This window comes from Macaca thibetana, chromosome 10 (genome assembly GCF_024542745.1).
Source record: "Macaca thibetana thibetana isolate TM-01 chromosome 10, ASM2454274v1, whole genome shotgun sequence".
NCBI classification, from domain to species: domain Eukaryota; kingdom Metazoa; phylum Chordata; class Mammalia; order Primates; family Cercopithecidae; genus Macaca; species Macaca thibetana.
In genome coordinates, this window is record NC_065587.1 from 75,457,475 (window position 1) to 75,529,563 (window position 72,089).

The 72,089-nt window shown below is 39.4% G+C and overlaps 1 protein-coding gene across 1 annotated transcript; it reads left to right on the plus strand.

Annotated features, from left to right (window-relative positions):
* Nucleotides 1-17,199: 17,199 nt before the first annotated feature.
* On the plus strand, nucleotides 17,200-28,661 carry BMP2 (bone morphogenetic protein 2). Its single transcript, XM_050806951.1, has 3 exons — nucleotides 17,200-17,281; nucleotides 18,508-18,860; nucleotides 26,628-28,661. Exons 2-3 carry the CDS (start codon nucleotides 18,515-18,517, stop codon nucleotides 27,470-27,472), a joined length of 1,191 nt encoding a protein of 396 aa, XP_050662908.1. The 5' UTR covers nucleotides 17,200-17,281; nucleotides 18,508-18,514; the 3' UTR covers nucleotides 27,473-28,661.
* The last annotated feature ends 43,428 nt before the right edge of the window (nucleotides 28,662-72,089 follow it).

Below are 72,089 nucleotides of genomic sequence, written 5' to 3' on the forward strand. Positions count from 1 at the left end.
AACTAGATAAGATAAAAAGAAATGGATGGACAGGTAAATGAAAGACTCTCAAACATAAGTGGGATAATATATGACAAATGTCATTTCCAACTAGTAATAATAGATAATTCAATAAATGTGATGGGAAATTGGCAAACAAAAATAAATTTCAGATGAGTCACAGATTTAAAAATAAATGATTAATCCATTAAAATAGTGTGAGAAAGCGTTGGTAAATGTATAATCTTGGAGAACGAAAATACCTTTTAATTTAAGGCAGAAAGCACAGAAATCACAAAGCTAGAGATGAGTACATTTAATTACATCAACATTTAAATTTTTTGTACAAAAAATATATAATAAGATCATAAGACAGTCAATAGACGGAAAAATATTTATAACACATTTCTGAGACAGGACACATTTCTTTAATAGATAAAATTCCTGTAAAAATAATTTTAAAAAGTAGATGTGATAATGGTAATGTAATTCTTTTTGTTTGCTTGCTTTTTAAGTCAATGAGGAAAAGGCAAACAAGCCAGAAAAATGGGCAACGAATCTGGTAAAAGCAAACTGAAATACAATGGCTAGTAAGTAGAAGGTAAGATTTTCAGTCTCATTCATAATAAAAAGAAATGCAAGTTGAAATAAGGCAGAATTGTTACCTTATCATTTTACTAACATTTGATGGCGCCCAGAGCTGAAATGAATTCCATTGAGGATAGAGTAAATCAGTACATACTTTTGTGAAATGCAATTCATGTACAATCTTAAATTTTTTTAATGCACATTTTCTGACCAGAAAATCTTTTGTTAAAAATGTCCCCTCTGCATATATTAGTAAAATTGTTTATAAATGTATTAATTAAAACATTCTTATAAGAGCAGAAAGAAAAAAAAACTGGAAATAGCTAAATGTCCATCAGGAGGAGAAATTAAATTATGGCAATAATCCTGCCCTTAGAAACAATGAAGTGGATATGTATGAATAGATCTCCAAGATTGATTGATTGATTGATTGATTGATTGATTTGAGACAGAGCCTTGCTCTGTCACCAGGCTGGAGTGCAGTGGCACAATTTCAGCTTGCTGCGACCTCCGCCTCCAGGGTTCAAGCGATTCCCCTGCCTCAGCCTCCCGAGTAGCTGAGATTACAGGCGTGCGCCACCATGACCAGCTAAGTTTTTGTGTTTTAGTAGAGATGGGGTTTCACCATGTTGGCCAGGATGGTCTCATTCTCTTGACCTCATGATCTACTCGCCTCAGCCTCCCAAAGTGCTGGGATTACAGGCATGAGCCACTGCACCTGGCCGAGATATATTTATTTTTAAAAAAATCGAAAACCTAGGAAGATGTGAATATTAGTGACTGTGATGTCAGACATTTTTGCAAAGGTTTATACACAAATATACACACATGTGTACATCTGTGCAAGTGCCTTGATTCTCGTGTTTAAATATGCATGTTAGCCCTGTTTACCTTTAGAAAAAAAGTCTTTTATTAGTATTTATTATTTTATTTTAATTTTATATATTTTGGCACTTTTTAAAATTTTTAACATGTGTATATCATTTTTTAAGTTAACAGAGGTCATCTGCGTAAGAGAACTATGGGTCATTATATTTTTCTTTCTTTACTTTTCTCTATGAAAAATACTTTGGCTAACTATAGTTACTCACACCTGTAATCCCAGCATTTTGGGAAGCTGAGGCAGGAGGATTGTTTGAGTCCAGGAGTTTGAGGCTGCAGTGAGCTATGATCATGACACTGCACTCCAGCCTGGGCAACCAAGTGAGACCCTGTCTTAAAAAAAGATACTTTAAAATATTATTTAAAATAAAATACGATGTCATTATTGTTTAATTTTTAATAGTTTATAAACTTCTCATGTTAAAATGAGAGAGAATTCCCTAAAATATTCAGCTTTTTTGTAAACTGGGAGCAACATATCTGGTTTATTATGTGAGACATGTCTTGGGGGCGAAAGAAGACTAGCATTTGCCATTTATCTTGGGGGTGGGGTCCAGCTGCATTCTCCTCTTTCCCTGATGGCAGCCTGGCCCACATAGTAAGACAGTGGCCTTCTGCTCCTAGGACTCCTTCTCCAGCTCTGAACCTGCTTCTTCCAAAGCAAGGCCTTTCAAGTTGATTAAAAACAGAAATGTCAGCAAGTATTTTCTCCCATTATATAGGTAGCCTTTCCATTTTGTTGATCCTTTTTTTTTTTTCTGAGCAGAAACTTAGTGGTTTGATGTAGTCCTACTTGTTTATTTTTGCTTTAGTTGCCTATGCTTCCAGTGTCATATCAAAAAAATTATTGCCAAGACCAATGTCAATGAGCTTTCCCCCTGTGTTTTCCTCTAGCAGTTTCATGGTTTCAGACCTTACATTTAAGTCCTAATCTTATGGTATATGGTATAAGAAAAGGATCCAATTTTATTCTTTAGTATGTGTATGTTTGGTTTCTCAACACCATTTATTGAAGATAATTTCCTTTTCCCATTGTTTATTCTTGGTGCCTTTGTCAAGGATCAGTCAACTATATGTGTGGGGATTTATTTCTGTGCTGTTTATTCTGTTCCATTGGTCTATGTGTCTGTTTTTATGTCAGTACCATATTGTTTTGATAACCATTGCTTTGCAATATAGTTTGAAGAGAATGTGCTGCTTCCGGCTGTGTTTTTTTTTCTCAAAATTGCTTTGGCTATCCAGGTCTTTTGTTGTTCCATACGAATGTCAAGATTTTTTTTCTATTTCTTTGAAAAATGACATTGGAATTTTGATAGATTACATTGAATATGTACATGGCTTTAGATAGTATAAACTTTTTAACAACATTAATTCTTCCAATCCATAAACACAGGATAGCTTTACATTTAATGTCGTCTTCAATTTATTTCATCAATGTTTTATAGTTTAAAGTGTACATATCTTTCACCTCCTTAGTTAAATTTCTTGCAGCATTATTCACAACAGCCAAGATATGGAAATGAACTAAACACCCATCCAGGGAAAAGTGGGTAAAGAAATTATGGTACATATAAACAATGAAATATTACTTAGCCTTTAAAAAGAAGAAGATCATGTCATTTGTGACAACATAGATGAAACTGGAGGATGTTCTGCTAAGTGAAATAAGCTAGACACATAAAGACATATAGTATATGATCTCACTAATATGTGGAACCCAAAAAAATTAAACTCATAAAAGCAGAGAGTAGAATGATGGTTTTGAGGGGATGAAGAAGGTAATGGGGAGATGTTGGTCAAAGGGTACAAACTTTCAAACATAAGAGGAACAGGTTCTGGGGATCTCATGTACAGCAGGAGTGGCGATGGGTGAGTTAATATGATAGTGGTAATCACTATACAATGTATATGTGTATCAGGTCATCATGGTGTACACCTTAAATATATTTAAACTTTGTCAATTAAATACTACATATATAAAATATAAATAAATATTTTTAAAAACAAGAAAAATCCCAGATATGCCTGGAGGCTTTCCTATTAGGTAAACTTGGTGGAGAGACCATAGTGCTCAGAAAACAGTGTGGAGCACGGGAAGAAAAGTAACTCAGAATACAATTCTGAAAGTGTTCATTAAAGCACACTCAATGTAGAATTAATTAGTCATTCATTTTATGGTTAATCCACCTCACTTAGGTTATTTCAAAAAGTGATAGAAAGACAATCACTTTCTATGTGAACAGAAAAGCTGTTCACATTACGTTCCTTTTGTGGCTTAACTGAAGCTAGAAGCCAAATCAGCAAAACGTGGGAATCGCCCAATTTTGATTTTTAATTACTGATTGATATGGTTTGACTCTGTGTCCTGACCCAAATAGTAAACCCCACATGTTGAGGGGGAGAGTTGGTGGGAGGTGATTGGATCGTGGGGACAGTTTCTCCCACACTGTTCTTGTGAGTGAGTGAGTTCTCGCGATACCTGGTTCTTTGACAATGTGTGGTGCTTCCCCCCACAACCCCTCCTGCTGCCTTGTGAAGAATGTGCTTGCTTCTCCTTTGCCTTCCATCATGACTGTAAGTTTCCTGAGGCCTCCCCAGCCATGCAGAACTGTGAGTCAATTCAACCTCCTTTATAAATTACCCAGTCTCAGGTAGTTCTTTATAGCAGTGTAAGTCCTACACTGATGTAGGGCATTAAACAAGAGTCAATTGATCTAAAATTTAAAAGTGCTTCTTTTGTTTGCTGCTGAAAATGAAAGAGGACATGTGGGAATGTAATTCAGACATCTCCTGGTAGCTCCATAATGAAAATCACTTAAAATATATGACCGAGGTAAAATTTTGGCAAATACATCAGTACTTAAAATAGCCAAATAGTTCTAGTTCTGTCTGATTCTATGTTTGGCACTTTGGGACACTGTATTAGGTCTCTAACTAAAGTGAGGTAAATCCAAATTTGCTCTGAACTAGATAAGAACACTCAAATAATTAGAGATCTTTTCTCCCTATAACGCTTTCATGAGAAATGAACAAGTAACAAGTAGACTTGATTTCTCTTTTCCTCTTCTTCCCTCACTCCCTCCTTCCCTCCCTCTCTTCTTCCTTCCTTCCTTGATTTCTTCATTCCTTCCTTCTTTACAACAACCACTCCATAATGTCTCAAATGGTAAAACAAATATAATACAATTTCTATATTTTTCCTGAATAACAGCTGGTTCAAGATAATACTTGGCCATAAACATGTTTCTGAGGTTTTCATTATAGGAAGCTAACCAAACTTAAAATTTTGAAAAATAAATTAAATTGTATTCAGGGATATTTTATTATAATTGTGTATAAGGTACATATAAGTAAAACATAAAATTTAATTTGCATTTCACCTTTAAGTTTTAAGTTTTCACCTTTAAGTTTTAAGCTTTAAGTTTTCATGTATTTTTCATCAGCATTCATTCCTCACTATATTAAAGTAACTAACTTCCCTGGAGCTCCATCTTTTCTGCCTACTTAGTAGTTTACTTGTGTAATAAGACATTGAAACAGTAAGCTGCTGAATCAATACCAAGTCAGCAAAAGTCAACTGCAAGAAAAGCAGATCTATTGCTAACATTAATTTTTAAGGCATTTAATGAAATTATAGCTGTTTTCCCTAATGATCTTATAACTTATTCTCTACTCTGGATCAGACCAAATACTGCCCATCTGTTAGCCACTGTATACATGCAAATTGGTGTTTTAATAATGAATTGTTTAAACCAAAAAAATGGCTCCCTAATAACCTAAAAATGATTAGTCTCACTTTGTAAAAAAACAGCTTACCTATTTGATATACACCTACTGACATGAGTGATCTTAAGAGACTAATTTTCAGGATATAATAGTAATTGACAATTGTGGGAATTGACAATTTGGATTCTGGAACCTAAATGAGTTCGTTTTTTGTTTTTGTTTTTTTTCCAAGAATTTTCTCAATCTCTTTGCATTTATAAGTAGAGCATATTCCTGCTTCTGTATTTTCTATGCTATCATTTCAACTCATTTTTCACTCCTTGTAGACCATTAAGTTCCACCACATCTTACCATTTCAATCTCTTACAGCGTTCTCCTTCACCCCACGCTTCTGCTGAGTGCAAGGACTCTCTATCTCTTGCTTAAACAATTATAACAGCCTTTTAATTTATCCTTCTGCCTGTAATCTGGCTGTATTCCAAGCCATCATGCCCACTTCTACCAAAGAGATTTTTCTCAAAAGCAAAGTAAAGCCTAGGGGGAAAAGTCCAAATTCCTTTGCCCAGCAAAATATTGGCACCCCTTTCTCCTCTTCTGTGCAGTCATACTAAGCTGCTGATCATTTCTTTAATGCATCTTGATGTTTCATGCCTTTCTGCCTTTACCCCTGCTGTTCCTCCTGCCTGGAATTCCCTCCCCCACCTTGTCTATCTGCCCAACACCTGCTCAGTTTTCATGATCCAACTCAAGTGCTATGTCCTCCCAGGAAACCTTTTCTGACCTTCGGCTGCAGGTGGTAACTCTATTCTTGGTTCAATTTCTGTACCTTGTATAAACTTCTGTTTGGTTGATTTGTATACATCACCCTATTCATCTTTGTAGCTCCAGAAACTTAGCAGTGCTTGGAAAAGTAAAAGTCATTGAATGAGTAAATGAAGCAAGTGCAGCAGGAAATAGGTCTCCAAAGCCAACAGTTTTATTTCATTTGTGGCAAAGTGCCATTCAATTTAAATTCAAAGCCATTTTGATAGGCACAATCTCAGTTCAACAGAAACTCCGGTATTCATTTTGGGCTCCTCCAGAAGCTTACTGGATGACAAGAGTTCAAGTACAAGTAAGTTAGAGGGAGGTGAAGAAAACACAATTAGGGGAATGGGAAGGTGAGATAGGGAAGGGAAGGCAGCCTATGAAGGATGCATTCTTAAGCCAGTTATCACTGTGGCTGACTAAAATAGAGTCAGTTCGGATCATGCACCTCAGAATTACCCCTCCTAGAGGCAAATGGGTATTTATATGCTAACTCCCATTGGTCACTGATTGAGGGTAGCCCCTAGGAGATATTAATTCCCTAGGGCATCCGGCCAGCAGCACGTGGGCAGAATAAGCTGCACCAAGTGGGAAAAGCCCTTAGTTGGCAATCAGGTATGCTCTGGGGTGGTCAGGGCTGAGGGTGCTGTGGTAGACCTTGACATGGCAGCTACATCTGGTCTTCGGTGCTATTGAGTGGTTATTGTAAATATAAGAGGATAAAATATGATATTTCTCATAATCTCTCAGCTCACATATATCTCAGACTATTTGCTCAGTTCAATATTAATTAGGGAAAGGAGCAGAACCTTTTGTTTCCCATTAAGACAATTAGTGAAATATGTCCAGGTGAGAATATCCACTAAAAAAACACTGTCAAATTGATTCTCTTGGGTTGCTATTGTCCAATTTGAGTATGTTGTAATCATAATTCTAAAGTCATTACCCTCAAACCCTTTTTGCCTTTGCCAAATTATCTCACCTGAATTAACAGGTAACCAAGATGAAAATAATTTACAATTTACAATTGCGCCCTATGGAGAGACGCACATGACTAACAGCTCAGAGATAACTATGCCAGGCTGCTAGGCTTTGTTGTGGCCCAACAAGCTGTGAAAGGTGTAGAAATATGCAAATCAGTAGATGATGAATGCCTAGGTATTAATTAGAACTTACAAATATATTATTCTTTTAAATTAAAATATATTAATTAGAACTTACAAACAGATATAAAATATTCTCCTGGAAGATTTTGTCTTGTAAAGAAGCAATGACCATACAGAAATTCTCAAGCAAAGCCAATATATAAACTCTTTGTTGATTTTGTTGAAGTTCTCTAGATAACTTCAACTATTTAATGAACTATTTGGAGATACTTTCTACCTACTGATAATGCCTTCTTTTTACTTTCTTTTATGACTTGCATCACCTCCTCTGCTCTTGAATGTATTACTTACTTATTGGAGATAAATATATGTCTGGAGAAATCACTCATAAAGAAGAAGTAACTCCAACAGTTGTGTCAATAACCAAAGTTTCATTTGTCAACTGGTTATTTTTTTCTGTGATACAATCAGATCTTTTCTGAATCCGGCACTTAAAATCTTTTAAAAACTTGAGGGCACTTTGAATTAAACCAACAATTATTTTTACTTTTTAGATAAACATTTCTGACCTCAAGCAGCTTACAATCAAGGAAAGGACCTAACTATTTTATATGTACTTAGCCCCCTAGTAACTCTTAATTATTTATTTGAATAATGTTTTTGAAAATAAAAAAGATAAAATATTTCAATGTACCCAGTAAGTTAAATCAAACTTAAAAGCATTTATAAAAGTTTACTGAGATTTATCACTCTGATAGGTACTACCAATTCATACAAAGAAAGTTTAAGGAATTAAGACAATTACAAATAAATGTGGCCAGGGAAAGGAAGCTCAAGACCACTCTGAGGTAGACAAGAAATAGTGTTAAAAGTTGCGTAGATGAAGTATGGAATGGGATTTCAGAGAAGAGAAAGAGCTGAGATCTCGCAATGTCAGGGAGGGCTTTATGGAGTGACCACAGGTCCTGTGTACCTGGGACAGTTCTTGTTGACCCCTATTATTCCAGTGTATTCATATCTTCACATTTCACTCTCAAAAAAACCTATCTGTTTGTATGACAGATTATTGGGTCGCTTCCTTCACAAAGCAAAATGGAAAGAAACAATAGGATTGGGACCACTATGGAAAATGGCAGTGGCCCCAAGGGTAATAAAGGACATGAGTGGAAGTCACCAGGGTGAATATGAACATCACATGCTGGAGACAGAAGAGCCTGATTTTGCTGTATTAGAAGTTTCCCTTGGGAGATAAATGAGATGAAGATAGCTGGATATGGAGGAGCAACATTGGGGGGTTTCCTGAAGATCAGCTCAGACAGAAACAAGATCTTATTTTCCTATTTTTATGTCACTAGAAATGCACTTGCCAATTCATGTTATTTTCTATTAGCTTTCCATTCAAAGTCCTACACATATACAATAATTGGTGTCCTGGATTGGAAGAGAAAAGAATTTTCCAATCTGTCATCTCCATAGAAATTCTTTGTCTTTGCAGTGCTTAGGTTTCTACTCCTGTCCTCTTTCAGAGTGAACTCTGAAGAAGCTGTGTTCCGGGTTGGAAGTGATGAGCTTCCAGCAGATCACTGTTAAGTTCAGATGAAGAGGAACCCCCTAGCAAATTGTTACAGATAAGACCTTAGGTCCACCTCATTGGCAAAGAATCACCTCTGCATAGCTAGCTCTGTCCCAGGATGGAGGGCAAGAAACCAGGAAACAGAAAGGTTGGGAGACTCAGGTGATTTGCTGGGAAGAAGGTTATCTTGAGAATAAGTTAATAAAGAGGAAAAGTCTCAGGCATTTCCACATTTGAGCAAACATCTTCTAGGCAATAACTGGGCTTCTACCACAAGGGCTGATTTCAAAGATCCATTTGAGGATGAAAACTCCTGGCTATCATATTGAAGAAATTGAGAACATTTGCCAGATGAGCCCAAAGGGCCATATAGTGAGGAGTTGATCAAATTTATTGTTCAGGTGAAAAGTTGAGTTTTCTAAGTCACCCCGTTCCTACAAGTGTCGGTCATGTTTGCATTCAATTTTTTAAAGTCTCTCTTTTGACCCTAGCTTCCTCATTTGAATTTTTTTAAATAGCCAAATCACATATCCTCCAAAGCTACACCCCACTCTAACTCAGCTTTCTTTCCTTCTACTCCCACATTAACCCCACTAGCCTCCCTCCACTTCATTATTCTTCTATATCTACAATCTAAAAACCTCACCAAGGATCTGCAAACTCTTCATCTATTTGTTCCACACTCCTCACCATTATTTAAGACTGCAGACCGGCTTCTTCTTCTGAAAACTCCTCTCTTATGAATTCTAAGACAAATCACCATTGTCTGCTTTTTATTTTTCTGAACACTTTTTCTGTGACATCTTCTATGCACTTCCTTGGCATTTTTTTTCCTCCTCAAATGGTTAAGCCTTAGCTCAGAAATCTACAACTCAATTCCCTAATCCTCCCCGTGAACTCCAGGCCAGTGCCTAATTATCACTCCAGAAGAACTCCATGAGGATATTTAACCAGAATTTTCTAGGTACTTCTAGAAAGAATCGTTCCCGAGTCTCTCATCAGGCTTTTGCTCATAGTCCCCCATGTTAAGGGTCCCACTAGTTTTTGTTTTTGATTTTTTTCACCTGGGCTCCAATGACCCCTGATACCACTTCTGTGCATAGTTACAAAAGCTAGGAACTGGTTCTATTACCTACAGTCTCTCACTATACTTTCTATACTGCGCTATTATGCTCTACCAAATATGAGATTTGTTTTTGTAACTTGCATCTCCAACCTGCCATTCCTCTGTAAAAACATTTCACTTTGGAGTAGGAGGCAAGAGTCCTAAGATCCTGTAGTCCATCACTTTTCAAATCTTTCTAGGTTGGATATTCTTTTTCTACCTGGAGATCCACAACATGAGCAGATCTACTCTTTTCCTTTCTCCGTGCCTGAGAGGCCGACCTCTATAGGCTGCAGAGACAGAGAGTCTGAATATTTGGTGTGCAAGCTCTGAATACTCCCCTCCTCTTGAGTATGAGAAGTATCTATGACTATTGTGAGATGTTACACCTCTTACTGGGTTATGTTATAAGGTAACAGTGAAGGGATTTTTGCAGATGTAATTAAGATTCCTAATCAGTTGACTTTGAGTTAATCAAAAGACAGGTTATCCTGGGTAGGCTTAATATAATTATGTGACTCTTTTAAAACAGGGTCTAGTAGTCAGAAAGACAGTCTCCTGCTAGCTTTGATGAAAAAAGCAACCAAGAATGAGTTCCACAGCTGCAAGGAAGTGAATTCTACCAACAACCACCGGAGCATGGAAGAGAACCCTGAGGCTTATATGAAACTGCAGCCCCTGTCAAAACTGAATACAGCCTTATAAGACCCTGAGAAGAGAACTAAGTTCTTTCTGCATTCCTGACCCACAAAAACTCCAAGATAATAAAACGGGCATCAAGCCACAAAGTGTATGGTCATTTATTGCACAGCAATAGGTAACTAATACACTTGCTCTTCTGGTCAAATTAGGCCAATGAGAGTTGTCCACAGATGTTCAGAGAGTAAAAGAAAAGAAAAGTTGACATATTTATTTGCCCTGCCAGTTCCCCGGCTTCTGTCAATGGCTTGCCTTCAGCTGTGGCTTTCTCTGGGCTCTAGCAACTGGCCCTTCTGTGTTCCTGGTTTGGCTACCCAATGTAGGGCCACGATACTTCATGATCCCTTGCCACTTTCTCTCAATTCTGCCCATGGTTTTGTATAATGTTCCTTTGTTCAGCTCTTGTCAACTGCCCCTTTAGAATATGTCATCGTTTCCCTACTGGGGCTCAGTCTAAAGAATAGTCTTAAAAATTTCTAGTATAGCCTTATCCCTATCCAACCCCACCTCCAAACTTGAACCACCTCTTTGTATTCCTCAAAACAACATCCTACATTTTTTTCACATGACGTCTTGGCTTTGAGTTGTTACCACTGTATAGAATTGAGAGATCATAAGCATCGTGGGGGGAAAAGCCCAAAACTCCCAAAACATGAGTCTAGTGTAAGCTATGCCATTTGCTAGCCATGTGACTTTGGAAAAATGGCCATTCTAAGCACAGTTTCTTCACCTGTAAAATAAGGGTAGTGACATTCACTAAGCAAGGTTTTTGTTCCACATTTCAGAAGTGAGTTGCTCTTCATTAAACCTGTTGAGAAACTTGCTTCTCAACTCTCTTAAAGTTCTTATCTCATATGCCATGTATTTTATATTTATTTACTTGTAAACATGTTGCATTTCTTCCATTGAATTCTAAATAAATTATGTGCAGAGATTATGTATCTTGGTATTAACTGGAACCTAATAACATAGTGACATGGACTTTGTAGCTGCTCAATAAATATTTGTAGACTGGGTATGTAAAAGGAAATACTATAGTTGACTCTTCACAGTCTAATTAACAGAAAGTCAAAACATTTTAATATCATTGACATGGTATGCAAATATATTGGTATACGATAATTAAATAGTATGTAGTGGATATTTAAAACAATCGCACTTGGCCAATTTGGCCTGGCTTTGGCTTTGCATATAAATTACCCCACTCCATTCATCCTTCCTATTATGTCTAATCAAATGCAAAATAGGTAAACGTTTGAATGACTAAATGCTGCTCTTTTGCTGTGACTCCCAGTTCCCATGAAAAAACTTCATGGAAGTAAAGCAATCAGAACTGGTGTTGGGTGTTGCACTAGTAACAAAGTGGTAGTCATGCTAAAAAGCCAACAGGCTTCTCATGGGAGTCTTATTTTGAAGACTATAATTATTTTCCAGGAGCATATGTTCATTCAACCCATATTTTTGAAATCTACCAAGGGCAAAAGAAAATCACATAAGACAAACTCATCTTTCAAGACCCAGAACCAATGGCCTTAATTTGTATGTATATAGTGATACAAATTTGCAACTTTTTGTTGTCTTTACACATATCTTCTCATTTATTCTTCACAACCTCCATGAGAAGTCAACTGTTAGTCTCTACAGAGTATTCACGAGGGAGCTGAGGCTATGAGAATTTGTTACTGCCTTAGATCAGAGGTCCCCAACCCCTGCGCCATGAATGGTACTGGTCCATGGCCTGTTAGAAACCCCCAGGGTCAGGTGAGGGAGCATTACTGCCTGAGCCCCGCCTCCTGTCAGATCAGCAGCGGCATTAGATTCTCATAGGAGCTCAAACCCTATTGTGAACCGCGCATGTGAGGGATCTAGGTTGCATGCTCTTTATGAGAATCTAATGTCTGATGATCTGACGTGGAACAGTTTCATCCTGAAACCATCCCCCTCAACCTGGTCTGTAGAAAAATTTTCCTTCACAAAACTGGTCCCTGGTGCCAAAATTGTTGGGGACCTCTGCTTTAGACTGACTGACCCAAGTGGTGACCTTTCTGATGAAATATCCACTGTTTGGCAATCTAATCTGGGTGAAGAGAAGGAGAAGGAGAAGGAGGAGAAAGAGAAAGAGAAAGAGAAGAAAGTCATCCAAAGTCCTATCTCTTAAAACCAGGCCATATTGCAAACAGAAGGCCAAAGAAAACATTTGAAGATACATAGAGTGAGTAGCAATCAGAAACTCTCTAAGTTCACACATGTTATCCATTTGACCTTCATCATGTCAGTCTGAAGCAAGCAAACATATATTTATTTACCCCAATTAACAGAAGAGATGACCATTTTAAAGTCAGTCATCCATGACAGAAGAAGGAATTAGAACCAAGGTCACCAAACTACATCTTGGACTGTGATCAACACAGCTTCCAGACATAAGGTGTACATCTTAAACTGTGTGACAGTCTACTCAATGCACAAAATTCATTCTTCTTAATTTTTAAGAAGATGTAGTTGGTACTTGTCGAAAGCAATGATCCAGATTTGGCCAACTTGGCCTAGTTTCTGATATAAATCACTTCACTTCTCCCATCCTTTCTACCACGTCTAATCAAACACCAAAAAGGAAAACATTTGATTTGCCTTGGCTCCAAGTTCCTGTAAAAAAAACTTCATCCAAGTAAAGTAAGTAGGGCTGGTTATAGGTGTCACACTTGTAACAAAGCGATACGTATGCTAAAAAGCAAAGAGGGTTTCTCAGGGCAGTTGCCACAGGTTTCCATGGAATGACAATTATAAGGTAGACGGATCATGTAATGCCTGCTGTGAACTTTACAATATGTGAGGATCACTATTTTAAGGTTAATATGGATAATGTTTGGCCTAGAAAGAACAATGCTGAATGCTAATAACTACAGAATGCAATAAAATGGAATATCATGTGAGCTGAAGTGCTAAAGTAAAAGTTGCTGAAGTATGACTGTAAGCACTTAATTTCATCCACACACAATCAAATGCAAATTCCCACTATCTCTTGAGAAACTGGCAAGAAATGACTGAAATGGAATAGCAACAACCTCCTTTATGTGGAATCATTATCTGGTCATCTTTGCTTTGTTACATAACTTGTCTGTACCCTCTGATGCACTTGAATTTGCAACTTCTACTAGTCCTTTCTTAAACAACTCCCCACTCCCACCTCTGCCGCTTCCACATTTGCTGGCAGATGCACCAAATCTGATAAATTCAGCAAGAATGAATTTCACCCTCTGAACTGAAAAACTTTGAACGAACCTTTGAAGAAGGTAGAATTGACAATGGTTAGCAGCAAGTGATATTTTCAAGGCAAACAGACACTCTCCCAAAGTATTAAATAACCCAGCATTCTGAATCACAGGTGGAAGGTAGCCATTAGTGAAGAGAGGAAAAAAAAAATACTTCGTATCTATTTAGATTTGTCATTTCTGACTATTGCTCTTCCCTGGAAAATGGGTAGGTACAGTCATCCTGTACTTCGATCCCTAATCAGTGTTTGGAGACTATTTATTTATTCATGGACTTCTTTCTTTCCAGCGTTCAAACTCATTTCCACCACAAGAGGGCAGCCATCTCTAAAAAAAAAAAAAAAAAAAAAAAAAAAAAAATAGGGCCAAAATTTATGTAAGTTGTGCTTGGGACAAGCATTCAGTAAGTATTCCTCAGAAATCACACACCCTACATAAAAGAGATTCTGTAATGGGCAACACTAACATGAAACAGTGTTCAGAAGTGCCCATTCTCCCTCAGATTCTAAACTGACAAGGCTTCCACTTAGCAAGTTATGAAGTTCTAAAGCTGCAAGACATCCTTGATGTCATCCCAGGAGATTTATTTTTTATTTTTTCTTCGGGTGCATCCAATAGTTACCAACTTTTCTTCATCTTTAAAGGCTACTTAAATCTCACTGAAGTTTTGTTTTGTTTTTGCAATCTAAGTAATGACAGAAACGACTGTTAACTTCTTAATTAAACTTGATAGGAAAGGAAATAGTTTCAGAAGCCTGTGTCTAGGAGTAGAATTCGTTTCATTGCCGAGTTGTTTGCGGTCCAGTGACTCTGAGTGACAATCAACTTCTATAGCACTTTTTTTTTTTTTTTTTGGTCAGGAAATAAAGTAGCATGTTCCTGAATAATTCCCCCCACCCCGTTTTATTTTCCTGGTAGTCAGGCTTCCTCCAAAATACCTTATTTGACCTTCATACCTTTAGAAACAGCAAGTGCCTGATTCGCCTCTGTGGGTTGCTAATCCGATTTACGTGAGCGGAACCTGGTATTATTTTAGCTCCCCCACCGAAAAAATAATACACATGGATAATAGTTTTATTACCAGCTCCCGCTTGACTTTTTTCTCTCTGGTTTGCAGGCCCGATAGCTCTGGGAAAGTAGACCGTGGCCTCTTCCAAAAATGTTCTGCCCTTGATTTCGGGAATCATTTGGGCAAGCCCGAGGTGCTGTGCATGGGGGGTCCTGGAATCCTGGGAAGGCCAGAAAGCCTTGGCCCCAGACTCATCGTGCAGCAGCTCTGAGGAATGTTTCGGCTGAGGAGTGACTTGAGCGAATATTCAGCTGAGGAGTGACTTGGCCACGTGTCACAGCCCTACTTCTTGGGGGCCTGATGGAAGAGGGTGGAGTAGAAGGTTCCAAGGTCCCAAACTGAAATTGTCCTGTATGCTTGGTTCACACAGTGCGTTATTTTACCTTCCTCTGAGCTGTTAATCGCCTGCCTCTGAGCTGGGTGAGATAAACATCACAAGGCACAAAGTGGTTGTACCATGAAAAGAAATCAAATCCCTCCCATCCATCCCTCAGGCTGCCACACACACAGTCTATGTTACACACATGTCACGTAAAGCAGGATGACATCCATGTCACACACATAGACATATATTTACCGAAATGTTTACCTTCGGTTGCATATGTTCTCATATATGAATATATAGAAATATATGTACATATTTTTGTATATTGGATATATTTATATAACTGTAACATGCATATGGATATGAAAATAAATGCATACACATATTTATGTAAAAGGAAATTTGTACACATGCATTTACATATGTAAATACATACATCTCTTTGTATTAATGTTTAAAAACACTCAATTTCCAGCCTCCTGTTTTTCTTTTAATTTTCCTCCTATTCCGGGGAAACAGAAGCGTGAATCCGACGTCTATGCTATGCCAAAATGCGCTGTAATTGAGGTGTTTGTTTTGTTTTGTTTTTTGAAATTGTATATTATCGAAAAACTCCAAACTGAAAGTTGAATAACGGGCCCAGAGGGGAAATAGAAGCCAGACCCTGACCCTGCATTTGTCCTGGATTTCGCCTCCGGAGTCCCCGCGAGGGTCCGGCGCGCCAGCTGATCTCTCCTTTGAGGACAGGGAGTGGAGGCGCGAGCGCCCCCCTTGGCGGCCGCGCGCCCCCGCCCTCCGCCCCACCCCGCCGCGGCTGCCCGGGCGCGCCGTCCACACCCCTGCGCGCAGCTCCCGCCCGCTCGGGGATCCCCGGCGAGCCGCGCCGCGAAGGGGGAGGTGTTCGGCCGCGGCCGGGAGGGAGCCGGCAGGCGGCGTCCCCTTTAAAAGCCGCGAGCGCCGCGCCACGGCGCCGCCGCCGCCGTCGCCGCCGGAGTCCTCGCCCCGCCGCGCTGCGCCCGGCTCGCGCTGCGCTAGTCGCTCCGCTTCCCACACCCTGCCGGGGACTGGCAGCCTCCGCCGCACATCTGCCGCCACAGCCTCCGCCGGCGACCCGAACGTTCTCGGGGCCAGCGCCGCGCGGATCACCGGGGACCGCGAGGCATCCGCGCGCCCAGACCCCGCGCGGGCTGGAGCACCCGGCAGAGCGCGCCACAGCGCCGTGGCCTCTGCTGCCCCGGCTGCGCCAGAGTCGCGGACCGGCGCGCAGAGCGCCGGCGACTCCGGAGCCGATCCCTAGCGCCGCGATGCGGGGCACCTACTGCAGGAGATCGGGGGCCTGGGAAGCGCCGGCCGAGGTGTGATCGGACCCCAGGCTAGTCACAAAGGGCATTTGGCCCCAGGGCTAGGAGAGAGAGGAGAGAGCACAACCACCCGCCTCGGCGGCCCGGGACTTGGCTCGACTCGCCGGAGAATGCGCCCGAGGACGACGGGGCGCCAGAGCCGCGGTGCTTTCAACTGGCGAGCGCGAATGGGGGTGCACTGGAGTAAGGCAGAGTGATGCGGGGGGGCAACTCGCCTGGCACCGAAATCGCCGCCGTGCCCTTCCCCGGACCCGGCGTCGCCCAGGATGGCTGCCCCGAGCCATGGGCCGCGGCGGAGCTAGCGCAGAGCGCCCGACCCTCGCTCCCTGAGTCCTGGAGCCGGCCCCGCGCGGGGCCACGCGTCCCTCGGGCGCTGGTTCCTAAGGAGGACGACAGCACCAGCTTCTCCTTTCTCCCTTCCTTTCCCTGCCCCGCACTCCTCCCCCTGCTCGCTGTTGTTGTGTGTCAGCACTTGGCTGGGGACTTCTTGAACTTGCAGGGAGAATAACTTGAGCTCCCCACTTTGCGCCGGTGCCTTTGCCCCAGCGGAGCCTGCCTCGCCACCTCCGAGCCCCACCGCCCCTCCACTCCTCGGCCTTGCCCGAGACTGAGACGCTGTTCCCAGCGTGAAAAGAGACTGCGCGGCCGGCACCCGGGAGAAGGAGGAGGCAAAGAAAAGGAACGGACATTCGGTCCTTGCGCCAGGTCCTTTGACCAGAGTTTTTCCATGTGGACGCTCTTTCAATGGACGTGTCTCCGCGTGCTTCTTAGACGGACTGCGGTCTCCTAAAGGTAGAGGACGCGGGCCAGGGGCCGGGGTAGGTGGTAGGTGGGAGGGGGATTTGGGCAGCCACTGCGGCAGAGCCCTTCCTTACGTCCAGGCCAGAAGTAAACAGACCCCTTTCCAGTCCACGTGCAACGGAGCCCTGCGGGGTGCCCCCTTCCAGCTGTCCCGGGCGACCATCAGCCTCACCCTCCCGGCCCGCACTCTTCCACCCCTCTTTCTTACCCTCTCCCCGGAATACTTTTGGAGCTGTTAACACTTAGATGAGGTGTTTTGTTTATTTATTTTTAAATTTTTAAATTTTTAATTTTTTTTTTTTTTTTGAGTCAAAGAAATCCCTTTGAGAGGGTAGCCCCTGGGTTTCACCCGTTAGCTGAGAACCTGTCCACCCTGCCATGGCGATCTCCCTTCTTCTAGTGTTTCTGGGAGACTTGGTTTCTTTACTCAGAGCCCTATCCCATTGAGAAAAGTACTAGGAGTTGGGGCTCTCCCTTCTTGTTTCCAGAAATGCGAGGGGTCAGTACTGAAGAATCACTTGGTGCTGTGTTTTTAACAGCTGACACGTGCATTAATAGATATTCACCATGTATGTAATCCCAGGAAGATACATGAGTATCTTGACCTTACTACGGGGATGCGGGATGGAGTTGCCTCTCCAGACACCCCTGAGTGTAGGGGCGTGGGACACAAGTTGTAAGTGGCTTCAGAAGTTGTGGCCTTGAGCTTACAGGGTCTGGAAGTTATAGGGGTGTGTGTGTGTGTCAGGAAGTTCTATACAGTGCCTCTAAGGAAGTCACATGCACCATTTGTGTGTGTTTATATGCCAGAGAGCGCTCAGCGCTCTGCATTTGGGTTTGTATAGGGGACGCAGGGTGTCAGACCAAGCGATGGTTCTCCCAGGTTCCCAGCATTGGCAGTCAGCGCCGTGTTACACACAAAAAAGTGACAGTCATTGGCGCTGGTTTGGTTGGTAGGGGAGGGCAAACCCCAAATCTGATGTTAGACAAGTTAAGAGTTGGATGGGAGCGATAAATCACCTGGTTCTGGAACTTGGGGCCCTTCATTATCCCAAACATTTGAGCTTCGGTCGGTCTTACCTAGACTCGCGAGTGTGCCAAGCCAGGAGGGCACCCTGGAGGAGGCACGCCAGCCAAATGGGAGCCCGGGCCGCGGGGGCGCGAGGGGGGAGGACTGGGCGGGGAGCTCGGGTGACTCACGTCGGTCCTGTCCGCAGGTCGACCATGGTGGCCGGGACCCGCTGTCTTCTAGCGTTGCTGCTTCCCCAGGTCCTCCTGGGCGGCGCGGCTGGCCTCGTTCCGGAGCTGGGCCGCAGGAAGTTCGCGGCGTCGTCGTCGGGCCGCCCCTCATCCCAGCCCTCTGACGAGGTCCTGAGCGAGTTCGAGTTGCGGCTGCTCAGCATGTTCGGCCTGAAACAGAGACCCACCCCCAGCAGGGACGCCGTGGTGCCCCCCTACATGCTAGACCTGTATCGCAGGCACTCGGGTCAGCCGGGCTCACCTGCCCCAGACCACCGGTTGGAGAGGGCAGCCAGCCGAGCCAACACTGTGCGCAGCTTCCACCATGAAGGTGAGGCATGGAGCAGGGCGTGGGGGCGGGGAGTCACCCTGCAAAGCCCTCCACCGTGGGCAGACTGCAGCCATCCCTATAGAGGCAGCTTAGCCAGGGCGCCAGCGGACGTTTCCACTCTTGCTTCTGTACTATGGTTTCTGAATCTGATTTTAACTCACTGCTTGTGTGGTGGTGGAGCCAGGGATTCCCCTTTAGTAACTCCGCACCCTCTTCCTGGCTTGCAGCCAGAAGAGCTACTCCTCCCGGAAGAATTGGAGAGAAATCAAGTGATGGGGAAGATGAGGGCAAAAGGCATGCCCCTAGTCAGCTAAACGTGCAAGAATTCCACAGAGGGAAAAGGAGGAAAAGGGAGGCAGATTAAGATTTCTTTAAGTCTGTTTGGAAGCTTTTGCTCTATAAATCTGCTGCTTAAGCCAGGGTTTCAGGGTAGACAGAGCCAAGGGCAGAGTTTTCAGAGATAGTATTGAAAAATCAAAGCCCAGGGCCCCAAAGTCTTTCTAATTTATGGTTGATCTGGGCCTGGTGTGGAAGATTTTGAATCCCAATCTAATCCCCGTGGGAGATCAATTCTACAATCAATCTTATTGTTTCCACAATGACTTTCTTGTCCTGTGCTTAAATCCGAGATAGGCTCTGAGTAGAGACAAGGCAAGCCTTCAGATAAAAACGTTTGTAGCAGCTGCCTGGTTTTTTTCATGTGCACTGAAATGTGGATTTTTTTTTTCTTTTATGATACTACATGTGGTTTTTCTAAGGTGGGATATTTCTGCTTGTTTCATCAGAAGGGCATTTAGTGGACTGGAAATGTTTTACAGCAGCTGTTGAGATCTGCTGTACCTAAGTTCTTAGAGCAATTAGTCAAAAATATGTTCCACTTCAGTTCTTTTTCTACATTTTTAAATGCCTCTTTGGCTTAATACATTTAAAATAGAGCATGGGTTTCTTCAAATCCTAGAAAAGAGTACAAAATTGGATATCACAGAGCAACCACTTGAAGGATATTTGATGGGGTTGGGAGTGAAGTTCTCTTTCTTGCCTTTCCCTGCTTAGGTGGTAAATTTCAAGTGGGAAATTTACACTGATAATAGACTAATCAGAAATGGCACAGCCAGATGTTTTCTCCCAGTGTGAAGGATGACTTATACTTGTGAGAATATCTGTTGGTAATGGGAATAAGTCCCAAAGGCAGGTCACATAGCAGAAGATACTTTATCATTGAGGCAGCTATACATTATGACAGGGACACTGCATTGATCATCAGTTCATGTACAAGCACATTTCTAAGTGAGGTGCTCTCTGCTAGCAGAAATCAGATTTGAAAGGCAGTAAGATCTCACTCCACTCTTTCAGAATTCATTCAATGAAAGCAGAAGTACCCTGTTGTCATATGTAAAATTTGTGTGTATGTGTACATTCTGCCATCTTAACCCTGAAATGATTATAGATCCAGCTAATCATTCCCAGTTAATGCTGATTAGAATACTTTTTATTTTGTATAGAAATGTAGTAAGAATAGCTGTTTTAGAAACCTCTTCTGGAAATTTAGCATAGAAGCTCTTAACTTTATTTTTAAGGCCAAGAAGATGCTGTGTCTCTGTTATAACTTAAAAGGAAGATCATTTAGTTAACACCTAAAATATTCCATTGTGTGAGGATTTTATCAATGATGTCTGCATATTCTCATCATTCATCTAGAAGTGGTTTGATCAAAACTAAAGCAGGCTACACATTATTAAACTGTGTTATTTTAACTTAAAAAGCATGCTTAAGTTTATAAAGTCAGAATTTATATCTTTGTGAGTGTAAGTGTTACCTGAGAAACAGTACAGAAGTTACCAACTTGATTAAAATCAACTTATAATAACTTCAGTTCTTAATGCACTTAGATAATGGAGAAAAGCTATGTAATTTTGCCCCAAATTTCAACGAATCCATTTCTTGTCTCGTTATGACTAACATATCATCCTTAGTCTGGATGGATATAGCACTTTTTTCAAGACTAATCATTGTTGTATAAACCCAGGATTTGCTTTTTATAAACATCCTTGTGCCATGCATGCTACTAAAAGAATTTTTGGTAAACCATGTGATGAAGGTTGCTGGCTCAAGAACGGAATTTAGTTTCTACAGCATTAATGAGCATTTATTTGATAAAAGACCATAAAGACCCAATCATAAGAATTACCTGTTGGGTTTTCTTTGTGGATGTGATCGGATGGTTTGGTGGAATTACTGGACATCATGATGGCATTCTTTCAACCAATATGAGTATAATGCAACCATATCACAGGGGATCTGAGACAGAATTATCAGTTGTATTTTTCCTGTTGAATTTTGTCTAGTCCTTTCTCCAATGGCTTTTATTTGGGAGGATATAAGCTTGCTAAAATGTTATTGTTTTCAAGGTCATTAAAAAGTGCTTCAGCTACATAGGCCTTTCAAAACTGCCATTGAACATAGAAAAGTCACTTCTGCAAGTGGAAAGAGTGTTGTGGGCATTGCTGTAGTTGGAAACACGTTGACACTGGTTGACTTCTCTGGCCCTCCAAAAAGTCTTTATGCTTTTTTGTCAGATGGGAATATAGAAAGACCAGGTGCTTGTTCTCCTCACTCTGAAGGACACAGTCTTCTTTTTACATGAAATAACTGGATTATTTGCCTCTATGACTGAAGCTTTCAAATAGAGATTAACCCTCTTTCCACAAATACAATTATGAAAATATCCGTATAATAGAAAAGTTCAAGAAACAACTATTGCTCTTCATTAGAGATTTTGTGGAACACATTCCCAGTGCAAACAACACATTTGGACACAGATCCACCAAAGTCAATACTTCCCTGGTATGGTTCCCTAGTGGTCCCAGGTATTTCATTGTCATTACAGAGGCCGCATTAAGTAGGAAAGTTACTCTATTTGGAAATGGTTGTTGAGATTGAGGCTTTGGTGTCCAATGATACTTCCTTGGCACTGACATTTTCCATTCCACCTCTTTTTTAGTGGTTCCCCTAAATTTCTTTTGATCCCTTTGCAGTGAACTATTTTGTCTTCTTAGACTTGCTCTTTGTGTATTTTCTCTGAGATAATGAGAGAATACTTCATCTTTCCAAAGGTGTTGCTGTTAAGGGTGGGCAGAGGCCAAATCAGGGTTGTTGATGACAACCATGCCCTCTATTCCTTTAGTTGCCATTTCCTTTGTTGTATTTTTTTTAATGGAATATTTTTAACCTTTTGTATTTGATATTTTTTTTCCTTGATCAGTTCTCTGTTATTTTATTATCTGGAAAATCTTGTCTCTTATACTCGGCCTCTTTCATTCTGTGTTACGGCAGTGACTTCCAGCCTTACTGATTTGCCAGAATATCCCCAGGTTTTGTTGTCGTTGTCGCTGTCTTACTGGAGGTTTTTTAGCCCAAAGTGTGTTTTAAAATCCTCAAAGCATAATGGTAACTTACTTTTTTGCTAAAACTTACCATACTTTATTTAGAACGAAAGGGCAGCCACAAAATAGCAGCAACTCCGTATAAAAGAGACATGTTCCAGTGGACCCCATCACTTTTCTGCTCATTTCTGTCTGTTCTGTCCATCATACCTAAGTTGTATATTTCTGTTCATTTAGTTGGGACAGTACTCATCCAATGTTATCATTGTACTAAATATAAATGTGCCCCTAATGGTTTTGACTTTTGCTTCAGTTTTTGAGTCCTCGTGTATGTTAGGTAGTGCCGTCTATTTGTGCTGGCTAGTGCCACTAGAAATTTGGGAACTGGCTGGGCATGGTGGCTAATACCTGTAATTCCAGCACTTTGGGAGGCCGAGGTGGGCAGATCACTTGAGGTCAGGAGTTCCAGACCAGCCTGGCCAACATGGCGAAACCCCATCTCTACTAAAATATAAAAAAGTAGCCAGGTATGATGGCACACGCCTGTAATCTGAGCTAATTGGGAGGCTGCGGTGGGAGGACTGCTTGAACCTGGGAGGTGGAGGTTGCAGTGAGCTGAGATTGTGCCACTGCACTCCAGCCTGGGCAACAGAGCGAGACTGTCTCACAAACAAAACAAAACAAAAATTGAGAAACCTGAGAACTGCAGTAGATTCAATTACATATATCTACTCTTAATTTGCTAGCTCTGTGACCTTAGTGAAGTTACACAACCTCTCTGAACTCCAACTGTTTCATTTACAAAATGGAGATAATGAGTGTTTTTCTCAAATTGGTTTGTTGTGAAATAATTCATATAAATCGGATAGTGGCAGAATACACTCAAAAAAAGCATTCAGCTGTCATTATCATTATGACTTCTTTCGTTAATGTTATAGCCTTCCCTTCTGTAGGGAAAAGGAGGCCAGAGTGGACCTAGGTTGGCTGAGAGAATTCAGCTGTCTTTTGAATTATTTTAAGGTAGATCAATGATTGATGTAGTCTAGATTATTGAATTAGGACTTCACTTTTGGAGGAAGGGTCAAATATCATTGTTGTCTTATTTTTCTTCACTTTCTCACATTTTTGCAGCCATAGTTCCATCCATTTGGTTAAGAACTTAGGAGCTCAGAAACTCGGGTCAAAGATAGTTCGTAATCCTCAAATTCCTTAAGAACTTCAGCTTATTCAGGAAGGGATATTTACAGAAAACTAGCAATTGTATCAGTCTCCAAAAAAGCATATATTACTTGAGGATCCCTGTATTTTTGGCATCCTCAGGGTTGCTGTGATAATTTAGAGAAGGTTCGTTTATTTAATTGACTTTATTTCAAATAGGTTTTAATTTTTGTACCCCTTAAGAAAAGATTCGTACTCTGCCCTGGCAGATTAAAGAAAATGATGGTATATTCCCTAACCTTGGCCAGTTACTGTCCTGTGTTTGAGGGTTTCTGTGAACTTCTAACTTACCTCTGTGACCTGTCTCCACAATCAGGGGTGTTGCAATGGATGCTTTTGTATTGAGGATGGGATCTTTCAAGAAACAGATTCACTGAGGTGCAGTGGGAAGGTCAGAGAAAGATCTTCATATCACCTATTATTATTTGGTAGTGTATTTTTTTCTCCTTTCTTAAGGCCACTAAGTGATTCTCCTTTGCTAAGGCTACAAACTTCCACCGAGACCTTGAACCACAGAAAATTGCTGTTGTCTGTGTTTCTGGTCAAATAGTGGCAATTTTATATGATTCAGTCTCGTCATTTAATTTTTTTGGAGGTTATTATTCTATTTCATACCTTTTTTTATACCCATCTTCTTAACTTCGTTTACCTGTCCCTCATACTTGCCTTGTAGCTTGTCCCTTCACTGTCATCATCTGGCCATGTGGGTGTGTACGTGTGTGTGAGAGAGAGAATGTGTGAGAATGTATGTTTCTTTATGGATTGGGATTTAGGGTTTTTCTTGCAATTGTGATTTCTCTGGGCACTTTTGTTAATATAACTAGTCAGTGAATGCGCTAGATAATTTTCCTTGCTTCCCCCTCTTTGAAAGAAAAGAGGTTCTTCTTAGGTGTATTCTTATCAGATAAGCCAGCAGCTCAGGTGCTGGGCTGGTTTTGGTGTCACTGGGATCTGAGGTGGCTGACTTTTACCTTCTTGGCTGAAAAATTACCTTCAGCAGAAATATCTGAATTGCAAGGAGAAGGAGAAAGAAAGAGGCTAAACACAGTCCTTGGTACTTGTTCGGAGCCACTGAGAGGAGTCCAGGTTCAAATGGTCGGAAGGTTATTTTAATGATTGTGTCTGGCCTAAAGTACCATTAGCTTCCAGTGGAGTTTAGAATGTGGATGGATCCTGAACGGTATTCCCCAGAGGTTTGGATTAATAGGCACAAGGGACCCCTAAAGGACTCTATTGGCCTGATAGTCCCCATATCCACATAGAAGAGCTTTAGAAGAACCTTCTGTTCTGAGACCCTGGCTGGGCCCACCGAGAGCTGGTCCATTCAACTCTTACTCATTTGCCACCACTAATGGTTCTTCTATTCATTTTTATATTATTTAACAAAAAGCCCTTTAAAAAGGCACTCCTCTGTCAATCTACACTTGAATAAGGAAAACATCCTACAAAACCTTGACACTTCAAGTGTGGTCTGGCAGTTCCCAGAATCCCCTCCTCAGGAGCTGCTAGAAATGCTGAATCTCAGGCATCTCCCCGGACCTACTGAATCAGAGCCTGCATCTAAAGCTTTACGGTGTACAAGCTGTTTTATGTGAAGGCTGAAGTTTGAAAAGCACTGCATTAAAGCGTTACTCCATAGTTTGGCATACACTGCCCCGATTGAACTTGGTGTGTCCACTTAGCTTCCATAATGACGGTTGCTTTGATGATGAAGGCTTATATAGGTAGATCCTTTGATGAGTGATCTGACATGATTCTCCTTTGCTAAGGCATCTAGATTCAGTGCACAACTTATAGCTGTTTGTCTTTAGGGGAAATACAACTGCAAAATTAATTTAAAAAAAAAACAGAGTCTCTTAGGATAACATGGAACTATGGCAAAATAAGATTTTGTTAGCACTTGGGTAGGAATTCTGAATGAAGCGGGCAAATTCTGTTGGCAGTGAAATGATAGGATGTGGTAAAGTTAGAATAAAATAAACTTAAATATCTCAAACTCTCATGGTATATACTATCAGTTTAATAATAATGTTGTACCTTTGATGATTTGCAGACTACAAGCATTTAAGATACTGTATTATATATTACTTGCTTGGAGAACAATACTTCTTAAAAATTGAGATTCAGAAATTTTAAATCAGACAAAGCTTTTGTGCATGGCCCACTTAAATGGCTATTTTGAAATAATGATAGTGGGTATAGAAGGATTATTCTGTAATAGGATGAGACTGTTCCTTTTGTCATGTAGATCATAATCATATTTTCGTAAATTTTTATCATTTTTTTGGTTTTGTGTCCATCCTGCAGCCTATTACTGGGTAGGTACATGGTTTTTAATATGGTTTATCTTTCAAAACTACAAAGGCATTACAAACAGAAGACAGGTCATTTATTTTTCTTCCAAAAGCGTCTAAAGTGAGATTTTGATATTTGAGGTCATAAAGAGGTGAGAGAACTGACAACAGTTGGGGAAGCTATTTCTCTTGAAATTGTTTGGCCTTAATTGCTACAGTGTCCTAGTACCACCCGTACGTTTCCAAAGAAGTAGATCCCTGTAAATGCCTTTGTCTCTGGACTTTTGAGTAAAATAGTAGGGTGTGCTTTGCAAAATGTCATCGTTGATGTTGAGTTTCAGAGTCTTTAATTAGGAAGCTGAAATCTGTATATCGAGATTTGTAAATCATCTAAATTGCAGAGTAATGTTTTAGAATACTGCTTAAGGGATTGACATTAAAGCCTTTTTTTAAAAAGAAATGCAATAATTTCCTCAAATCCTCACTCATTAGACCTCTACTAACTATAGTGCTGACTTTTTTTTTTTTTTTTACCCTAAAGTCTGGAATTCCAAAGAAATGCTTCACCATTTCCCCCATTATTATAGCCACCTGGAAGCAGTATTCATGTATTAGATCAAAAACACAACAAAGAATTATGAAAGGTTGTTTCCTGGTATGCAATGCATGATGACATGAACTTACAGAACAGAGAGAAAGGAGGCTCCGTTTTTATTTAAAGAGGAAATTTGTATGTTCTGTGACCGACTTTTACGTGGGTTAAATCAAATCCCACAAGGAGGTTTAAAAATTTTCGTAGATAATCAAATGTCATTACTTGGTTTACTGAAAGACTTTTGTTTTTTCTTCCCTGTTTTTCTCTATCAAATCAGAATCTTTGGAAGAACTACCAGAAATGAGTGGGAAAACAACCCGAAGATTCTTCTTTAATTTAAGTTCTATCCCCACGGAGGAGTTTGTCACCTCAGCAGAGCTTCAGGTTTTTCGAGAACAGATGCAAGATGCTTTAGGAGACAATAGCAGTTTCCATCACCGAATTAATATTTATGAAATCATAAAACCTGCAACAGCCAACTCGAAATTCCCCGTGACCAGACTTTTGGACACCAGGTTGGTGAATCAGAATGCAAGCAGGTGGGAAAGTTTTGACGTCACCCCCGCTGTGATGCGGTGGACTGCACAGGGACACGCCAACCATGGATTCGTGGTGGAAGTGACCCACTTGGAGGAGAAACAAGGTGTCTCCAAGAGACATGTTAGGATAAGCAGGTCTTTGCACCAAGATGAACACAGCTGGTCACAGATAAGGCCGCTGCTAGTAACTTTTGGCCATGATGGGAAAGGGCATCCTCTCCACAAAAGAGAAAAACGTCAAGCAAAACACAAACAGCGGAAACGCCTTAAGTCCAGCTGTAAGAGACACCCTTTGTACGTGGACTTCAGTGACGTGGGGTGGAATGACTGGATCGTGGCTCCCCCGGGGTATCACGCCTTTTACTGCCACGGAGAATGCCCTTTTCCTCTGGCTGATCATCTGAACTCCACTAATCATGCCATCGTTCAGACGTTGGTCAACTCTGTTAACTCTAAGATTCCTAAGGCGTGCTGTGTCCCAACAGAACTCAGTGCTATCTCGATGCTGTACCTTGACGAAAATGAAAAGGTTGTATTAAAGAACTATCAGGACATGGTTGTGGAGGGTTGTGGGTGTCGCTAGTACAGCAAAATTAAATACATAAATATATATATATATATATTTTAGAAAAAAGAAAAAAACAAAAAAACCCCACCCCAGTTGACACTTTAATATTTCCCAATGAAGACTTTATTTATGGAATGGAAAGGAAAAAAAAAAAAAAACAGCTATTTTGAAAATATATTTATATCTACGAAAAGAAGTTGGGAAAACAAATATTTTAATCAGAGAATTATTCCTTAAAGATTTAAAATGTATTTAGTTGTACATTTTATATGGGTTCAACCCCAGCACATGAAGTATAATGGTCAGATTTATTTTGTATTTATTTACTATTATAACCACTTTTTAGGAAAAAAAATAGCTAATTTGTATTTATATGTAATCAAAAGAAGTATCGGGTTTGTACATAATTTTCCAAAAATTGTAGTTGTTTTCAGTTGTGTGTATTTAAGATGAAGAGTCTACATGGAAGGTTACTCTGGCAAAGTGCTTAGCACATTTGCTTTTTTGCAGCGCTACTGTTAAGTTCATAAGTTCAAGTCCAGAAAAAAAAAAAAGTGGATAATCCACTCTGCTGACTTTCAAGATTATTATATTATTCAATTCTCAGGAATGTTGCAGAGTGGTTGTCCAGTCCATGAGAATTTACATCCTTATTAGGTGGAATATTTGGATAAGAACCAGACATTGCTGTTCTATTATAGAAACTCTCCTCCTGCCCCTTAATTTGCGGAAAGAATAAAGCAGGATCAATAGAAATAATTAGGAAAATGATGAACCTGCAGGAAAGTGAATAATGGTTTTTGTTCTTCTTTCCTAAATTAGTGATCCCTTCAAAGGGGCTGAACTGGCCAAAGTATTCAATAAAACATAAGATTTCTTCATGATTGATATTGTGGTCATGTATATTTAAAACTGATATCTCGTGGCCCTCATCAAGAGTTGGAAATTTATTTGTATTTTACCTTTACCTCATCTGAGAGCTCTTTATTCTCCAAATAACCCACTTTTCTAACTTTTCGCCCAACACGCAGCAAAATTATGCACATCGTGTTTTCTCCTCACCCTCTGTTCGCTGACCTATCAACTTGCTTTTCTTTCCAAGGTTGTGTGTTTGAACACATTTCTCCAAATGTTAAACCTATTTCAGATAATAAATATCAAAGCTCTGGCATTCATTCTATAAAGTCCAACCTGTAAGAGAAAATGGTGCATTTGTATAGTGCTCACAATGATGACCTTGTGTTTGCATTTTTGTTTCCGAAGTTAATATTTTAGAGGGGGTGGGGGAAAGGTAATGAATGGCTGGAAAATTGCAGGCAAGTTATTTGATAAGTCATATTTGCACCAAAGGTGTTACCAGTGATTTAGTATTTTTCAAATGAACTTCTTTCGGGCAGAAAGATGTAAGGGAAAACTAAAGCCTACAAAACAAGCAAAACCTGGATAACCCAAGATGAAGTTTCAGAGATAATAGCCCATGCAACAGAGGCAACAGTGCCAAAAAATTAGAAAGGGAAAGTGTCTGAGATCAGCTTCTAGAAGAACATCTGCCAATTGGACTGACGCCCAAACAGAATGAAGTCAAATTAGGCTGCTCAGATTGAACACTTACCAGTGTGTCAGGGCTTCTGTACCCTGGGTTAGAATCAGACCCAAGGAAGGGTTCAGCAGATGTTTGTAAGAGCAGGGCACCCACAACTACCCACTATTTTACTGGCAGTATTTTAGGTCAATTTCCAGGACCTTGCATCCCCTCTGATCCTGCCATGCATGATTGGTGAAACCTACTTCTAATCTCCTTGGAAATGGCTAAAAAACAGTGTGTTTATAGTGGAACAGACTGTTATAATCAAATTCTTCCTAGGAATTAACTTTTGATGACTATGAGCTTAGTTACGGTATGGAGGTTATGAGGTTATATAAACCTTATCTTTAAATGTGCATGATGGTTATCTTTTGCTAATACTGGTTAACTTTTAAAATCTTTTAGTTTCTTTTTACCTCTAGTTCTATTGTTCTTGATTAGGTGAGAACCATTAGATTATACTCAACTAAGGGGAATGGGGTCTTCTTTGTTCTCCAGCTGTTCTTCACCCTCTATTGCCATGGACATGAAGGACAGACTGCACAGTCTTAACATGTTAAAACTAATAACCCATGTTTTCTCATATTCACATTCTCTAGATGAGAGCATGAGAGTATAGCACAAGGATTTTATCCTTTGGCAGTTCCATCCACCCTTTTGATTTCTCTGCTTCATTGGTTCTAATATTCCTGGTTAAAACTGTTTTCAGTGGTATCAACTAAAATGTGTTTTCTTGCATATGCATATTTAATATGTAAAACACAAAATACATAAATATACATATAGAGATGTATGTAATATATAGTACATATGTATAGATGCTGGCATTTTCAGTTTAGTTTCAGAGATTTTATAATCAGAGACTCTGACCCTCTTGGCAGCTCACATGAGAAACAATATTTTTACAAACATTCTACATTGTTACAGACATTTTAGCGCACATGCTTCATTCCGAGGAATAAAGAGTCAAAATGAACATAACACTGAATGTCTTTAATTTCAGTCACTATTCTATAGGATCCTTTGAATCATTTCAGAGTTGCCTTTAAAAAGTCAACACATAGTCATTTCTGAATTTTAGGGGCCCACGGCCTTTCAAAATTGATTACATTGATCATCTGTTTTTGTGCTTGTTTCAACTGCGTGTGCCTCTCTGGCATGGTTTTAACCTGTATGGCACATGCAGGCTACCATGTTCATTATTTGCCTTCAAAAATTAGGAGGAGGGAGTGTGGGCAGCTTACAGATCTATCTGTGCTTCCATCTTTTCATAATTTCTACTCGAATCGCAGCTTTAAATTGTACCTTAAGAGGCCAAGAATAGAGAGATGATGTGTAAACCTGGTCTATATAACAAGCTGTGTAATCACTACATTACCAAAGCAATTCATATTTTTTTCCCTCAATTTTTTATTGGAGAGGGAAAATCATGTGCACAATTCAAAGGGCTTTCAAAAATAGCATATTTCTATTCTACTGGCATATTAATAAGATTCACTGAATGTTTACATGCCATAGCCTCCTTATCTGTTCTAAAGCAAAAGGAACATAGCCTTGCAGTCAAGAGCAATTAAAGCCCAGAGTAATTGTAGCATGGATTCACAATCCAAGAAATGTTAAGAATGTTCTGGTGCCATTTCTTTTCTGTTTATTTATTTTTTATTTTTTTATTTTTGCAGGGAACGGGTAGGCCGAAATGGGGGATAAGATGCAGGTCTGCTCAGCTTAGGTAAATTGCTTTCCTCTTTCCTCCGCCCTGCTGACATAAATTACAGCCTTTTGGTATTCTCCAGGGCAGAATTTTCTGACCATTTCCCTGCCTTGCAAACTTCAAAGTCAACTTCTACCTAACTTAGGGGACCAATGCTCTAAATAAAACTTAGATTTTAATGTGCATCCAAATTACCAGGAATTCTGTAAGGAGAATGAAACTTTAATGTGTGTACAGACCCCCTGGAATCATGTTCTATTATTGATTCTGTTTCAGTGAGCCTGGGTGGGGCCTGAGATCCTGGATTTCTAACAAGCCCCCAGGTGAAGCCCTTACAGGCCAAAGGACCACAGATTGAGTACCAAGGCTATAATGAATAGCTTCGTCGTCACTGTAGGAGTTGGACCCAGTTTAGGCCCCTCTCTAAGAAGCAGTACTTAAAGGAAAAAAAGAAAAAACCTGTATACAGGATGGCATCTTAATACTTTTCTCCATATCTGAAATGATGCCCTACATATTTTTTTTTTCAAAGGCATTTTTCCCCCTACAAGATGACTGGCAATTTTGTGTTCTAGCCACCCTCAGACATGAAAACACTTGGTTGCTTATCTTGTAAAATCTGCTCCGCTTGCTTGCTTGGGCATGTATGTAGTCAGTTTAGTCAAATACGTGTCAGTACATCTATGTGGATGGGGAGCAGGTGCAAGCCCTTAAAAACGTACTTTAAAAAAGTTTAACACTTAAGTCAGTCCACTGAGCTGATCCTGTGTGATCTTAGTGCCAAGCGTCTGAGTTAAAAGTTTTCCCTTTGAAGGCAGCAAATAGATGTCATACATTTGAAGCGTTTGTTTATACTAAATATGATGCTTGATTTTTTTTTTTTTTTAAGTTCTAAGGCAGTTCACTGTTCAACACCATTGGGCCTACACGGTGGTAGAAAGCTTCCAAAGCTGGTATTTGAGGTTTGATTTAATGGATATTGGCATTTTCAATGCTGCAGTTGGCTTCAGATAAGGTGTTTAAAATGGGCTCAGGCTAGAAAAAACAACAGGAATTGATTTCCCTCTGAGAAAGGGAGTCAGCAAATGAATAACTTTCTGCCTTTGCTTGGTGCTGGCACCTCTTGTAAAGTAAAATGTCCTGTGAGGGTCATCTGTGTAGCAGCCTCATTTTATTTTAGGGAGCACTTGGAAGATTTCTCACAAGTAATTCAGATTTGAATATTTGTTGAAGACATGCTGGAATGAATGGATTCCTAATCTCAAATACACCCCTTGTTGTGTGTACATACATACGTATATGCATATATGTGTGTATGTGTCTGTGAATGTATATGTACATATGTAATGATTTGTTCCTGTCTGGAGTCCAAATGCCAAGCGTAGGGTGCCTTCTTCTTTTTTATTGAGTTTCTCATTTTGCGTAGGTCTCTGAATTTCGCATTGAGTCCCTCTGAGGTGCTTAAGCAGTACTAAGCAAGACACTGACTTTAACACCACTTAAAAGCTTGCGTTTGCCCCGTGTCCTGGGCCCCACTCCAAGGCATTGCCAGGAGTACATTATTGTTGCAGTTCATTCTGATGAGGAGGTCTCTAAGCAAACCACCGATCTGCTTAAAGCCTCCCTCATAAGGAGCAGGATCTCATCTGGACTGCATTTACACTGGAACCGCTTGGCCACAACACTATGAGAGAATAATTATTGAACTATTTTACTGTACAACCATTTCCAAATTGTTGATTTTTTATTGATTTCAGGAGGCAAGCTAATTGCCCCATGGCAACTTGATGTTAACGTTTAATGAAGATCAGGAAACAGAGTTTATGAAAAGCTTTTGTATAGTAACTGCAAAGTTTCAAGAACTGTTTTATACTTCCTGACAGTGCTGGGCCTAGCTTAATGGTTTGTTTTTATTGCTTAAGAGTGTAAACCTTGCTTTAGCCCGGTGTGTGGAAACTATACCCTCATCCTGCATTACACATTTTCTCATTGCTTTTTACTCACTCCTGACTTCCTTTCCTGACATCTACAATTGAGACGTTTTCTGTTTTAATTGTCTCAAAATGAGTTTGTATCTTTGCATGTTGAGAATCTTACACACACACACACACACACGTGCACGCATACACACTCATGAAGTTCAGTGTCTGCATTGTTTCACTTTGTTTAGGGTGGAGTTTCTTTTCGGCACTCGGTTGCTAGACGACCAAGCAGACAAAAGTTAAAGAATGAAAAGGCATTTTTAAAGATGCCAAATCTTGGCGGCTGAATTATTTTATCTGTGTCTTTCTATGGAGGGTTTAGTATTCCTACCAGGTTACCATTGCTTTTGTCCGACAGATGGCTGGTAGAAGATTGTTTGAAGTCTAGCTCTTAAGGCATTATCTGTTTGAGAACTTTGTTAAGTGTTGTTCCCATTTGAGGGTGCATGCTTCCCACCTGGGTTGACCAAAAAAAAAAAAAAAAAAAAGCCAGCTAGTTTCCAAGGGTGTGTTTTAAATCACTAATAAAGTGGCGCTCCAGCTCCCAGCTGCTTCAATTGTTTCAAGGCAAGGAGGAAGAGAAAAGGTTGCTTTTGGAGGCACCATTCAGATATACAGGCTTTAGTGTGTAGAGAATTCTGTTTCCAGGAAGCTACCTTTGCTTTTTTGGTAGATGGTACTGGAAAAGTTTTTTTTTTTTTTTTAATTCTTTAAAGCCTAATTTTAAATCAAAGTCATTTGTTCATTTCGGTAAGATGTTTCAGGAGCATGTTATAAATACAATCTTTATAGATCTGCCAAGTTGGACATGTGTTCACAAGTTCATCTTGCATGTGTACACAGTTTGTAGCTGACATGCGTTCCTCACTGAGAGCTTCCATTCTTTCTCATTCATTCTCTGAGATGCTGAATCTTTGGCTCTCCTCTTTGTGGGGTCTGCTGTGCTGGAATTAAGTCACATCTATGGCAAACTTCAGCTACTTTCCTGGTTCATTTCCAGACAGGGTTTCCTGGCATGGGGATCAGTTAGGGAGCCCTGAGGTATGCTCATCACAGACTCTTGAAAATTAGGATCTTCTGAAACCTGTCTGGCCTATATATGTAAATTTGACAAAATATTCCTCTGGAAAGAAATCTGACTGACTTAGAAATTGTTCAATCACTTGGTTTAACTGGCAAACCTACAGTCCTCCAGGACATATCAGTATTGTCAACATTATAATATTACAAACCATGAAAATAATTATGCTTGAACACTAAGGCCCTGAAGTGAACCAGACTGCAAACTTAATGATACTCAATCGGTAAGCTAAATAGAAATAGGAAAACAGATTCAGGAGAAAATTTCAATACTTCCTAACCTCATAGGATGTGGAGCATGTTTGCTGCCACAAGATAGCTCAGCTGAATACTAGAAAATGGGGAGAAATGGAGAAGTTAGGGGTGGTTTGTGGTTAAAAATATGCATATACATATATACAAATATATATATACATACACATACAAACACATGCACATATGCATATAGAAAAGGGAGGTCAATGCTGCTTTCAGTAGCAGAACAGTGATTTTTTTTTTCTTTCCTGAGACAGAGTCTCGCTCTGTCACCCAGGCTGGTGTGCAGTGGCACAATCTCGGCTCACTGCAAGCTCCGCCTCTTGGGTTCATGACATTCTCCTGCCTCAGCCTCCCAAGTAGCTGTAGCTGGGACTACAGGTACCCGCCACCACACCCAGCTAATTTTTTTGTATTTTTAGTAGAGACAGGGTTTCACCGTGTTAGCCAGGATGGTCTCGATCTCCTGACCTCGTGATCTGCCCACCTCGGCCTTCCAAAGCACTGGGATTACAGGCTTGAGCTACCACGCCCGGCCCAGAACAGTGATTTTTGATACAATTAAATAGCACAATCATCCCTTTCTTGGTGATGGTATGAAGCATTTTACCTGCATAGAGCAGGGTCCAGAAGCTCCTTTTGAAGGCTTCCTCTTTATTGAACTTTGGAGAAAGAACACTTCTCAACTGAAGACTAAGAATGCTAGAATCCTCTTACCAACAACAGCTGCCCAAAGGAAAATATCTTTCTGCCTGACACACAAGTATCAGATTTTGTATGAATGTTATGTTTTGTGGAAATATATCCATGGGAGGTTGTCATATTAGACATCTACATGGAAGCTCCAACACTTCTGTCTCTTTCACGAATACCCTGATGCCTGAGCAGCCCTTTTGATGGCACAGGCAGGTGGAGGCCAGGTTGTTGTAAGGACATTGCCTTTGTTCAGCCTCACCCTTGGTGTACTATCGAGCGCACTAAGGTACTATTAAGGATTCGGTACAAGGAGCAGAGACAGGGCTGCTTGAAATTCCTAAAACACAATCAGGTGCGTTCTTGTAGCATGGCAGGAATGTTGCAAAGCACTGTCATCCACAGAACCAAGAGGGATAGGACATTGAAACTGTGACACCACCATGAATCATGGGAAGATTAATTAAGGAACTTTTATGAGGGAGGGGCCACGTTTGTGTTTTATGTACTATTTCTGGAAAACTCAAGCGATGGCAATGTTTCAGTCCCAGTGGTGTGAAAATAAGAACCTTCGTCCAATGGCAGCTGGTGCTGAAATGCAACTTTCTGGAAGTCTCCTGTTTCATGGGTCTGTGAGATTTTGACCTCTGGGTCCCAACAGAGCCCAGGACCCACAATGCTGTTCTGTGATAAGGTAAGTTACCTGGGTGGTGGTCCTTTTTTTTGCAGGAGTAGAAATCGGTATCTTTAATCTTGTCCCCATCACTTACCTAATCCTCCAAAAGTGTGACTAGACTTTTCCTATACTTTCCATTTTACATTCAGTTCCCTTTCTATTTCTCTCTCCTTTTCTCTGGGTGTCAGGAACTTTTGTGGAGATCAGATGTGCTAGGGGAAGAGGAGGTGAAAATGTCAACCTTATTTGCTACAAAGTGAGAGCGATGTGGTCCTGTGTCATCACAAACCTGAGCGTTTGTTAAACCTGACTGAAGCTGTGCCTAGGATCTCCTGTGAGAGGCCAGTTTGGACACAGAACAGGATCCTATTGTGTTTGTCCTTTTCCATGGTAATGCGACTCGGCTTGGGAGGAAGAGTCATTTCACAGACTTCCCTCGTGGAAAATGCTGGTGGTGCGGGAGAAATGGCTCTCCTCCCATCCCTGGAACACCAGTTCTGGGATGCTGAGAAGGGCTGCTCCAGCTGGGGGTGGGGTAGTGGGGTGGGGAGGGAGCTGGCAATCCATTGGCTTCAGCGGAGTGTAAGCGCAGACCGAAGCGCTTCTCCTCTGCAGCCAGAAACAGTGATTCATTTGATTTTAATTTTAACATTAGCATTTTTCTCATGACTCACTGATAATTTAATATGGAATTTAAAAGATTGAAACAGTTATTTACTTTTTAGGAACTTAAAACATTCCCTAGGTGGATATACATTTTCCCTCTGAAACAGAAGATGTACTCGTGGTTGATTTTTAAAAAAAAAAAAAAAAAAAGAGAAAGAAAGAAAGGAGGAGTGGGTATTTCTCTCACCCTTCCCTCCCCAGCTTCCACCTGCATCCATACACCAGTTGATCTCATTAATGTTGACTGACTGTCAGCCAGTCTGTTTCTTCTTATTCTTTCTCTTATATTGAAATGCTCAGAAAACTGGGTGAAAATGTCACCACAGCAAATGCTCCACTGCTATCATTTCTGTCCTCTGGTCTTTGTTGTAGCAGCATTAAGTGAAGACAATCTTTCTCATCTGTATTTTATGAATCTCATGAGCTAAGATCTTGCCCAAGATCGTAGATCTTTCTGAGTAGTTTCACTGAGGGTTTTGTAGGACTTCTGTTGAATGGGTGAGGAAAAACCTAGGCTGGCAGAAGGTACTTGTCATAATTTAAAAAAACACACACACACACACTTATTCTCACCAACTTTCTGATATTAAATGCAGTTGTAACTGGTAAATTTGCTATCTAATAATGAGTTGTAATAAAAATGTGATTCATCCAACAGCTCCCACTTCATAATTTTTTTGCACATCTGCAGAATAACACCAATGAGTTGATACTCAGAAACTTACGTTAATGAATAGGTAGTAACTATTCGAAATCAGCGTAACAAGGATAGTTTTGTGTCATCGCACAATGCCGAGGACATTCTCAGGAGTCTAGGCATTTCCACTGGAAACTTGCATATTCATTTTGATGACTATAATAAAGAGGACCTTGGACCATGCTAGATCTCTGCACAGAGGATCCTTTCCCCGTCATCTTTCCTGTCTTCCAGTTCTGTTCTCCAGGAGGAGAATGTATTAAGAAGGGCAAAAGCAAGTGGAAAGCAGGGTACTCCAGTTCTCAGTATTTATCTGCATGCTCAAATTAGTTGTGAGATGTAGCTCTAAGCATTTTATATTAAAATGCAGTATCAGATTTTGTGCATAATATCCTTAGAACAGAACTGTGCAAAAGAGTAGCCACTAGCCACTCAAGGCAATTAAACACTTGAAATGTAACTAGTCCAAATTGAGATGTGCTGTAATTATTGAATAAGCCCCTGATTTCAGAGTTAGTATGAAAAAAAAAGATATAAGATAACACATTAAGAATTGCTACCTTGATTTCATAATGAAAGGGTAATATTTTGGATATAGTAGGTTAAATAAAATGTATTTTTAAAATTTATTTTATCATTTCTTTTTATTTTTTAATGTAGCTACTAGAAAATTTTAAATTATACATATGGCTAGTATTATGTTTGTGTTGGACAGTGGTTGGTTAGAGCAATAAATCAGAGTGGACTCACATCACTTGCATTCATTTCCAGACTGATGGAGTTTCTCAGGTAACAGTGAAAATGATGGAGCTAGAGCCAACACTTAACTAGAAAGTCGTGAATATCTATAGGGCCCTGATAAAGGTTAATGATGTTCATCTACTGTGTCTTAGCAGAGAAAAAGCTGGGAGCCATCGACATGGTAGAAAGAGAACGGGCTTCACGTTTTGGAAATCTGTGTTGCACTTCCAGCTTTGCAGGTTGCTAAATGCATGTCCTTTAGGAGGTGGTTTAACCTATCAGAGCCTCAATCTCTTTGCCTTTAAAACAGGTTATTCTAGCCCTTTCTCTTTCATAGGATTTTTTTAGAATGGATGAGACAATGCTTGTAAATGTATCATTATTCAAAGTAAATATGGTTTATAAAGTGAAAATTGAATAAGTGGACCCCATATTAGGTGTCTATGACTGCAAAACAAGTTACCTCAAACTTTGTGGTTTAAAACAAGCTTTTATCAACTCACATATTTTCTAAGGGTTAGGAATTCAGGAGTATCTTAGCTGGTGGCATTATTATGTCAGAATCTCTCAGGACATTGCAGCCAAGGTATCAACCAGGACTAAAGTCATTTGAAGGCTTGAACTAGGCCTGGAAGGTTTGCTCCTAAAATGGTTCATTCAACATGGTTGTTGCCAAGAGGCCCCTGTTCCGTCCCCTATGGGCCTTTCTATGTGGCTGTTTGAGTGTCCTCATGACGTGGTGGCTAATCTCCCCACAGTATGAAACAATAAGAGAGAATAAAGAGGAAGCCACAAAGCCTATTTGACTCAGTCTCAGAAGTCAAACACTGTCACTTTGACCTTATTCTATTAGGAGCAAGTCACTAAATCCAGACAAGTCTCAAGGGAAGTGGGAAGGAGTATTGATTGAACCCCACCTTTTGAAGAGATTGTCAAAAAATGTGGGACATATATTTCACCTCCACAGACCTTTGCCATCTGAAAGTCGATGACACAATTTGGATTATTCTTGTCATATCTAAGTCAGCATCGAGGAACCATGGGAAAAAAGCAACAGGGACACATAGCATCCAATTCAAGAATTATCCTCAAACCCAGCTACTGAAAGGGGCTGCTATAGCCTTAACACCAGTTTTACCTCACAGCTGTTGAGATGACCTACCACGACCCTAAGAGTAATTTCACCTAAAAGCCATCATTCACCAATCAGAGCTTGCCAGCTCCCAGAAGCTTGCTAGTATTAATGAGCATTTTTTCAACACAGTACAGAACATTTCTCTTTCTAACAAAACTCCCAACCTTCTCTTTGTTCTTTGGACACAACAAAGACCACCATGGTCTATGTGTACGCCCCAAATTGCAATTCTATGATTCCCAAATAAAATATTGAGTTTAGGCCGGGCGCGGTGGCTCAAGCCTGTAATCCCAGCACTTTGGGAGGCCGAGACGGGTGGATCACGAGGTCAGGAGATCGAGACCATCCTGGCTAACCCGGTGAAACCCCGTCTCTACTAAAAAATACAAAAAACTAGCCGGGCGAGGTGGCGGGCGCCTGTAATCCCAGCTACTCGGAGGCTGAGGCAGGAGAATGGCGTAAACCCGGGAGGCGGAGCTTGCAGTGAGCTGAGACCCGGCCACTGCACTCCAGCCTGGGCGACAGAGCGAGACTCCGTCTCAAAAAAAAAAAAAAAAAAAAAAAAAAAACAACATATTGAGTTTAGAGATTTGTCTCTCTATTTTATTTGATGTTGACAACCACATTTGAAAAAAGAAAAAAAAAACCACTGTTTCTATAAAGGATTAAGCTCATGGCCTAGTTGTCCTCAGAGTAGAACAAACTTTTGGTTCTGTTGGAGTCTCTGAATAACAAAATCTCCAATTAAACTCCACATTCAGTAGAACTAACAATTTCAATACTTTGCCCATCATTAACCGGAATTCATTTTTTGAGATATAGCAGAACAGTCTCCTGGAGTTCTAACTCCTCTTCGGTCTCTTCCCAAGCGAAGGAGCTCCTGCAGAATCCAGGGATGCAGTAATAAGCATGAGAAAGACGTAACGGTGCTGCAGAAGTCAGGAGGCCATAGGAGCAGGTTGGGAATGACTGTGGCTCTTGAGCCTTTCACCTACCACTGCCCCTTCTTCATACCCTTAATCGGTCTTTCTTTTTTATCAATGGAGATTTTAAGAAGAGGAGACTGCTTTCCTAGATTTGAGAATAAATGTGGAAGCATTTTATATTTCCCTGCTCTGCTGTCTTAGGGTAGCCGATAGGGAATTTTACTGGTACCTGGATTAAATTAAGTCCTTAGTCTTCCTTATCCCCTTTTTGTCCCAAAGCTGTCTCCCTAGCTAGAGAACATTTATTTTGGGAAAGCCTTTATGATATGAAAACTCATCCTATAGATAGTTCCTGTCTTATATGCAGGTGGACAAAACATTTCCCTTGGCCCTTTGTGGAAGGTTGACTATTGGATGTCTGTTTCTTTCCTAGTAATTGTGGTTTTCTTCTCCTTTTCTGAGTTTTGGTACTTCCCAGAGGAAAGGAAACTCATAATCTAATAACTGCCACTCAGAATTCTCCCTATTCTAGAAAAATATAAAGATGGACATTTCTCCCTATATTTCAGGGACATTTAAATGCATAACACCAACAACTTGATAGAAACTTCTTTCTCTTGAGAGGAAACACAAGAAAATATAAATCAGCAGAATACTGATAACCGTGTTAAAATTTTGGAGTCAAAAAGAAAAATAATTGTAGGCTGGGTTTATATTTTTGAAATATTTAGGTTCAAGATTTACCATGTCAGCAAGTGGGGTGCCAATCTAAACTACGTTTTAAAGTGAGCTTAAATACCAACTAATTAATTGTAAAACTGATATTCTTGAGAATCTACAAAAAAAAAAAAAAACAGAGTCTTTACCAATAAACAAGTAAACATACTGATGAATGAATAATTACTAAATACAATGTGCTGTAAAGGAATCAGGGCACTGGGCTAGAAAATACCAGGTACCTATTTAGGATGATCCCTCTGAGGAAGTCATCAAGCTGGAAGTTCATGGAAGAGACAGAGACCTACGGAGACCTGCTGAGCCAAAAGTTTGGATATGCGAAGGTAGGCAGAAGGGAGCATTCCAGGCCTCCGAGTGCCCCCAAAATGTTATGGAGTGAAATAGTTTGATGTCAGCGAGGAAGAGGGAGAAGGCCATGGCAGGAGGAGCATCTTGATCATGAAGAGCAGAATCAAATAAGACCAGAAGGTAAGCAGAGCTCATATATCACTCTGCTATTCTAAATCTGCCGGAAAGTTATTGAAAGCGTATGAAACAAGGGTGAAATGAGATGTAATGAATTTTTTTTAAAGGTACCATGACTGCCTGTGGAGAATAGATTGAATAGGAAAGGAGAAATGGAGAATGATTAGGAGACTGCAGTAGGAATAATTTTGAGCCGGCCTTCAAGATTTCTGCTCTCTGGTGTATGCACTCTATAGAACCCTTCCCTTTGAGAACAGCTGACCTGTAAATACGATGGGAGGCAATTAGTTGACTTTGAGTTAATCAGAAGGAGATTATCCTGCGTAACCTCGCCTCACCAGGTGAGATATTTAAAAGAAAGTAAACAGGCAGAGAGAGTACTCCTACTGGCCTGGGAGAAAGCAAAGAGCCACACTGTGAAGTAACCATGCGGGCCATGTGGCTAGGAACCGTGAGTAGCCTCTGGGAACTGACACTGGTCCCTGGCCAGGAGCTACCAAAGGAAGCAGAGACCTCAGTCACGAGGAAATAGATGTTAACAAGGAAGAGGACCTTGGTCCCCAGATGAAGCTGACAGCCCCAGTCAACACATTCATTTCAGCCTGTGAGACCTGAGCAGAAGTACCAGCGGCCACACCTAGACTTCTGCCCATGGAAACTGTGAGATAACAAATTTATGTTATTTTGGCGAGGTGCAGTGGGTCATGACTGTAATCCTAGCACTCTGGGAGGCCAAGGTGGGTGGATCACTTGAGGTCAGGAGCTCGAGACCAGTCTGGCCAACATGGCAAAAATGCGTCTCCACTAACAGCATAAAAAAAAAAAAAAAAAAAAATTAGCTGGGCATGGTGGTGCATGCCTGTAGTCCCAGCTACTCAAGAGACTGATGCAGAAGAATCACTTGAACCTGGAAGGCAGAGGTTGCAGCGAGCCAAGATTGCTCCACTGCACTCCAGCTTGGGTGACAGAGTGAAACTCCATCTCAAAAAAAAAAAAAAAAAAAAAAAAATGCTATTATATTTTAAGTCACTACACTTGTGATAAATTGTTACTTAGGAAATAACTAATTCATAAGCTATTTGCAGCATTCCAGCTTAGAAAAGACGGTGTTTGTATTAGATTTGTGGTAGGGAAGAGGAAGAGAAGTGAGTGGATTTGAGATCTTCTTTAGAGGTATATTTGACATTACTGGCTGATGGACTAGACATGTCAAGGAAAGAAAAGAAAGAACTAAAAGTAATTTTTAAGATTTTTTACATTTGAGCTACTTAGTGACTAGTGATCACAATGAATGCTATCACAATTTCAGCTGTCATAATTTCGGGAGGGGAAGCATGGAGGAAGAACATGATGCTGGGGAAACATCATGAGTTCAGTTTGGACATGTTGAATTTGAGATGTTTGGGAAATATGCAAATGGTATTGTCAAGTAGGCAGTGGGTACATGAGATGAACTCAGAGGAGACTCCTAGGTTGGAAATGGAAATTTGGAAGTTATTAGCATATCAGTACCAAAGACATGGGAATGAAATAGGAAAGAAAAAGGAAAAGGGGCTTCGACCAAACACTGAGGAATTTTGACATTTAGAGGTCAATAGAGGAAGTAGAAGTGAAAAAAGGCTGAAAAGAGGTGGCCTGAAGAACAAAGGGAAACCTAGAGAGTGTGGTACCATGAAAACTTTGAGGACTTGTTCACAAAGGAGGACAGAGTCACAATATTGAGTGCTACTGACATCTCCAGTAAGAACAGGGGTTTGTGACCTTGATTTAAGTGAGCCATTAGAGCTTTGAGCAGGAGCCAGGTTATAAAAGGTGAAGAGTGAAAATACTGAGACAGTGAGCATGGACAATTCTTTGAAGACATTTGTCTGCAAATATAGCAAAGTGATAAGGCAGCATTTTGACGGAAGTTTGTGTACGAGTGCATGTTTGTTTAATGTGAGATATTAATTCATAACTATCTCCTAAAAAAGAGAAAGGTTGACGATAACAGGGGAAGAAAAGTATTTCAAATAGATCCAAGTATCTGAGAGGTTTGGAGGAGATGGATTCAGAATACTTGGAGGAAAGACTGGCTTTTCTCAGTTGAAACTAGAAAAAAGAAGGTGGAAGTAGAAGTAGGCAGTTTTTCTTTTTAATTTTTAATCTTGAAATCAGTAGAGATTCCTGTGTACCTTTCATACAATTTCCCCCAATGGTTATATCTTGTATCATTATAGGACAATAGCAAATGCTGGAATTTGACAGTGGTACAATTGTGTCTATTTCTTTTTTTTTTTTTTTTTTTTGAGACAGAGTCCCGCTCTGTCGCCCAGGCTGGAGTGCAGTGGCCGAATCTCAGCTCACTGCAAGCTCCGCCTCCCAGGTTCACGCCATTCTCCTGCCTCAGCCTCCCAAGTAGCTGGGACTACAGGCGCCCACCACCTCGCCCGGCTAGTTTTTTGTATTTTTAGCAGAGACAGGGTTTCACCGTGTTAGCCAGGATGGTCTCGATCTCCTGACCTCGTGATCCACCCGTCTCGGCCTCCCAAAGTGCTGGGATTACAGGCTTGAGCCACTGCGCCCGGCCCAATTGTGTCTATTTCTATGGCATTAATCACGTGTTTAGATTTGTGTAAGCATCACTGCAATCAAGGTGTTCCATTATCACAGAGATCTATTTTACACTTTAGTGCTACTCCCTAATAAGCATTCCCACTCCCTTCTTCTCCAACGTCCCTAACCCTCTGCAACCACTAATCTTTTCCCCAGGTCTATAATTTTGTCATTTAGAAAATATTATATAAATGAAATCATACAGTGTATGATCTTTTCAGATGGGCTTTTTTTTTTTTTTTTTTTTCACTCAGCATAATGCCCTTGATATGTATTCAGGTTGTTGCACGTATCAGTAGTTCATTCCTTTTATTCTATGATATGGATGTATCATAGTTTATTCAGTCATTCACCTTGTGAAGAGCATCTATTTGATCTGATTCCAGTTTTTGGCTATTATGAATAAAGCTACTATGAACAAACATGGTTCTAAAGCTTCTGTGACCAATCAGGTTTTGGTGTGGATGTAAGTTTTAATTTCTCTGAAATAAATGCTCAAGTGTGCAACTGCTTGGTCATAAGGTAATATCATTTTGGGTTTTGTTAACAAAACGTCATACACTTTCCCGCAGTACCATTTTACTATCACCAGCAATGTATGAGACTCAGTGTCTCTGTATCCTTGTCAGCATTTGGTGTTGTAACTATTTATTTTAACTATACCAGAAGTTGTGTAGCTTGTGTTCTTAATATCCATTTTCCTAACGCCTGATGATGTCGAACATATTTCCTCGTGCTTATTTGCCACTTCCTTCAATAAAATGTCTCAATTTTTTTTTGTCATTTTCTAATTGGATCGCTTACTTTTAACGATGAGTTTTAAGACTCCTTTATATAATCTAGATAGGAATCTATTCTCAGATATGTGGTTTGCAAATATTTTCTCTCTCAGTCTGTAGCTTGCCTTTTTGCATCTGAATAGGATCTTTTACAAATGTTTTTTCCATTTTTTTTTATTTTTGATGGGATCAAATGATCAATTTTTCATTTATGGATTCTGCTTTTGGTGTCATGTCTGAAAACTCTTCACCAAGTTCTAGGCCTTAAAGGCTTTTTTCCATGATTTTTCTAAAAATTTTATGAATTTACATTTAAATCTATGATCCTGATCCATTTTGAGTTAATATCTGTATAACATGTAAGGTGTAGGTTTTTGTTTTTTTTTTTTTTGGCTAGGGATATTCAATTACTCCAGCATCATTAGTTGAGAAAAAAAGATTCTTCTTTCATTGAATTGTTTTTGTAACATTGTCAAAAATCAGTTTTTCATATTGAAGTGGGGCTGTTTTGGGGTTCTCTATTCTCTTTTATTGATCTATATGTCAATTTGTTTGCTAATACCATACATTTTCAGCCAGGTGTGGTGGCTCACACCTGTAGCCCCAGCATGTTGGGAGACCCAGGCAGGAGGTTTGTTCAAGCCCAGGAGTTTGAAACCAGCCTGTGCAACAAAGTGAGACCCTGTCTCTACAATTAATCAAGCAATCTATCAATACAATAGTATTATACATTTTCACAACTATTGCTATGTATGTCTTGAAATAAGGTACAGTGATTCCCCCCACTTTCTTCTTTTATAGAATAGTTTTAGTTATCCTAGTTCTTTTGCCTTTCCATATACATTTCAGAATAATCTCACCTGTATCTACAAAAATACCATACTAGGTTTTTGTTGGAATTTTGTTAAACCTGTATATCAGTCTGGGGAGAACTGATATTTTTACTCCATTGAGTATTTGAATACATGAACATTTTGTCTCTCCATTTATTTCTAATTTTTTAATTTCTTTCATCAGCATTTTGTAGTCCTCAGTATCGAAATCCTATCCATATTTTTTCTTAGATTTGCAACTAAGTATTTTATCTCTCTCTCTCTTTTAATGATTTTTACATAGTATTGTATTTTAAATTTGTTTCAACGTGTTAATTGCTAATATATAGAAATACAATTGATTATTGGATGCTGACCTTGTATCTTGCGAACTCGTTGAATTTATTAGGTCTAGAAGTGATTTTGTAGATTTTATGGAATTTTCTATTTACATCATAATGTCATCTGCAAATAGGAGAGTTTTATTTCTTCCTTTCCAATCTGTATTCCTTTTGTTTCCTTTTCTTGTCAATTGCACTGGCTAGAAATTCCAGTGGGTTGAACAGCAGTGATGAAAGTGGACATCCTTGCCTTGTTCTTAATCCTATGTGGAAATCATTTAGTCTTTCATCACTACATATGATGTTAGCCAGAGGTACTTTTTAAAAGATGTTAGATATTCTTCATTAGGAACTGGGTATAGGATTCTCAGGTGATTATTATGTTCTCAAAGAATTTCAAAAATATTGTGCCACTTCCTTCTGGCTTCCATGGTTTCTGATGAGAAATACACTGTCATTTGAATTGTTTTACCCCTCTCTGGCTGCTTTCAAGATTTTCTTTGTCCTTAGTTTTCAGAGGTTTGGCCACAGTGTGTCTTGGAATTGTTTTCTTTGCCCTTTTTTTGTTTGTTTGTTTGAGGTTCATTCATATTCTTGAGTCTATAGGCTATTTTTTCCACCATATTTAGAAAATCTTTTGCCATTTCATTTTTGATACTTTTTAAGCCTCATCTTTTATTTCTCCTTTCCTTCTGGGACTGATGACAAGATCTTTTGTGATAGTCCCACATAGACCTGAAACTGTTCACTTTTTTTTTCCACTCTGCTTTCTCTCTGATCTTTGAATTGGGTAATTTCTATTGTTTTATTCTAGTTCACGGATTCTTTCCTCTGTCTTCTTCATTCTATTTTTGAGCCCATCATTGAGTTACTCATGTCAATTATTTTGAAAGTTCCATTTGATTCTTCTTTAGATCTTCTCTTCTTTTGCTGATATTTGCTATTCTTTAATTTATTTCAAAGCTGAGTGAGATGCTCATGGAAGCAAATTTATGGTGGCTGCTTTAAAATTCGTCTAATCTTAGGGCAGCATCTGATGATTGCCTTTTATCATTAGTTTGAGTTCTTCCTGGTTCTTGGTATAACCGGTGATTTGTTATTGAAACCTGGACAGTTTGGCTATTATAGGATTTTAGATCTTATTTAAATCTTGTGTTTTAGGAGGCCTGCTGGATGAAGGGTGAAAAGTGCCACCTTCACTCTGCCAGGTGGGGATAGAAGTCCAGGTTTTCCACTCTGCCTCCACTGACACTCAGGGGATGAGGGGCTCTTTGTTACTGTTATGTGGGGGTGGAATTTCGGGATCCAAATCTGGCTTGCACTGACTTTGTGGATAGGGGGTATCATTATCCCAAGAGAGAAGGTGCTGGAGTACCTATTCCTGCCATGAAGCCTAGGCTCTCACTTGGCTTTTGCTATCAGAGGTGTGGATAGGACTGAAGTTTCTTTCTGTGGTATTTGGCTGAGTAGAGTGGTTATTATCTAAATGTTTCTTGTCCTGCTAGACTACTCCTTACCTGGTCTTTTGGCCAGAGTGTAGGCTTTCCTATGGGCTTTATTTTTATTTTTATTTTTGGCTGTGTCCGTTTGTGTCTATTACCCAGTCTGGGATGTATGAAGTAAAAAGAAACCCCAGGGAACTTACCACCTGTGTTCTTCAAGTCCTAATGTCCCTAGGGAGCCTGCTTTTCTCTCTCTACCTTTCAGATATTCTTAATTTATTTAATATATAATGCCCAGGGTTTTTAGGTGAACTTAGAGGAATAGAGAAAAGTATGCCTACTGCATCTGCCTGGAAACAGAAGTCTCAGCAGATAGTTTTTATTTAATCTTCAAATATCCTTATAAATCTGCAGAGTAAAAGGTGATAAATGATTTCAATTTTCTGAAGGAAAAAATTGAGACACTTAAAGGTAATTTACCTGATCAAAGTTACCTAGAAATACAGTCTTGGTTTCAAGTAAAACCTTGCAATTTTAAATAGCTATTATTTTACTTTTCTTTTTTTCTCTCTCTGTTTGCTAAAAGGAAAAAAATAACTGGTTGGTAGAGGGAGGGGAAGAAATAGTTACCCACAAAAAGACTAAAAGGACTATTTTTTGGCTTGGAAGCAGTAAGTGTTTAAAATTACTAAAGGAGGACTTTTCAGAAGTGATTACATAATCATCTCAGTTACTCCTTTATATCTTATCTTATAAATGAATGACTTCAATTATTTATACTGTGTCCTGAAACTTAAGTGTCAAGGTGCACATTTAATAATCATTGTCACTCCCTTGATTAAAGACTCACACAAAAACAGGAAAAAAGGATGAAAAGGTTTCATTACTATCTTAGGCCATTCTTGTGTTGCTATAAATACCTGAGGCTGGATAATTCATAAAGAAAAGAGGTTTAATTAGCTGATGGGTCTGCAAACAGCGCAAGAAATGAGGTGCCAGCATCTGCTACTGGTGACAGTCTCAGGAAGATTACAGTCATGGTGGATGGTGAAGGAGGAGCAGCCATCTCACATGGTGAGAGTGGAAGCAAGAGAGCAAAGGGGCAGTGCCACACTCTTTTAAGCAACCACATCTCATGTGAACTCAGAGTGAGAACCCACTGTTGCAAGGACAGCACCAAGTCTTTCATGAGGGATCCATGCCCAAGACCCAGATACCTCTCACCGGACTCCCTGCAACGTTGTGGGTGTATATTTCAACGTGAGATTTGCAGGGGACAAGCATCCAAACTGTATCAATTACTTTGCTGGGCGTTCATCTTTCATCAGAACACCTTTGGTCCTAGGATTTCTCTAGGTTGCTTAGCATTTCAAGAAAGATTTTAGACTGCTCCCTTAAAGCCCATTATCTGAAGTTCTTGAAAGGTTTCCAGTATTGCAGAGGCAATGATGAGCTCAGGGAATTAACTTCCCTGAGCAAATTTTCCCAATTCTAATATATTTCCTAATAGAGCATTCATAGGCCCTCTTTCCCTATTTGAGTTTTGATCATTTAGCACCACACTTTAAAATTTGCTGAGTCTGAAATCTAAAGGCCGGGGAAGATGGGAAAGACCTTTCAGGGACAAGTGAACTGGCCTACAGTTTGCTCCTATCATGGCCATTTTGATTTACCGAGTTCATATGAGTTTAGATGTGGCATATATGGCAGGAAGAAGGGTGGCAAATGGCATGATTTCTTCAAAAGAACATAGAAACCAGCAGAGGGTGGTTGGTAGAGCAGAGGGAGATAAAGGTGTCATCATTCCAATGGAAGGTTCTCTTTGCTTCCAGGGAGAGTCGAGAGTTATAACTTTCCCGGATTTACTGAGGGATGTGGGATTCCATCCCAGCTACCTATGGCTCAGGAATGTAGTGAATTGCTTCTGTCCTGTATTCTGCGCCCTGGTCTTCCCACACAGCTCAGCACAAGAAAAATGTTTCTTTGAAGGAAGCAGCCTCTAGGACCTATGACAATTTCCAAGATCTTTTTTTTCTAAGGTGCATTCTCTCAGCTACAGAAGTGGCTCAGTTGATACTTTGGAAGTTGTCTCAGCTGGTTCAAGAAGCTCTTATGTTACCTTCATTTTCACGGACAGCGATGAGCCTGACTGTCCTGCGTCTCCTTTGTCTGAGACATAGGCCATTGACTGCTTATGGAAAATAACAGATAATGATACCCATCTCCTGCTTCCACCCACCACTCAATGTAACTTTCTGCCATGAACATAACCAGCCACACATAAACTGTCTGCAGAGAAGGAAGTCCCATCCTATAAGCTTGGCAGGAGGGTATTTAGGGTCAACAAAGAAATCTCTGCTACTAGTTGGCAGTCATTTCCATGAGGCTAATTGTCACCTCCAGAAATCAGCCCAGAAGTAATAAATGCATTTTCCCCTGATAAGAGAAAGGACCTAAGGAAATGGGGATTGGAGATTAGCCCTTTCACAGGAACTGACTGGGCCTGTAACAGGCATCTGAGTCCTGCTAACCAGCAGATAAACTAGATAAGAGTTTACATTAGCTTTGGCTGCTATGAGGATGCCTCTGCTCTCTTGGACTCCAGAACAGTTGGTTCATGAAAGTACCAGGGTTGGCAAGTGCCAGGGGTCATACGTCTGAGTGTTTATGTTTTATAATCCTCCATTTGATGTTCTTTTTTCTGTGTGTCTAGAGATAACAGTTTCTCTCTAGATCCATTCCATCCTTCTAGGTCACTGTATGGCATTCAGGAAGGCATCTGTACAATTTCTTCTCTCTTCAGAAATCAAAACTACTGCTGACTGTAGCAAAGAGTAAGGAACACTTGAGAGATGGAACAATATTTCAAAAATACTTCTTAGAAAAGAATTGAAAGTCTTTGCAATTCTAAATCCTACGCTTTGTTTTCAAATGAATCAGATGATATTGCATCAACAAAAGCATATCTTATTTCAACATTTATTCCTATATCTCAGTTCGAATTTGGATACCCTTTCTGTCATTTTCATTTTCCTCACATGCCATGGAACCTTGTTCCGTTTGAGAAGGCAAGCTAAAAACTTTGCAAAGAATAATGCAGTTTACTTCTATGTTCAAACATTCAGTACTCTTCCTATATAATACTTCTAGTTGCAAAATTTTGTGCACCTAGAAGGATCTCTCTATCTAAATATTGATGTCTCAATAGGTTCATTGTATGGATGTCTTACTTATAATCTCAAGGAAAGAATTTATTCGTAATGCTGCAATTTCAAAGTGCAGGTGTCGTATCTTTATTCATGTTTTGCTTTCAGAATCCATTGAGTGCTTTAAATGGTAATGAAAAGGCTCAAAGGTTGATAGTTGTGCCTGGAGAGGGATAATGAATTAGAAAGATCTGCTACCTGATGATGCATTAATTTTCCAATTTTTTGGAATACATTTTTCAAAATTCAACAAATATTTATAGGATGACTATTATGTAGTGAATGGCATTATAGGCCATGGGAATTCAGCAGTAAATAAAAATAAAGTCACATTTTCATGAAGCTTTTAGGGCTTCCATATCTATTCCAGATCCATCCCCCCGTCCTCTTGTATTCAAAGTGCAGAGCATCCACGTTGCCTGGGATGTTGTAATAGAAACGCATGACTTCAGACTCCTCTCCAAATCTCCTGAACCAGAATCTAGTCTACTAAGATTCCTAGAGGATTCAGGTGAATATAAAATTCTGAGAAGTTTGCCAAATGTCAGTTTAAGAACCTAGGCTGCAGCCAATCATATAAGGTATTCCTTTGACCACAGAAATTGGCTCAAAAGGGTATGTTGTCAAGGTGATTCTAGTTAAGGAAGATTTTTTTTTTTTCTCCAGAGGATAAAATAATCCCTTTATTCCTCTGTCTGGTGTGCTGCCCAGGGATGATTCCTTAAACTGCTACAGTCTGATGATAAAGGTGAGGATGGACAGAGACAAGGGAGACACAGGAACACAAAGCAGAAGCCTGATTGAACTGTACTTGATCCCCACTCTCCCTCTGGACCTTGTCAGTTACAGAAGCCAATACATCCCCAATCATCCCAACTGATGCACTTGCATAGGCTGTTTCCTATGGTGGAAAAGCCTATATGTCAAAATACAACCTACACCAAAGTGGGTAAATGTGATCAGCTCAGGCAACCTGTCAGCCTGGGGACCATCCTTACCACCTCCTGCAAATGGGGATAAATGAAGCACAGTTTTGGAAAATCTCTGGGCTTGGGACCAATCTGGGTGGCAAGGTGGAGTGAAACAGTATATTTTGCTGATAGAGAAGAGATAGTGGTGAGTCATACAGATACACAGATGCTTGGGGTTGTTGTGAAAGAGAGAAGGGAGAAGCCCTTGGATGACTGAAATGGGATCTATGCAAGGTGACCTTAGGCAGAATCAGTACTCCCTGCCTGCCTCTTGCCACCCTCACTTACTCTCACTTTGTTTCTTCCAATACCCCAAGCAAATCAGTAGCTCTCTGTGGCCTTCTGTTCAGTGCCCCCTCCTTTCTCATCTTTTCTCCTTCCCCTCCCACCTCATCCCATTGCACTTTCCCATCAGTTTCACATGATGGAGTTGTGAGGAAATAATGGGTACTAATATTTGCTTCAAGAAGGAGTTTTCTCCTCCTCCTCCTCCTCCTCTTCCTTCTCCTCTTCCTCCTCCTCTTCTTCTTCTTCTCCCTTCTCCTTCTCCTTCTCCTACTTCTTCTTCTTTTTGTCCTTCTCCTTCTTCTTTTTTTTTTTTTTGTTGAGACTGAGTCTCACTCTGTTGCCCAGGCTGGAGTGCAATGGTGTGATCTCAGCTCACTACAACCTCCGCCTCTTGGGTTCAAGCTATTCTCCTGCCTCAGCCTCCCAAGTAGCTGGGACTATAGGCATGTGCCACCACACCCAGCTAATTTTTGAATTTTTAGTGGAGACAGGGTTTCACCACGTTGGCCAGGCTGGTCTCAAACTCCTGACTTCAAGTGATCTGCTGGCCTCGGCCTCCCAAAGTGCTAGGATTACAGGCGTGAGCCACCATGCCCAGCCAAGAAGGAGTTTCTTATGTGACTTATCCTAGCATCGACCTAATAAAGGGGAGAGAGATCTGGTGTGGACTCCCATCTTCCATGCAACAGCTGCCTCCACTGCCATCACACAGGACCATCCTGGAGATATAAAATAATTGTAACTAACTACCATTTGTGGAGCACTTATGTATCATTTCTGCATACTATCTACTTGAAATGCCGCTTTTGTTTTAATCATCTTAACTGTCAAGAGAATAAATGATTTTATATATATTTTCCAGTTGAGGAGCTTGAGGTCTAGAATGGTTAAAAATTCTTGCCCGGCCAGGTGTGGTGGCTCACGCCTATAATCCCAGCACTTTGGGAGACTGAGGCAGCTGGATCACCTGAGGTCGGGAGTTCGAAGCCAGCCTGATCAAAGTGGAGAAACCCCATCTCTACTAAAAATACAAAATTAGCCAGGTATGGAGGTGCATGCCTGTAATCCTAGCTACTCGGGAGGCTGAGGCAGGAGAATAGCTTGAACCCGGGAGGCAGAGGTTGCGATGAGGCAAGATCACGCCATTGTACTCCAGCCTGGGCAACAGGGGTGAAACTTCGTCTCAAAAAAAAAAAAAATTCTCGCCCACAGTGATTAAGTGAGAAGGAGAGATTTGAAACTTTGTCCTTAAATGGACAAACGCCATATTATACTACTCATTTGTGGTACTTAGGCCTTGGTTATCTAGTTGTAATTTATATTCTCAAGCAAACCATTTGTTGAAAGTTTTGACTATAAGAGCCTGTCAAAGGGGTATGGGTGCCTGAGTCTCATGACACATTCACATTCTCTGACTATGTGCTGAGCCAAGTTCATGTTCGCCCGTGGCTTTTACCAAGATGGTACGCTAAGTGTTTTAGTGCAGCAGTCTCACTTATACTTTCACTGTTACTGTGATACTTTAAACATCACTTAGCTATGTTTTGCTATTTTAAGTACAACTATTCATCCTATAAAGACCCTTGTAAAGAATTTAATTACAGCTGCTTTTGCTGATAGCTGAGGAAGACAATGCTCAGCTAGATAAACCAATATACTGGGATTTGTGGTTCATGAGCATCAGTGGCAGGACCAGAACAAGAACCCAAGTATCTTAATTCCTACACTTTCCAAAATCCAGGTTAACTGTTGATTTTTATTTTATTTTGTAATAAAGTGATATTTTATAGATTTATTCCCCTCAAGAGACCCTTTGCTGGAGTTTCAAAGATACACAATTTTATTTTAGAGGCAAATTCTTCCAGATAGAAAGAGTGAGGAATAGGGTAAATCGTGTCAACAAAAAATGATTAAAATTGTGGAAAACAAACATTTCAGAATTCTTAAATCCACCAAAGATATAAAATACACATAGAAGCATTTGTTCAAAAAATCCTGCCAAACCTTGGTTAAGAACTATGAAAATCTAAGGCCTTTTAGCCTGGGATGCTCCTGTTCAAACCCATCCACATGACCACTTCTTCAGATAGTGAAGAAGTTCTACTAGGGCATGGCAAGTTGAGAAAACCAGTAACTGTACTGCTGGAAGAGGATGGCTTGATTTGAAACAGAGTGCACAAGAAAAACCTTATACCATAAATGTTATTGAAAAGAATATGATCTCGTGGCAAACAAATAAGAAAGGCTATCATGACAACTAGCTTGAAGCTGTAATCCTGATAAGGCATAATAATAATTATAATAATAATAACAGAGAGAGACAGGGAATGATATGGCTGTAGAGGTCTTTGATAAGCTCCAAGATATCTCTAAACTTCTGAAAGGGTAAGTGTCTGTGCAAAGCTATGCATTCAGGAGAGATTGGAAAAGTCTCCAGCTATATGCTCATTCTGGCTGATTATAAGGCTTTGCATACCCAGAAAGTAAAAGCCAGGAACCAAATGCATTTCCAAATCCACACACAGTTCTACTGTCAAATGGTGTAGGCATTACTGGCTCGGAGTGTTGAGCACAACCTCTGACCAATAACTGACTGATGATGAGACTATGCCAACACAAGGAAAACCTCTAGGAAGCCAGACTCAACAAATAAGAGCAAGAACAACAACAAAAGTCTAAGCAAAGACATTAGAGGCTGTGTACCATGAAGGAGGCAGACTCCACAGAATTAGTTCAGGTTAATTATTAAACAAACCAAGAGCAGCAACAAAAGTAAGCCCCCTCAGGGGCAGGGAATAGAAATCCTGAATTTCTACAATGTATTATCTAAAATGTACAGTTTTAAAAAAAACATTGCAAGACATACAAAGGAAAAATGTGACCTATGTTTTAAAAAATACGTCATTACCTACCATTTTTGAGGAGTCCAATTGTTGGACTCAGCCAACAAAGACTTCAAAGCAGATATTAAAAATAACATTTGAACAATTAAATGTTAACATTTAAGGAACGAAAGAATAGTATAAGACAAAGACTAATCAAATAGCACATCCTGATAAGGAGACAGAAGGGTGTGGTGGCTCATGCCTGCAATCCCAACACTTTGGAAGGTCAAGACAGGAGGATAACTTGAGGTTGGGAGGAGACCAGCCTGGCCAATATGGCAAAACCCTGTCTCTACTAAAAATACAAAACTTAGCTGGGTGTGGTGGCATGTACCTGTAATCCCAGCTACTTGGGAGGCTGAGGCAGGAGAATTGCTTGAACCTGGGAGGCAGAGGTTGCAGTTAGTCGAGATTGTGCCACTGCATTCCAGCGAGACACCATCTCAAAAAAAAACAAAAAAAAAAAAAAAAAACAAAAAACTATATAAAATAACGAAGTGGAAATTCTTCAGTTGAAAAGGAGAGTAACTGAAGTGAAAAATTATTATAGGAGCTGAACAGCAGATTTGAGGTCACGGAAGAAAAAAATCAATAAACTTGAAGAGAGATAAATAGAAATTGTTCAAACTAAAGAACAGAAAGAAAAAAATAAAGAAAAAAGAGGAAATCCTCAGAAACTATCTCCAGGATAGTCCACCAATCATGTGGAGTACTATCAATCATACCAACTCTCAATCATACCAACATGGGATACTCTCAGTCATACCAACATATGCATGTTGGGAGTCTCAGAAAAAGAGAAAGAGATAAAAGGTCAGAAAAAATATTAAGAAATATTGTCTAAATATTTCCAAATTTGATGAAAATCTAACCTACGGATCCAGTAAACTTAATGACTCCAAGTAGGATAGACACAAATACAACCACACCCAGACACATCATAGTCAAAGTGTTGAAAAACAAAGTTAAAGAAAATCTTGAAAAAACAAGAGAAAAGTGACTCATCATATACAGGGAAACAACAACGTGATTGACAGCTGACTTCTCATTCAAAACAAAGGAGATCAGAGGCACCGGGATGACATACTGAAAAATGCTGTAAGAATATGCCTGTCAACTAAGAATTCTGCATCCATTAACACTATCCTTCATAATTGAAGGTGAAATAAAGACATTCCCAGGTAAATCAAAGACGTGTGAATTTGTTGCTAGCAGACCTATTTTACAACAAATACTTAAGGAAGGCCTTCAGGCTGAAAGTAAATTATTCTAAAGTGGTAATCCACATGAATAAATAAAAGCATGGCAAAAGATAAATATACAAGTAAATGCATAAGACTTTATGTATATACACATATTTCCTCTTTTTTTTCTCTTAACTGGCTTAAAATACGTAAGATTGTGTAAAACAATACTCATGAAACTGCATTTCTGGGCTTATAAACTATAAAGTTATAACATATATAAATAATAGTGTACCATTTTAATTTCTTATTTTTTCATATATATATGATGTGTGCATGTATATATGGGTGTGGTTATGTGTGTGCGTGTGTGTGTGTATATATATATATTAAAAAATGGTTGATTTAAGACTTTCAAGACAGAGCTTAGTTCATTATAATCTACTTCAGATTAATACTAATTTATTTCTTGGAAAATATAGAAACGTGTTCTAATATAACTCTATTTTTCCCTCCCACCTTTTTGCTATTCTCTCCAAACTGATCTATAGGTTCAACACAATCCCTATCAGAATCCCAGCAGACTTTTTTTTTTTAAAAAAACCGACAAGCTAAATTATATATGAAAATGCAAAGGACCCAAAATAGCCAGAACAACTTTGGGGGAAAAGGTTGAAAGATATATATTTTTCAATTATAAACTTACGGTAACTGCAGTAATCAGGACAGCATGGATAATAATAAGGATAATAATAAGGATAGACATAGATTAAAGGAGTGGAATTGAAAGTAAAAAAATTAAGTCTCATATTTATGGTAAGTTTATTTTTGACAAAGTTACTCTAATAATTCAATGGGGGAAAGGATTGTGTTTTCAACAAATGGTACTGGAAGAATTGTCTATCCAGTTGCAAAAAGAATAATTCAGACTTCTACCTCATATCATGCATAAAATTAACTTAAAATTTATCATCTGCCTAAAAGAAAAAGATAAAACTCTAAAACTTCTGGGAGAAGAAACATAGTAGAAACTCTTTATGGCATTGTGATAAGCAAAGAGTTCTTAGATACGACGCTAAAAGTAAGATACATAAAATAAAAATTTTGTGAAATGGGCTTCATTTAAATTAAAACTTTTTGTACTTCAAAAAAAGAACACCATTAAGAAATGAAAAGATAAACCACAAGCTGGGTAAAAATATTTGCAAATCACATATCTGATAGCGGACTTATATCCAGAATGTTAAAAACTTTTACAAGTCAATATCAAGAAAAGCAACAACCTAATTAAATAATGAACAAGCCAAGGCGGGCAGATCACCTGAGGTCAGGAGTTTGAGACCAGGCTGCCCAACATGGCAAAACCCCATCTCTACTAAAAATAAAAAAAAAAAAATTATTTTTTAAATTAGCCAGGCGTGGTGGTGGGTGCCTGTAACCCCAGCTACTCGGGAGGCTGAGGCAGGAGAATTGCTTGAACTCGGGAGGCAAAGGTTGCAGTGAGCCTAGATCTCCCCACTGCACTCCAGCCTGGGCGACAAGAGTGAAACTCCGTCTCAAAAAAAAAAAAAAAAAAGAGAAATAATAATAATTAACAAATTATCTGAATAGATATTTTGCCAAGAAGATATACAAATAGCCAATAAGCACATGAATAGATGTTCACCTTTATTAGTTATTTTTTTAAAAAGTTCAATTTACACTGCAATGAGATACCACTGAAAAGGCCATAATCAAAAAAGCAGACTATAGCAAATGTTGGAAAGGATGTAGAAAAACTGAAATATTCATACATAACTGATGAGAACGTAAACCGGAAAACACTTTGGAAAACAATTTGACAATTTCTTTAAAGCTTAAACATAAATTTACTGCACAATCAAGTAGTTCCCCTAAGTTATCTACTCATGAGAGGTGAAAACAAGTTCTCCTAAAGACTTCAAAGTTTCTTTTGTATTTATTTTTAAATTCATGGCATTGCCATTATTTTAAAACTATAAAAAAGGTAAATATTGCTCAAATACATAATAGTCCCAAAAATAGTCTCTCCTAAAAACTTTTTTAGCATTGTTTTATGGTGGTAAAACACACATAATGTACAATTTATCATCTTAACCATTTTTAAAGTGTATAGTTCAGTGGTATTAAATACATTCATAATGTGCAACCATTACCACCAACCATTTCTGTAACTCTTTTCATCTTGTAAAACTGAAACTCTATAGTCATTAAACAATAACTCCCCATATTCCCCTACCCCCAGCCCCTAGCAATTACCATTGTCCTTTTGTCTTTATAATTTTGATGACTGTAAGCACCTCATATATGTGGAATCATACAGCATTTATCTTTTTGTTACTGAATTATATACTTTAGCATAATGACCTCAAGGTTCAACCATATTGTAGCATATGTCAGAATTTCCATTTTTAAAAAGGCTGAATAATATTTCATTGTGGGTATATACCTCATTTTGCGTATCCATTCATCCACAGGTGGACAGTTATGTTGCTTCCACGTTTCAGCTATTGTGAAATATGCTGCTACAAACATGGTTGTCCAATCTCTCTTCAAGACCCTGCTCTCAATTCTTTTCAGTAGATACCCAGAATTGCATTTTCTGGATCATATAGTAACTCTGTTTTTTAACAAGGAAATCCTATTTGGTTTTGAGCAGTAGATGTACCATTTCACATTCCCAACAGTGTGCAGGGTTCCAATTTCCCCACATCCTCACTAATACTTGTTATTTTCTAACAAGTTTTTTTTTTTTTGATAGCAGCCATCTAATAGGTGTAAGGTGGTATCTCACTGTAGTTTCGATTTGCATTTCCCTAATGATGAGTAATGTTGACCATATTTTCATGTGCTTCTTGGCCATTTGTATATCTTCTTTGGAGAAATGTCTATTCAAATTCTTGACAATTTTTGAATTGGATTATTTGGGTTTTTTTTTGTTGTTAATTTTTAGGAGTTCTCTATATATTCTTGATATCAATCCCTTATCTGATATTTGATTTGCAAATATTTTCTCCCATTCTTTGAGTTGCCTTTTAACTTTGTTGGTGGTGTCTTTTGATGCACAAATGTTAAGGAAATTATCATGAAGTACAATTTGCTTTTTCTTTTGTTGCCTGTGCCTTTGGTGTCATATCTAAGATATCGCTGCCAAATCCAACGTCATGAAGCTTTTGCCCTATGTTTTCTTCTAACAGTATGATAGCTTTAGGTCTTTAATCCATTTGAGTTAATTTTTGTATTTGCTATTAGTTATGGGTCCAGTTTCCTTCTTCTCTGAAATAAAATTTTATATGTATGTTTATAGCAGCATTATGCATAATAGTCCAAAAGTAGAAATTATCCAAGTGCCCATCAACTATTGAACAGATAAAATGTGGTATATTCATACAATGGAATATTATTCACCAATAAAATAAACTACTAATACATGCTACAATATGGATGAATTAAAAGAAAAACATTATATTAAATGAAAAAACTCAGAGGCAAAAGGGCACATATATGTGATTATTTTCATATGAAAGCTCAGCAAAGGGAAATCCATAAGATCAAAAAGTAAATCAGTGGGTGTCTGGAGTAAAGACTGACTGCAAATGGGCATGAGGGATCTTCCTGGGGGGAATGGAAATGTCCTAACACTGGATTGTGGTGATGGCTGCACAACTCTGTAATGTAAGTGCACTGAAACTTTCTGAAGTTCTTAAAGTGAGAAAAGTATAGCACGTAAGTTAGACCTCAAGAAAACTCTTAAATTTTTAAAAAATCTCTAGGTAAATTCAACCAATCAAAAAACAGGCAAACCAAATACAAAAAAAAAAATACTGTATCAAAAATGTGTGTGTGTGTGTGTGTGTGTGTGTGTGTGTGTATGCCCGTCTTGCCATGAACCTCTTGGTCAATATTGAAATAATGTTCCAGAAACAAGGCTACTTTTGTTAAGTAAAAAATCAACACAAATGCCCTGCACTTTGAAAATGTTAGATGCATCATATACTATGTGTTCCTAAACAGTTGCAAGCTCCTTTAGCTACTTGTTTCTTCTATTTATTTGCTATCACCTTCTAATGGTTTCCCTCAGGAATCCACCGTCGAAGCTGAGTCAACATTGACTGACACTCCTGAAAGACCCTGTTGTCCACGCCCAGTGTGGGGAGAACTGTATGTAATCCTTTCTCAACCTAAATTCTTGTGGGAGGAGAAAGAGGGCACAGAGCCACGTATCTGATCAGGATTGAACCTCTCACAGGGGCCAGCGGAGACCATTGCAGTCTGTAACTACAGTTGTCACACATTCTTACCCCAAAAGGGGCTTTCAGAGGTCACCTGGCTGAGCGCACCGCTTCCCAGCTGGCGACCACCTGTCTTAGTGACTTTAACACTCTGGATTCAAAATAGTAAAAATGTGTGCTCTTACTTCTTTGGCTCAAGGCAAGGTTTAAAGATTTAAAGCTCCCTGGGTTCTTTGGGTAAGGATTTCTCATTGTGAATATAAAGGGATTCTTATCATTACCAAAACAATCTGAAAACAGTGCTGTTCCTGGCGTTTAACACAATTTCATATCTGCATACAAGATAACTATGCACTGAAATCTTACTATCTAATGTTTTCAAGGTTTCAAAAAGCAAGAGAGTGGTAAATAAGGGGAATATTGCAAATGGAATTTCTCTGCGGCCTCACCATTAAGCTTCTGAAAACACCATTAAAAAAACACTAAGTGAATTAAGCCTATAATATCTGTACTGTCCCCACTTTTTTCCTCCTTGATTCCTCAAAGTCCTCAGGCTTAAAGACCCCCGGGAACTGGCAGGTGTAGATTTCCATGGAAACCAACCCTAAAAGAATGAAAACCCAAGGAGAGAATTGTGTGAAGTGCCCTCACTCCTGTGTCATTTCCTTGCCAACAGTTTTCGAGGTCAACCTGGCTTATTTCATGAAATTAGAGGCCCTGCTGTCAGGATTTCCCCAGGCAAAAAGGGTTTGCTCAGCTCCATTGGTTGTAAATCCACAGACTCTGGTTGTTCTCTGCTTCTAGAAGAACAGCCTTCACGATTCTGCCTGACTTTCAAACACCTCTTATACTGGCCTCATTCTGATTAACCAGAGCCATGCTTTTTTCCACAGTTAGATTGGGTGTGCTTACTTTAAAATATTCCTTGAAAAATAAGATATTACTTAGTGTGATGTTATGGAATACAATATTCAAAAATAATGTATTTAAAAATATTTTTTAAAAACCACGTGAAAAGAGCAATATGTGTATAGAGTATGTATATGTAAGCGTATGGTTAAAAAACTTCCAACAGTACAGAAAGTAAAAAGAAGAAAAAAGGAAAACTTCCATGGGTCCCTCTTTCCAAAGGCAAAATGGATAAAAAGTCTTAGGAGTCATCATGATTTCTCCAACACTGGCCTAAGGAACACCATCATTAATGTCTGCGTGGATGGTGAAATAGGCCTCAATTTTGGAAAATCTCTAGGCTTAACATCTATTAGGGAACTCCTCTGCACCTTGGTTTTGTAATTTAATAAAAATATAGCCTAGAAGATGTTCTTCTTTCTTTTTTTCATTTTCCTCCTCTCCCCTCGAAGATGTTCTTTATCTGTTCACAGACCCAACTCATGTAGTAGAGCAATGGTTCTTAAACTCAAAAGCACATCAAAGTCCCTGGAGGACTCAGTGCCCTTCAGATGATCAGGTGCTGTCCACAGAGCTCCTGATTTAGTAGGTCTGGGGTGGGGTCTGGGAATTTGCACTGCTAACCAGCTCTCAGGTGCTGCTCTGCTGTGGGGTGGTGTACTATCTTTAGGTAGTGCTGTCATTGATTGCTTCAAGCCGACTTAGAGAGCCACCTCAGCGGTTGTAATATGCCATTATTTGAACTTACCCTATTTTAATCCAATCTCATATTGTGGGACACTTTTAAGTTCTTTCCATTGTCTGACTGTTACTCTCACAACAACCTTAAGATGAAATAATAAGAATAGCTACTATTTTTGAGTGCTTAGAATAGGCCAAGCACTGCGAATTACTTTATCTGTACAGCACTTCTATCCTGAAGGTACTACATTATTCTTGTTTTACAGGTGAGAAAACTAAGTCTTAGAGAAATAAGTAGTGTGATTAAGGTCATCCAAATAAGAAGTGGGAGAGGCTGGGAATCTAAGAAAGACTCATCTGGTTGCAGAGTCCATGCTCTTTCCAGAGTTTCCACCCACAAAAAGTTTACAGGCTAGTTGGACAATTAAGGATGAAACACAGTGAATAAGAATAACAGAAGTAATGATTGCCATAAGCAAGGCAGAGGAGAGAAGTTGGCTTGATCAAAGAAGGAATCCAACTGTGACTTTGCATCCTACAGTGCCCTGTGTTTAGAAACGCTCCTGTTTGCTTTCATGCTCCAGTGTCACCACCTTGAAATTCTTAACAATTTTTTAACAATTGTCCCATATTTTCATTTTGCATTGGTCTCCACAAATTATGTAGACACTCCTGGAAGGGTTAATTTAGTCTTCAAACTTCAGCCAGCCAAGAGCTTCAGCAATGACTTAGTAACCACATTTTACAGATGATTTTTGCAATATTTTTCCTACCATGATTTGTTTTTACCTTCCAAATGGACACACTCTTGGGCTGATGTTTTCTACCCGGAATTTGCTCAGGGAGGTATTTGCATGACAAGAATAAACATCATTAGGATGATAAGTATGAAGGGAGATAATACTATACACAGCTTTCCAAAATCAATCAGAAATGTTGCCTTTGGTGGGGGAATGAAATCATTTGTTAATGCTGCATCTCTTGTCCCTCACTGGTTTGCTAATATATTGCTATTTAGCTGTAGTTTACAGCCTCTGAAATTTATTATTTTTATATAAAGCAAAGCAGAGATTCTTTTATAATTTTATTTATTTTTATTTTTTATTTATTTATTTTTTTGAGACAGATTCTCACTCTGTCACCCAGGCTGAAGCGCAGCGGCACGATCTTGGCTCACTGCAACCTCCACCTCCCAGGTTCAAGTGATTCTCCTGCCTCAGCCTCCCAAGTAGCTGGGGTTACAGGCGCCTGCCACCATGCCTGGCTAATTTTTTAATTTTAGTAGAGACAGGTTTCTCCATGTTGGCCAGGCCGGTCTTGAACTCCTGGGCTCAAGTGATCCGCCCACCTTGGCCTCCCAAAGTGTTGGGATTACAGGCGTGAGCCACCGTGCCACGCCAACAAAGGAAAGATTCTGAAGTTTTGCTATATTGGGTAATTTTCATATATTTCCCAGGAAAAAAGAATTATTTTCATTTTTATACAGTAAAGCTGGGAGAATTCCATTGCGAACACAGCGCATATCAACTATGCCCCAGGGGAGTATTGCCTTGTGTATTACATATTTCACACCATAACAATGTTATCCGATTTTATAATTAACATTAAACTTTTATAGGAAAAAGTACCTTGTTATACTAGTTGTTAACCTTTGGATATATTTAAAGCTCATTTCATAAGGAGCCATATGCTGCTTCATCACCATTCTAAGTGGGCTGTATTGCTAAGTGTTATGGGATCTGGTAATAAAAGATACAAACACAATGTGTACGCCCAACAACAGGGGCTGAATTAAGGGAGCAATGGGAGCCTTAACTCTTGAATTTCCTGACTTCTGTGGGTTTCATTTACAATTTCAGCATTCCAACAATACTTTGCTTTCTCACATTACTTTTTTATTCTTTCTTCTTCAATATCCCCACTTCCTCTCCAATCCCGATAATAACTGTTTAAACATTCATACTCACTTTCCTACTGCATGGAGTTATATGATTAGTTTGTAACCTTTTAGTGCCATCAATGATGGGGACTGATTATTGAGTCAATGTTTCTAAACTATGGCTCTCTGACACAAATCAATCTAGCAAAACGTGTCAGAAGAAAGCACTAGTGAACCTAACAAGTATTCGGACAGTTTTTAAAAAATGTAAGCAGCTTACATGGGGATACATTCTCAAATGTATGTTTAGAGTAAAAATAGAGAATGGTAAAAAAAAAAAAAAAATGACCATTGGAAAATCTCTTACATCATTTCTAAAGAATGTGTGTGCATGTGTATTTCATATAACAATGATCTTCACAAAAGCTTGAATTAAAGAACCGTTACACCAGGCCAAAAGAAGGAATCGAAGAATCACCTTCATGCAGACACCTGGCAAACCATCTGTGTCCTAGCATTTTCCTGGTGGTGAAAAGGCAACGGGTGGGTGAGGCTAATGTGTGTCTTCTTATCTTTCCAGGGTTTACTTACGTTTTAAAATAGTAAGCATTCAAATAATAATTTATGTTCATTGATTTCTTGTTCATGAGGATTAAGAGAAATTGTGGAGTCTCATTGGATGGAGGGTGACGTTTTAAAGTCAGCACCTGAGTTAAATTTGGTGCAAATATATATTTCTGGCATTAACTTGAATTTCTGTAATATTTCTATTCAGAGAGTTGAGACATTTTGTTTGCCTTATTCTCCAACTTCTAGGAAAATGTAGTAATTCAATGACATTGTGTGGAGCCTAAAGCAGTGCTTCTCAAACTCCAATCAGCCTATGAATCCCCTGGTGAATTTTTTGAAATAGGGATTTGGTCGGTTTGAGATAGGACCTCAGGTTACATGTTTTCAACAAGTTGCCAAGACATGTTGCTGCTGTTGGTCTGCAGACTACATGCTGGCTAGAGAGAGTCTAATGGAGTAAGTACTGCAAACTGGGAAAACACTAGTCATGATACCGATCTTTACTTCTGCCTTTTTGTGCAAAATGTCTTTATTTTAGCTTCTTCACTTGAAAACAAAGTGAGGGAGAGGAGGTTACCTAAGTTTCTTCCACAGATGAGTGTTTAATCCTAGTTGGGGCATATATACACAATACCTTTAATATGAAAATATTTATGTTACTATTTATAATGTATGCATGCATATTTTCTGCTTAACATTAGAAAAACACAACACTGAAACTGTTAATAGCTACTATCCAGATATGAATTTTGAGTTGCAGATGAAATGTACACAGGTGAAAGCATCTCTAGGGGTGAAATCAACTCCTGGTTGGCTGTCTCCTATGTCTGATGTTGTTCGTTTTACTTTAAAAGAGCCCAGCCTGAAATGTTATAACCTTATTTAACATAGCCTGCTCAGTATGTAATTATCTTTTAAATTCAAAAAAAATTCTCTATGTTTCATTTAAACTCTGCAATTTAAAAGACTGTGTCCCTGGATAGGATCTCAGCTAAATGTGAGAATATATATCCAATATCTATTTAAAGAAATCACTGTAGGATATGATTTATTTCCCACAAGCCATGCAATTTCCTTTCAATATAACAAGGCATTTGAGGGTTAAAAATTAGTTTTTTTATCTTGTAAATTTGTTTAAGTCCTTTGTAGATTCTGGATATTAGCCCCTCATCAGATGGGAAGACCGCAAAAATTTTCTCGCATTCTGTAGGTTGCCTGTTCACTCTGATGACAGTTTCTTTTGCTGTGCAGAAGCTCTTTAGTTTAATTAGATCCCATTTGTCTATTTTGGCTTTTGTTGCCATTGCTTTTAGTGTTTTAATCATGAGGTCTTTGCCCATGCCTATGTCCTGAACGGTATTGCCTAGGTTTTCTTCTGGAGTTGTTATGGTTTTAGGTCTTACAAACAAACCCATCAAAAAGTGGGCAAAAGATATGAACAGACACTTCTCAAAAGAAGACATTTTTGCAGCCATCAGACACATGAAAAAATGCTCCTTATCACTGGTCATCAGAGAAATGCAAATCAAAACCACAATGAGATACCATCTCACACCAGTTAGAAAGATGATCATTAAAAAGTCAGGAGACAACAGATGCTGGAGAAGATGTGGAGAAATAGGAATGCTTTTATACTGTTGGTGGGACTATAAACTAGTTCAACCATTGTGAAAGACAGTGTGGTGATTCTTCAAGGATCTACAACTAGAAATACCGTTCGACCCAGTGATTCCATTACTGGGTATACACCCAAAGAATTATACATCATGCTACTATGAAGACACATGCACACGTATGTTTATTGTTGCACTATTCACAACAGCAAAGACTTGGAACCAACCCAAATATCCAACAATGATAGACTGGATTAAGAAAATGTGGCACATATACACTATGGAATACTATGCAGCCCTAAAAAAGGATGAGTTCATGTCCTTTGCAGGAACATGGATGAAGCTGGAAAGCATCATTCTCAGCAAACTAACACAGGAACAGAAAACCAAACAACACATATTCTCACTCATAGGTGGGAGCAGAACAATGAGAACACATGGACACAGGGCAGGGAACATCACACACTGGGGCCTATTGGAGGGTGGGAGGCTGGGGGAGGGATAGCATTAGGAAAAATACCTAATATAAATGATGAGTTGATGGGTGCAGCAAACAAACAAGGCACATATATACCTATGTAACAAACCTGCACGTTGTGCACATGTATCCTAGAACTTAAAGTGTAATTTAAAAAAAGAAAAAAAATAGTTTTTCAATGATGCAAATTCTGTATAAAATATATTACAGGCTGGGTGCAGTGGCTCACACCGGTAATCCCAACCAGCACTTTGGCAGGCCGAGGTGGATGGATTGCTTGAACTCAGGAGTTGGAGACCAGCCTGTGCAACATGGCAAAACTCTGTCTCCACAAATAAATACAAAAAAATTAACTGGGTGTGGTGTCGCATGCCTGTGGTCCTAGCTACTCAGGAAACTGAGGCTAGAGGATCACTTGAGTCTGGGAGGTCGAGGCTGCAGTGAGCCGAGATTGCACCTCTGCACTCCAGCCTGGTCAGCAGAGTGAAGTTCTGTTTCCAAAAAAAAAAAAAAAAAAAAAAAAAAAAAAGTGACTGTAATGCCAGGCACTGTCATTTTCTTGTAGAATGGGGCATTCCACCAGAAGTTATCTAACAGTTGGAGCCTCATCCTCCTGATTATTCTGTAAACCAATGACTAATATTTCACAATGATAATGTCTTTTTACTGGATTCCCAAAAGCACATTACCAAATTTTGATAATTTAAAGATTCACACTTAAAAAATATTTACATTCATTTTCCTTTTTATATGGTTTTGCTGTGTCCCCACCCAGATCTCATCTTGAATTCCCACATGTTGTGGGAAGGACCTGGTGGAAGGTCATTGAATCATGGGGGCGGGCCTTTCCCATGCTGTTCTTGTGATAGTGAATAAGTCTCACGAGATCTGATGGTTTTAAAAAGGGGAATTTCCCTGCATAAGCTCTCTTCTCTTGTCTGCTGCCATGTGAGACGTGCCTTTCACCTTGAGTCATGATTGTGAGGCTTCCCCAGCCACGTGGAACTGTAAGTCCATTAAACCTCGTTCTTTTGCAAATTGCCCAGTCTTGGGTATGTCTTTATCAGCAGTGTGAAAACAGACTGATACACTTTTTATGATAGATTAAATTTTCCATGTACTGAGAAAACATAAAAAAGAAAAGTGCAAATTGTAAGGAAATTTAAAATGTAAGTTAACCAATGTGATGAAAATAAACAGAAGCCTAGATCTCCCCATAGAAGAAGGTGCTTTAGGATTGCTGGTTTCTGTAGTCTTCTTTTACCAGCAGGATGGAGACAGGGTCCCTGATGAGAATGCGGTGAGAGCTAAGGGTGTAGGTATGGTGAGAATTCAGGGTGAGGCTGCTGACCAGGGTACTGAGAGGGGAAATTCTTAGAAGTGCAGCTGCCTGCCTATTCCGGTGAAGAGTGAAGATGGACAGAGCTTTGCACTGACCCTGCTGCTCTTCCCACTGGGTGGCAAGTGTGGCGTCCAGTGAGCTACTAATAAGGACAGTTACCTTTGCAGATAAAACAACAGTAATTTAGAGGAGAATTGCAATTTACTGGGATTCACTAAAAGACTATCCAGGAGGGAACATTACTTGCTATTTTATATTCATCCAATGAAATTTAAAAGATGTTTATTAGCTCATGCCTTTCTACAGTAATGCATCATCTTTCATGGGATTGTAGAGAAGCTCAGTGCAACAATTTCTTTGGTTCAATTCCTTTGCTACATATAATTAATCTGCATTGATAACTATGATATTTTTGGGATGTATCATTTGGGAATTGCATTCTCAAATACCTTTATTGTGATGCTAAAGAGTCCCAAATCACAGTATATTAAACCAGACATATATATATTTCATTATAGAAGCTTGAAAGGAGGTAGTGCAGAGATGAAATGAAAGTCCCTAGCCCTACCAAGGCCTTAGTGGGTTCTTTCTTTCTGTTTTACTCTCATTAGCATATGGTTCCCTGAAGGTTGTTTCAGAATTGAAAGATGGCTGCTACAACCACCAGCCATAGCATTCATTTCATAAGCAGAAAGAATGAGCAAGGGAGAAAAGATTCCTACTAGTTCAGCAGGCCCCCTTTGGATAACTCTCTTAAATGTACCACATGAAGACTTCCTCTTCCATCTTATTACCCACCATGATCTTCTAGAGAGGTGGGGAAATGCTCAACAACATAAGGATTCTGTTAGTAAAAAGGAAGGGTAATATGAATATAGGGTAGGCAACTGGTAGACTCTGGCTACCAACATGTGGCATTTTAGTGAATGAAAGATGATGATGTGGAGGATATATGCTTAGAAAGGCCATGCAAAATGACGTTATATATGGGTTCAATGAATTTCCCTTCAGGTGACCAAAGTAGCTACACACATTCCTTACAGGCATTAAAAAGAAAAACAAAAGGAAGGAAGGCAGGGAGAAAGCCACTGCCACAGTTGTGGCCGAGTGAAAGGTGAACACCTAGGTGTGGTAGTTCCAGTATGGCAGATGGAATTGTTCACTCTTTCAGTGCCCCCTTGTGCCCAATATACTGTAACAGGATAATACAGTGAAACAGTCAAGAAAGAGACTGTTTGAAAACTCCATTCGTTAAAGCTACAGTGTAGCAATGGGTGGTTTTAGCTACTAGAAATGCAAAAAATAAAAAATAAAAATACATATACAGTATATAACTTCATGATGTCAGGGCAAGAAGTCACAATGTTAAGGCATATCTTTCTTGTGCTAAGTAGTTCTCTTGTCAAAAAATTTGTTTTACTTACATTTAAATTTGGAGCTGTTGGACTTTTTTCCTCCCTTATATTTATGTATGGTTTGATTTTTTATTTGTATTGGTTGGTTCTTCATTAATCTACCAAGCTAACTGTACTTATATGTAAACTCAACTTAAGCCTGATGAAAGGGTCTTTTTTTGTTTCTTTTATTTGATTTTTAAATAACTGTCTGAAAAGCATTGGAATATGGGTTGCAAAATTTACCAGCAGCACTGTCATCCAACAATCGGTTAAAAATGGTGAAGCAAAAATAAGGCTGCTCTCACCCCTGTTATGGGTAGGCACTCACTGAGCATTGTATGTGCCCTGCAGACCTGCATTCTCCAGTGGTCCCAGGCCAGTTCCACATAACCAACTTTTAGAACTGTAATCATCAGTACACACCAGCTTAATCGACTGCCTCTTTCACAGATAAAGAAGCTGAAGTCACGAAGGAAAAATAAATCCTCTCACAGTCTCATGGGACAGGGTAGGAACTAGAACCAACGACTCATCCAGAGTTCATATGAACTCTAAACTGTTGCCACCATTTACAGAGATTCACAGGAGAAGCCGCTAGCTCTACAGTGTGAGGATTGCAGGAAGGGCTAGGATTCAAGTGCAGAGTCTCTGAGCCTTTGTCTCCTATTCTTTCCTGTGTGCTTACGTGGTCAGTCCACTTTCCTTCTCCGACCTGAAGGCTTGGCCCATCCCAAGCCTTCTTTGGAAGAAAATAGGTAAACTGTGCCTGCCATTGTTTACCACTGTCAATTGGAAAATTAAAATGTTTCTTTCATTAGAAATAAACTTTTGTCAATTTAAACAGTGGAAGAGTAATTCATCACAGGGGAAGAGGAATGAGAACCTTTGGAATTTATTTTCAATAAAAGATCCTGCTAGTAGAAGAAAACTCCTGAAACCCTGGTTTTATTGATGCCCATTAATCAATAAAATGTATACTTGAAGCAAGAGTATGAAGCTCTTAAAATCTGCCCTTTCAAAAACTTTAAAAAGTTATGTAGGGAGTTATAAGTACATAAGATGAAAATGAACACCTTCTCTTAGTTAATGTATTTTAGGAGCATAGAGAAATTGTAAAGAGAAAGGTGAGAGTAATAGAACTTCACCTGGTAATTTTCTGGGGTAAAAGAAAAGGGAATAAAGGGCCCAGGGCTATGTTACTAAAGAAAAAATGAGAAAGAAGGGCAACACACTATTAAATAATGTATGTAACATTCTGCCCTGAAATTCTTATTTTGAGTAAGATCTTTTACCTTCCCTGACAATATGATCATATTGAACAGTTTGATAAAAAAAAAAAAAAAAAAAATTGTGGTTTTGGTCAGTTAAAACCTAAATACCAGGGGAATATCTGCTTTCTTTATACCCATATAATTAGGTGTAAAGTGGAAAAATCCAGTCAAGCTGTGTCTGACTGTATATCTAATCTGATTGGCTTTCAACTGGATCATAGAGGAGATATGTGACATTTCTACAAAACAGTCATTCAGTCACTTTGTTATGAACTTTTTTCTTACCTTAAATTCATCCATAAATGCCATTTATATCCTGGTCCCAAAGGTAGTGAGGCAGTGAGTAGAAAATAGAATCTTCACACCCACTTCCTCTGTTCAGTTATGTCTTTGCTCCTTCAAGTATGGTCTGCAGGCTGGTCATCACCTGGGAGCTTGTTTGAAATGCAGCTCTCAGGCCCTCACTCTGACTTGTGCAACCAGAACCAACATATTCAAAAGATCTTTGGGTAAACCATATGCACATTAAAGTTTAAAAAGCTGTCAGTCATCTATACAACTTCTATTTATATGGAAATTCTGATTATGAAGCTGCTGCTTAAATCTAAGATGTACTTCACATGACTTACACACCTATTCTGGAAAATATCTGAAAATATCCAGGAATAAAATGCATGAGACTCTCTGTGTATATTTAGCTTTCTATGTTTCTGCTTGACTTTTCTTTTATTTTTACTATTTTATGACAACAAATATTTTATTGAAGCGGCTTCGACTTTTTTGATTGGTTAACTGACTTATTCCTTCCACAAATCTTTATTAAACACTTCATGTGCCAATAAATTAAAAAAGATGATGAAGACATGCCGATCTCCTCAAGAAAATCAGACTCTGGCAAGGGGAGCAAAATTAAGCTTTCAAGGAGCTCAGATATTCATAACCTCAAGCGAGTCACAGACACTCTTGCTATAATGATGAAAGCTAAACAAAACTTTTCTAGGAAAATATCCACAATTTCAAGGAATTCATGGTACTACTGGAGACCCTTTGTAGAACTCCTCAAGTAGGTTTTCCTAATCTGGTGCTCACCAGTCACAGTGTCCGGGATTCATGATTTCTTTCTTTTTTGAGACAGGGTCTCTGTCGCCCAGGCTGGAGTGCAGTGTTACAATGTCTACTCACTGTAACCTCCACCTCCCGGGTTTAAGTGATTCTCGTGCCTCAGCCTCCCGAGTAGCTGGGATTACAGGCGTGCACCACCATGCCCAGCTAATTTTTTTTAAATTTTATTTTTTGGTAGAGATGGGATTTCACCATGTTGGCCAGGTTGGTCTTGAATTCCTGACCTCAAGTGATCCTCCCACCTTGGCCTCTCAAAGTGCTGGGATTACAGGTGTGAGCCACTGCACCCAGCCTATGATTCTTAGAGGTATTTAAAATCTCCTGAAATTGTATATAAAATTCCATTTTTATGTGCTGTTTTCTGGGAGGAGAAATCATAACTTGAATCTGGTTACCAATGAAATTCACTGCCCAAAAGCAGATCTGGCAGGTAATAATAATTTTGAAGGTTTACATAGGCTTTTTTTGCTACTTAGAAAAGTCTTTACAGGTGTCATCCTTAGTGACGCAAGAGTAGGTAAACTGCAGATTCGGAGCCGTGGGGGTAGAGAACGGGGCTAAAGAAAACGGAAGTGAATTGGTTTAGCTTTTCACTCAAATCACGTTTCCTTATCTGTTGAGCAGGCATACCCTTGTGTGTTCTGACTCCTAAACTTAGTCTTCTCTGGGCATCACCAATCAACTCCATCATCCCAGGAGGTCAGTTGGGTCCTTAAGAAGAAGCCTCCCAGGTTTCCTGTAGAAGACAAGCCAAGTAGATCCTCTTTAAGGACATTCATGACCAAGGACCTTCATGAAAGAAAAAAGAAAAGGAGTGTGAAGGGAGAGAGGGAAGGAAGATGTATTGCTATGACCTTGTCTTTCACTGATAGTACTAAAACAAATTCTGCCTTGAAAAAGTTTGCTGAAAATGCAGCCAAGATGTGGGCAAGCCTTTTCTTTGGGCAGGATGAATTTAAAAATGATTTAAGTTTATTTTAATAAGATTATTTAAATAAAGAGTCTCAGCTTGACTAAGGATACTCTGTTAATAGAGCTTCAGTTCTATTTCATAGTGTTAGTATTTTAAAATATAGCTCTCTGTATTCTTTTTCTTGAGTAATCTTGGTTGTCTTCACAAATATTAGCAATTTTAATGCTTTCTTTGTGATATTTTGTGCTTTAAAATATCTATCTTTGGTCAGGCGTGGTGTCTTATGCTGTAATCCTAGCATTTGGCAAGGCCGAGGTGGGAGGATCACTTGAGGCCAGGAGTTCAAGACTATGC

Excerpts from the sequence above, each read along its gene's own strand:
- BMP2 (XM_050806951.1), top strand. The coding sequence starts at position 18,515 with ATGGTGGCCGGGACCCGCTGTCTTCTAGCGTTGCTGCTTCCCCAGGTC. Across the intron at positions 18,861-26,627 it reads GCGCAGCTTCCACCATGAAG|AATCTTTGGAAGAACTACCA; the intron begins GTGAGGCATGGA and ends CTATCAAATCAG.